Raw genomic sequence first — 72089 nt, forward strand, 5'->3', positions numbered from 1 at the left:
CCAGAGGTCCATGCTCTTCTGCTGAGCATCTATGGGTGCGATGCCCTTGAGGTACCCGTTGCGCTCGCCAAAGTTAAGGGAGCGAAACCAGGTGGGGCCCTTGTGATGGTGGTTATTTCTGGTGGCATGTGTCGTGGCCCCACCTTTGACATCAGCCGATGCCGCCGAGTAGCCATAGTAGCATTTAGAGTAGAAGTAGTCAGCAAATATAATCATTAAGTTTGTGGGGGAGCCCCTGTGTGAACAGTTTTTTGTATGAATGAATACATCAGTTCTACTTTGTGATAGAATCACTATCCGTTCCTTGTTTTTTATCCTAGCATAGCTTTGTTTTCATCCTTTCTTTTTGCACCAGCCCATTCGTTCCATAGGCTACAACTTTAAGAACCCGAGCATGGCCCACGAGGCTTGGCTGCTCATAATCGTAGGTCATGGCGGGGTGCTCTCGGTCGAGTGAAAAAACAAAGTCACGTAGGGTAATCAAAGGAATAGAATGTCCTTTCATTCGGGCAACACCCTTTCGTTCGAGCAAAAAGTTTTTGCCATGTGATAGTAAAAAAGAAAGGTGATATTGTACCCTCATGGATCCCCTGAGCGACCCAGGCCAAAAGTGTTCAGGCTAGGGTGCTTTACAGGAGCAAGTGTTGAATAAAAGCGGTAAGACCGAATTTAGGGGAAAACAACATAGTTGTTCAATGTTCCAAGTGTTGGTGAGAATGTTGCCGTTGTCATCCTTCAGTCGGTAGGCACCCAATCGGATCACCTCGGTCACCATATAGGGACCTTCCCATGGTAGAGCGAGTTTGTGTTTCTCCTTCATTGATTGGGTCCTCTAGAGTACGAGATCACCGACTTTGAGGATCCTCCCCCTGATCTTCCTTTCGTGGTACCTACGGAGAGTTTGCTGGTAGCGAGCGGAGTGGATGACGGTTGTCTTGTAGGCCTTCTCAAGCAGGTTGACTGCGTCTTGTTGAGCCTCTGCGGCTCGGTCGTGGTCGAAAGCCTTCACTCTTGGGGTGCCATGGTCAATGTCGGAGGGTAGTACCGTTTCAGCTCCATAGGCCAGGATGAAGGGTGTGAACCTTGTGGATTGGTTCAGGGTTGTCCTTAGGCTCTAGAAGATTGTTGGGACCTCTACAACCCATCGTTCAACGTACTTGTTGAGTCGGTCGAAGATGAGTGGCTTAAGTCCTTGGAGGACCATGCCATTGGCATGCTCAACCTGACTGTTAGTGCATGGATGTCCAACCGAGGCCCAGTCGATCCTGATGTCATATCCCTCACTGAAGTCCAGGAACTTCTTTCTAGTGAAGTTAGTTCCATGGTCAGTGATGATACAGTTAGGAACGCCGAACCGGTAGATGACGTCGAGGAAGAATTTGACTGCCTCTTCTGAGAGGATGTTGGTGATGGGCTTGGCCTCTATCCACTTGGTGAACTTGTCGACTGCTACGAGCAGGTGAGTGAAGCTGCCTAGGCCCTTTTTAGGGGTCCCACCATGTTGAGGCCCCAGACCGCAAATGACTAGGTGATGTGGATGGTTTGAAGCTCCTACGTCGGCAAATGAGTTTGTCGGGCGTAGAATTGGCATCCCTCACACCTACGGATGACCTCCTATGCATCTAATAGTGCGGTGGGCTAGTAAAAACCTTGGTGAAAGGCTTTTCTGACCAGCGACCTCAGGGCCACATGATGTCCATAGATCCTGACATGGACCTCGAGGAGGAGCTGTTTCCCCTGGTTGGTAGGGATGCACTTCATGAGCACCCCCGATGGACTTCATTTGTAGAGTTCATCATCAAGCATGATGAATGTCTTGGCGCATCGAGTTATCCATCGAGCATCAGTCCTTTCAGGTGGGAGAACCTCCTTGAGGAGGTAGGCAAGTAGCGGTGCTCGCTAGTTAGTTTGATCGAGTGCCGACACAGCGACGTCGTCATGGAGGCACTAGGGTCGGAGCCCCCGGGTACCGGCTTGGCATCATGGTGTGTCTAGATTAGACCTTCTAGGACATGGGCAGATGCCTCATGGAGATCATTAATGAAGATCCCGCTCAGAGACGGATCCTGCCTGGCGGCCAATTTTGTGAGAAAATTAGCGACATCATTGTCTTTTCGGGGGATGTGATGTAGCTCGATCCCCAAGAATTTATCCTTGAGCTTGCGCACCTCCTGGTAGTATGCTGCCATGAGGGGGGTTTTGTAGGAGGATTCCTTCATGACATGGTCAACGACCAACTTTGAGTCACCGTGGACGTAGAGTCACGTAGCACCGAGCTCGATGGCGATGTGTAGCCCGTTGATGAGGGCCTCGTATTTTGTGACATTATTTGAGGCTGAGAAATGGAGGTGGATGGCGTAGTGGAGCCTACTCCTGTCTAGGGATATCAGAACCACTCCAGCCCCTGAGCCAGGTGCCATTACGGACCCATCGAAGTACATTGTCCAGTACTCGTGGGTGACATCCGGGGTCGGTAGCTGGGCCTCCGTCCATTCGGCGACAAAATCCCTGAGAGCCTAAGATTTAATAGCGGTACGGGGGATATACCTGATGTCATGGCCCATGAGTTTGAGTGCCCACTTGGAGATGATCCATCCTTTGGCATCACGGTTGTGGACAATGTCTCCGAGCGGGTATGAAGTGACGACCACGACTTCATGGTGGGTGAAGTAGTGCAAGAGCTTTCAGGTCACCATCAGCACAACGTATAGGAGTTTCTACACCTAGGGGTACTAGACCTTGGGGTCGGTGAGTACCTCCCCGACAAAGTATATGGGTCGCTAGACCTTAAGGTTGTGTCCCGGCTCCTCCCTTTCGACGACCAGGGCGGCGCTCACCATGACGTAGAGGAGGAGGGGTTCTCCCCGTTCAGGAGCGATGAGGACTGGGGCCGACATCAGTGATGCTTTGAGGCTCTCTAGAGCCTACTGAGCTTCCTCAGTCCAAATGAAGGTGTCTGTCTTTTTGAGGAGCTTGTAGAGTGGCATCCCCCGTTTGCCGAGCCGAGAGATGAATCAGCTTAGGGCAGCCAGACAGCTGGTGAGCCTTTGTATGCCCTTAACATTGCATATAAGGCCCATGTTGGAGCTGACCATGATCTTTTTGAGGTTGGCCTCAATGCCGCGCTCGGATACAATGTATCCAAGCAGCTTCCCCTTCGGAGCCCCAAAAACACATTTTTCGGGATTTAGCTTGATGTTGAACCTTCGGAGGTTTGTGAATGTCACGGCCAAGTTTGTGATCCAGTCACAAGCTTGAGTCGTTTTAACCACTATGCCATCAACATAGATGGCGATGGATGGTTTTGGTCGATTGACTTGATCAGGTTGGTCGAGCGGGTTGATTTGATCGATGAAGCATTGCTACATGCACTGCTGATAAGTGGCGCCCATGTTCTTTAGGCTGAAAGGCATGGTTACGTAGTAGTATGAATCATACGAGGTGATGAATGAGGTTGCGAGCTGATCGGACTCTTTCGTTGCGATGTGGTGATAGCCTGAGTAGGTATCCAGAAAGAAGAGGATCTCGCATCCTGAGGTGGAGTTGACTATCTGGTCTATGCGCGGCAAAGGAAAGTGATCCTTTGGACACGCTTTGTTGAGGCTAGTATAATCAACGCACATTCTCCATTTTCTGGTCTTCTTTTTAACAAGAACAGGATTGGCAAGCCAGTCGGAGTGGTATACCTCTCTGATGAATCCGGCTACCAGGAGTTTGGCGATCTCTTCGCCTATGGCCTTGCGCCTCTCATCGTCAAAGTGACGTAGGTGTTGCTTGGTAGGCTTCGAGCCTAGGATGAGGCACAGTGCGTGCTTGGCGATGTCTCGCGGTATGCTCGACATGTTAGATGGCTTCCATGCGAAGACATCGCGATTGGCGCATAGGAAGTCGACGAGCTCGCATTCGTATTTGGCCAGGAGTTGGGTCCCGATCCACACCATCTTGATTGGGTCAGTGGGGTCGATCCCCACCGCCTTGGTTTCCTCGAGTGGGTGGAAGGCCATCGAGGAGGTTGGTTTATTGCAGTCCAGGACTACTGGGGTCGATGACTCCCCAGGCTGTGGGAGCTCGGACGAGTTGATGACCACGGTGGCGAGCTCGAAATGCTCATGGTTGCACATGAAGGAGTGCGAGAAGGCGCTGCCCACATTGATGACGCCATTTGGTCTCGACATCATTAGCTTGAGGTAGGTGTAATTTGGGATTGCCATGAACTTGGTGTAGCATGGCCGCCCAAGGATGGCATGGTAGGACCCTAGGAAGTCCACCACCTCAAAGGTGAGGATCTCCGAGCGGGAGTTGGCCCTATTGCCAAATGTGACAGGTAGGTCGATCTGCCTGAGCAGGTACGCTTATGCTCCTGAGATCACGCCAAGGAAGGGAGAGCCCACTGGGCAGAGTTCCGATCGAGGGATGCGCATGTCATCGAGGGTGTTGATGTAGAGGATGTTGAGGCTGCTGCCTCTATCCATCAGTACCTTGGTGAGGCGCTTCTTGTAGATGATGGGGTCGATGATGAGCGGGTAGCATCCTGGTCTAGCGACATGGGAGGGATGGTCCCTCTGGTCAAAGGTGATCAAAGATTCCGACTAGCTAAGGAAGGAGGGGACGGCTGTCTTGGCGGTGCATGCCACTTTGTAGCATACCTTGTGCTGGCTCTTGGAGCAGATGGTGTTGGATCCCCCGAAGATAATGATGCATTCCTCGAGGTCAGGGAAGCCATCCCTGTCCTTGCCTGCCATGCCTCCTTTCTTGGCTGCCACCTCTTTGCTATTTCCTTCTTTTGGCCCATGGGCCTATCGTAGGAAATGTTTGAGGAGCTTGCAGTCCTTGTAGAGGTGTTTGACGGGGTAGGCATGGTTGGTGCATGGGCTATCGATGAGCTTGTTGAAGTGGTGAGGCAGGCCCTACTGGGGTTGCTTGCCCATGCGATCAGCTACGGCGACCAACGCGGAGTTGGCCTATCGACACTGATCATTCTTGTTCTTCTTGCTGCTCTACATGGAGGGGCCCTCGTCTTAGTCCTCACATTTGGACTTGCCCTTGTCCCAGCCTCTGTTGAAGACCGCTCTGATCGCCTCCTCACCGGAGGCATGGTTCATGGCGATGTTGAGTAGGTCGTAGGTGGTTCAGGGCTTTAGGTAGCCAAGCTTGTGGATTGGGGACTCGTAGGTTGTCTCAAAGACGAATGCATTGATGACATCCGTGTCGACAATATTAGGTAGGGAGTTGCACTGCCTTGAGAACCTATGGATGTAATCTTGCAAGGACTCGTTGGGCTCCTTTTGGCAACTCTTAAGGTCCCAGGAGTTTCCAAGGCGGACATACGTCCCCTGGAAGTTCTTGACAAAGACCCTCTTAAGGTCCACCTAGTCGTGGATGTTGTCATGCGGGAGGAATTTGAGCCACACTTGAACATGTTCCCCTACACAGATGGGGAGGTACTGAATGATGAAGTGATCATCATCCACTCCCCTGGCTCGGTAGGCGAGCCAGAAGTCTTCAAGCCATATACTGGGATTCATCTCCTTGGTATATTTGGCGATGTTTGTCAGTGGTCAGAAGCACTGTTGGAACGACACTCTCTAGAAGCACCAGCCAAAGGCCCATGGTCGTAGGGTGCGTGTCCTTAGTCTCCTTGATGCTCCGGTCGGAGCCTGTGTCATCTGCTCTCACTGCTGCCCGATGGACATCATCATTATGCTGGGCCCAAGGCTGGTTGCTGATGATGCTGTGAGCATCTTGGTTTGGCCCAAGGAATTCATGCATAGGCGGTCGGTGTGGAGCGGATGCCGGGTCAGGCTGTGGTGTGGCTGTGCCCTCCTATTCTATGCCTAGGTTGCGGTAGTGGCAAGCGGGTGGAGCAATGCGTCTGGTGCATCTCCACCGCCCTTGGTGGGGAGAGAGGCCACTGAGTTGGTGTCGTGACTATAGAGCTCTCCGCCTATTGAATGATGGCAGTCTCCACCAGTGCCCTAGAGGTTTTGGTGGATCACCTATTCCTAGGGGTTGTCCGGCTCAGGAAGGCCACACAGGAGCATCACCTGCCGCGGTGATGTTCTAGCTTGCCCGAGCGAACTATGGGGGATCATTCCCCCCATTGATGAGGTCATGCTAGGACTTGGGCGGGTGTGACCCTGAGCGCTGCTCACTAAGGTTACGTGCATGGGGCGCATCGTGGTGTGCTGAGCATGCTGGCGCAGGTGGCGGCTGGTTCTATCATCTTTGTCGTAGCTCCTCGCCATGCTCCTGTGCACACACGAGGGCATCCACTGCAAGGGTCTAGAGGGGTGTGGGTCTGTAGAGACTCTGCCACCACTGGTGGCTGCCCTAGGGTGTCCACCATAGCGCACTCCTAGGATAGAAGGTGGCTAGGTGCCTCGATGTCGCCGATGCTGGAGCCATCTCAACATCGTCATCCATGAGGTCGTGGAAATAGGTGGGTGCATAGCTCGCCATCCCCATGAACTCAGATGTGAGAGGGGGCAGTGCCAGCATCCTTTAGAGCCCTCGGGCATATGCTTCCGTGGGGGACACAAGGTCGTAGGGGAACCGGTCGCATGGCGGTCGCGGTAGGGACAACGGCGTTCCTCCAGAGAATCAGTGAAAGATAGTAAATAGCGAGTAAATAACAAAGCGTACATTACTCACAACAGGGATTGAGCAAAGCGTATGCTCAAAATGAAGCGCAGGCACCTCATCGTTGAAGTCATCGGGTGTCCAGGAGCCGATGGAGGTTGCCCCTTCGAAGGGTGCCGAAGCGAGTGCCTCCTCATGGAGGTGTAGCATGCCAACCCGGTCGGCGATCAAGTCTAGGCTTCTGAAGAGGAAGGCCTGGGATGGCTCAAAGACAGGTGGAACTCATGTCCTAATGGGTGGGAGTTCAGGAAACTCCAGTGAGCCAAAGCAAGTCAAATCAGCTTGAGCCAGCCATGGCAAAGATGGTGGAAAGATGGGCCATCCGATGACCAAAAGTGTGAACGTATGACGTCTTCCCCATGGACGGACGCCAACTGTCGCTGCAGAAAGTGACCAACATGTAAATATTTGTAGTTTTGCCAGTAACACTGTAGGGTAAAACTCCGGTGCCCGCAATACTGCTTGGGTTCTGCTATGTCTAGAAGGTTGCAGGGCACCCTTTTGATATGCCCTATTGATACTGTCCTATAGGTGTACAGGGTATGGTCCTTGGTATTGTAGTTTGACTTGAGCGTCCTGGTTTACCTACTCTGCCCATTTTACCTGGTCCTCACCGAGCAGGCATCCCTGGTCGGTTGGCCCTAGTCGGCTCCAAATGCGCTAGTCGGAGAAGAGCTGTAAGCAGAGGTACGGTGCATCCCCGGTCGAAGACGCGGGTCAGAGTCAGAAGTGAGCACCATTCCTCTTTGGATAGGCCTTTTGGTCGAAGAGGCAGGCCGGAGTCCTGAAGTGAGCGCTGTTCCTCTTTGGCTAGGCCTTTCGGTCAGAGGGGCGGGCCCAAGTCGAGATCGAGGCCTTCCTATTGGAGAGGCGGGCCAGAGTCAAAAGTGGGCACCATTCCTCCTTTGGCCAGGCCTTTCGGTCGAAGACTAGATCACCCTTCTAGCGTTAGGTTTTTGGGCCGACCCAGGAGTTTCAGCGTCATTTGCAACATTGTCTATTGGGCCGAGCCTTTGTTGGGAAGCCAGTCTATGAGGGACTCCAGGTTTATGAACCTGACAAGGCCACTCTCCTGATGGCGACGTTCTATGCACTGCATGATGTTGAGGCAAAGGCGAAGGGATAGGTGATGTCAGTGAAAGGGCACGACAAGGCTCTAAAGGTTGTCAACCTCGATGAACCATGCGCCCAAGTCCACCTCGGATGTGTGGGCAGCGAGTAGGAGCAATGGTGGTACCTGGACTCTGGTGCCAGCAACCACATGACGGGGTCCAAGGCAGTCTTCTCCAAGCTCAATGGCAACATGACTGGCATGGTGAAGTTTGGTGATGGCTTAAGGGTGGCAATCCAAGGGCATGGCACCATCATCTTTAGGTGCCAGAACGGTGAGCACCACGCGCTGATGGATGTATATTACATCCCACTGCTACGTTCAAGCATCATCCACATTGGCTAGCTGGATGAGCATGGCAGCGAGGTACTGATCAAGGACAGTGTCCTTAGGATCAAGGACCAAGAGCAACGCCTTCTTAACAAGGTGAAGAGGTCCTAGAACTAGCTGTACCTGCTCGATTTGAAGGTGGAGCAGCCAGTGTGCCTGGCTGCATGGCACATCGAGGAGCCATGGCTGTGGCATGCCTGGTTCGGCCATCTCAGCTTTGATGTGCTTGGTTGGCTAGAGAAGATGGTCTGAGGGCTGCCCCACATCAAGCATGCAAGACGAGCTATGTGACAGCTGCCAAGCCAAGAAGTAGAGGAGGCTGTCATTCCCAAAGGCGGCCAAGTATCGTGTGGCGGATGCTCTTGAGCTCGTCCACGACAATCTATGTCGGTTAATCACGTCAGCCACAAATGGTGGTCCATGGTACTTCCTCCTGCTCATGGATGATTGTAGTCACTATATGTGGCTACAACTTCTAACGAGCAAGGATGAGGCGGCGAAGGCGATCAAGAAGTTCAAGGCATGCATAGGGGTGGAGAGTGGCAAGAAGTTGCACGTGCTTTAGATTGATCATGATGGCGAGTTCACTTCGGTGGAGTTTGCTGCGTACTACGCGGATCAGGGTGGTGCGACACCACAATGCACTATACTTGCCATAGCAGAATGGTGTGGTGGAGCGGTGGAACTAGATGGTGGTTGGCATGGCTCAATCCATGATGAAGGCCAAGAGAATGCCGGTAAGGTTCTAGGGTGAGGAGGTGACCATGGTAGTGTTCATCCTCAACCACGCGCCCACCAAGGCCATGAAGGGTAAGACGCCATTCAAAGCTTGGTATGCGCACAAGCCGAGTGTGTCCTTTCTCTAGACATTTGGCTGCATCAGCCACATCAGGAAGATGAAGCTGGTCCTCACTAGGCATGGAGGACATGAGCACACTGATGGTGCTCCTAGGCTATGTGGAAGGTACCAAGGCAGTACCAGCTCTATGACCCATGTAGAAGCAAGGTGGTTGTCTCGCATGACGTTGTGTTTGATGAGAAGGTGGCCTAGGACTGGTATAGTCTAGGCATGGGGGAAGCTGGCGGCTTCACCAGCACCTTCATTGTCGAGCACTTGGTCATCTACTATGTTGGAGATGCTAGAGAGGATGTACCGACCACTCTAGTAACAGAGTCGAGCACTCCTAGGGCGGTGCCGAGCGGTCCTGTAGTGGTGTCGACCACTCTAGGATGGGTGCTAAACACTCCCGTAGTGGAGCCAAGGGGTCTTACAATGGTGCCAACCACTCCAAGATTGGTGCCGAGCACTCCTGTAGTGGTGCCAACCACTCCAAGAGTGGTGACAAGCGGTCCAGGAGTAGTGCCAAGCACTACAGCCAGGGTGCCGAGCACTCCAGGTGTTGTGCCGACCACTCCGATGGAATAGGGGACACCATCGATGTCGGTCGAGTTCGCCTCACCTCCAAGTGATATCATCCAAGTTCGTGGATGCCTTCCACGATGGTGCAGGATGTGCGGTTCCATAGGCTGGACAACATCATCGGTGGCATAGGGTCCTTAGGCCTAGCGGGTTAGCTACTCAATGATCTAGAGCTGCTTCTCATCAGTGTAGAGGAACCACCCACATTCGCACTGGCCGAGCGTGATGCAAATTGGCGATGAGCGATGCTGGAGGAGATGAAGGCGATCAAGAAAAACAAGACTTGGGAGCTCATCGATCCACCTCTAGGATGTCATCCGATCGGCCTAAAGTGGGTGTACAAGGTCAAGAGGGACAAGCATGATGCCATTGTCAAGCATAAGGCACTCCTCGTCGCCCAAGGCTTTGTCCAGCGTGAGGGCATCGATTTCAAGGAAGTATTTGCGCTGGTAGCACACATGGAGTCTATCCTGATTGTTGCTGGCTTTGGCAGCAGTGAAGGACTAGCGCATCCATCACCTAGACATAAAATTAGCCTTCCTCAACGGTGAGCTGGTGGAGACAGTCTTTGTCAGGCAACCTCTGGGTTTCGCCATTAAGGGAGCGAAGCACAGGGTGCTCTGACTACGCAAGGCACTCTATGGGCTACGGTAGGCCCTATGAGCAGTGGAATCGCCTAAGCTTGATGCCACGCTGGGTGAGCTTGGGTTCACGTGGTGCGCAACTGAGCACACGCTCTACACACGGTGATAGGGGAAGGAGGAGCTCGTTGGCGGCATGTATGTGCATGACTTGATCGTCACTGGCCCAAGTGCGGAGGACATCGATAGCTTCAAGCATAAGATGGTGGCTGATTTTCAAAGGAGCGGTCTCAGCATGCTCTCCTACTAACTCGGCATCGAGGTGAGACAGGGGAAGGAGGTGCTCACTGCTTGGTCAGAGCATGTATGCCTCGAAGCTATTGGAGCGAAGCGGCATGGTTGAGTGCAAGCCGTGCGTGACTTCAATGGAGGAGCAGCTGAAGCTGATGAAGGCCAGTACCACGGCGAAGGTAGATGCAACACTCTACCGAAGCATCGTTGGCGGTTTGCGCTACCTAGTCCATATGAGGTCAGACATTGCTTTCACCAGTGGGCTACATCAGCCGCTTCATGGAGGATCCCTGAGGGGATCACTGGGCCATAGTGTAGTGGCTGTTGCACTACTTTAAGGTCGAGATGGCGGACTAGAGGGATGATGAATAGTCCTTTCTAAAATTAATCGTGTCGGACTTACCAAAACAAATGCGGAATTAAAACTATCGGTCTAGCCAAGACTATACCCCTATATCTATGTTCTCTAGCACCTTGCAAAGATCCTAATTAAGTAATTAAGGTGCCTGGCTAGCTAGAGCTCACCTAATCAATTCTAGAAGCAAGGTCATATAAACCTATGCCACTAGTACTTCAAGCAACTGTTAGAGCTCCTACACATGCTATTAAGCAAAAGCACAAAGCTACCTAAGCTCACTAGCAATGCTCAATAACAAGGCTACATAAGCCAAATTATAGAGCACAAGTTACTTAGTTACACAAACTAAGCAATATGACTAACAAGGTTACACACACCAAATTAGCCACGCAAGGGAGCTATTTCTATGCTACACAAGCTAAACGGTAACTAGCAAGCTACACAAGCTAACTAATTTCAAGAGCAACTACACAAGCACAATGTATATGAAAGTAATACAAGCTTATGTTGCGCAGAAAGCAAACCACCGAGAAGATGATGAAGACAATGTTGACACGGTGATTTTCTCCCAAGGTTCACGTGCTTGCCAACACGCTACGTCCCTATTGAGACAAGCTCCAAGGTTGTCCGCCAGTCCTCTTGCTAGTGGTGACCCACAAGTCACACTCTCCCACGTGGAGTGCTTACCACAAGCTCTAGCACTTGACCCGGCTAGACCACTTGTCAGCCCTTCATGTCTCGCTCTACTAGAGTTGCCCCTCACAAATCTCTTCTCTAGAGTGCCGCACATGCTTCTTACGGGCTTTGACGGAAGACCACCACCAAGCCATCTAGGAGGTGGCAACCTCCAAGAGTAACAAGCACCACTGGCTTACAACTCGATCACCTAGTGCCTCTCGATGCAACCTCATCATGCAATCGCACTAGAATCGCTCTCTCACACAATCAGATGATCACTATCAAGCATATATGAGATGGAGGGCTCCTAAGCACTCTCAAGCATGGACACAAAGTCCCCTCGAGGTGCTTAGCTCTAGCCATGGCCGAGACCCCCTTCTATTTATAGCCTCATAGGCTAAACTAGCCGTTACCCCTTCACTAGGCAAATTTCGAGAGGACCGGATGCTCCGGTCAGATTGACTAGACACACCCTGCCAGCATCCGATCGCTCTACGCCATCCACGTGTCGCTCTACGTTTAACTGGAGCCACCCAATCTCAATGGTTAAGTTGTGACCGGACGCTGCACAGTGAATGACTGGATGCTGCTGCGCCTGAGTCCGGTTGTTTCCAGATAGCTGCCTGAGCCTCTATTTTGTGACCGGACGTGTCCGGTCCACCATGACCGGATGCAGACCAACGTCTGATTAGTTCTGTGCTCGCGCGCCTAACTCTAGCACCGCCTATGTCACCATACGTTAGCACTGACCGGACGCGCCCTACCAGCGTCCGGTCACTTTTAACACCAGCGTCTAATCGAAGACCGATGCCTGCATGCTCTCTGCTATCACTGACCAGACGTGAGACCCCAGCGTCTGGTCACTATGTGACCAGCGTCCGATGCACTCTGTGAAACCCTATCTTTTCTATACAGGGCGTCGATGACACTCCGCCGGTGAAGTTTTGAACCCTTCTCGCCTCTGTTTCATCGCCGACTTGATCCACATCAACTCCAACTTCATCTCCTTTGTAAATGTGCCAACACCACTAAGTGTACACCACCATGTGTATGTGTGTTAGCATTTTCACAATCATTTTCCAAAGGATTAGCCACTCAACTTGCCACACCACTCGATCCTAGCGACGATGCAAAGTTAGATCACTCGAGTGGCACTAGATGACCGATATGCAAACAAGTTTGCCCCACTTGATAGTATGGCCATCTATCCTAAACCCAGGTCATCAACTTCTCTACACACCTATGATCAGGTGAAATGAAATGCCCTAGGTTATACCTTTGCCTTGTGCATTCCATTCCATCTCCTCCAATGTCGATGCAACACATGCACCAACATGATCAATAATGATATGATCCACTTCATATCATCACAGTGATCATATTGGTTCATTGATCTTGACTTCACTTACTTTTCACCATTGCCTTCATCCATCGGCGCTAAGTCTTGCTCAAGCTTCACCTCCATGCAGTCCATCGCTCCAAAGCCTCCAACTTGCCCTTCACGCTTGCAACCGGTCCATCAAGCCAAGTCATGTCTTGATCTTCTCCATCTTCATCACATGAATCAAGGTCATGCCTCATTGGCAATGAGCTCCTTCATCATCACATGTGTGAGCTTTACAACATCTCCAAGCCATTTTTACCTTCATGGCATATGTTGCTCACACACATGTACCTATGGACTAATCACCTGTGTATCTCACATAAACATAATTAGTCCACCTAGGTTGTCACTAAACTACCAAAACCACACAAGGACCTTTCAGCTACATCAAGTGGATGGTGGATCATGTGATCGTCTTCCCCAAGACCAGACGAAAGTGGGCTACATCTCAGTGTGTTTTGTCATGGCACCATAAGCTATTAACCAGGCCACTTTACCAACTTACATGCAGCGAAAAATAGTGGGGTCATAAACCACAAAATAAGAGGAGTATTGTAAGGGAAGATTCAAACAACATGGATTCCATTCGCAATAAGGTACAAGGAATTCAAATTCCGCAATGGATTTGATTTAAAAGATCTAAGTGTTTTGCTAGGGACATCCACAATTAGTTGATACAATGTTCTCTGTTATCCAACCATGACTGTTCTATTCTCATCTGAATGGCTACCTCTCTTGCAACCCACCGAACATCATTTTCAAAACCCTAAGCATGTCTAACGAGACCTAAGGGCAGATGGATGCAATAAACACAGCGAAATAACAAAATGCACATTCCAACGGCCTTATACGGGTACAACATATAGGCACTCACTCTCCCATTCTCGACATACTATTCACCTTCCCTACGATTGGACAATCTCAACAACTATAGATGAAATACAACAGAAAGATTACAATACTAGAGGGCAGCGATGAAAGGAACTACTAACTATGGGTACACCTCCCCAAGGCAACTAATCTACTTTGTTGAACCACACATCTTTATTCCCGGGCTCAATGAATTCTTCTACTATCCTGGCTATGGATCTACCTCCTCTCTTGGTAGGGGCTAAGTGAGGGGAAGCAAGGGCTCTATTTCTGACACTTCTGATGGTGGGGGTGCTTAGCAGGCACTACAACACTAGTTCTCCTTCTTTCCGGTGGGTGGACAGGGATTCCTTCCACTATCACGGGATCCTGCCTTTCAGCAGGCCAGTGTCCTATGCTTGACCCTGGTGGCAAGGTAGGCCTCTCCTAGATAGTGGGCATGATGATATTCGGCCTCCTTTAGGGCATCCGACATGGCAGTCTCCTGACTCTCTACGGCTGCCGCACTGGCATGCGCTTCGGCAAGCTGTACCTAGAGCATCCTGGAGAAGATCTCGACTTCCTCAGCCCGTCGAAGGCACTTCCTTAGCTTTGAGATTTGTTGCTCATACTGCTCATCTAGAGCAAGCAGGTATGTGGTCGAGTGCACCACGGTTGGACTATCTTCTTGCGCATCCCACCCTTGTAAAGCCTCCATGTGAGCCCTCCATACTCGTCGATTCCTTTCCAAAGGTGGAAAGAACCTCATGGGGGTACGAGCAATGGGCTCTTCATACATCTGGCAAAGGTACCACAAGGCTTTGCGAGCCATAACTTGGTAGGTGTCGATGAAGCGAAACTCAGTTGCGGTCACATTCCAGGCTTCAGTGATACCAGGAAACACCTCACTCTTTCCAATATAGACAGTAACTTCACACCTCTCAGTGCCATGCTTTTCATACTCACTGGCCCTCATACTTGGGACGATCCTTGACTCTGAGCATTTGCATGGTGGCATATAGGATTATGGAAAAACCCTCAGTGTTCAAGCAGTAATTGCTAACCCAGGCTCCTGCCATCCCTGGCGAGTGGTTGCAAGAAAGGTTTGAGCAAAAAGCTTGCTCAAAAGGAAAAGCTAAGTGAGCTGGAGTGCATCGAGTGGTGGTACCAATAGCTAGGCTAGGCCCTACTTATAATGGCAGAGCGGTCAGTGGTCCTAGCGTGCTCCACCAAGGTTCTTGTGTGGGATCACTACAGATGAATCGATTGAATTTTTTGCATGTTCGAGGCGAGTGATGTTCGAGGTCATTAATGACTAAAACGATTGCAGGGCAGGGGTCCAACAAGAGCGCAAAAAAGAGTACGGGAAGACATGGGTCATGATAGGCATGAACCCCTAGGTGAATGCGGAGCATGAAGTCATAGTGCAGTAATAACTACCAAACAAGGGCCGGTCAGTCGTGCACCATACGACTCACGTGACAGCTATGAAAGGCGCATCTACCAGCAATACGGTGACTAAGGCATTACTAGTGCGCCTGTCTTAAAGATCGTATACTACACGAGAGCCAGTCCACCGGAGAAAACCTAGTTAAATCTATTTCGGATTCTTAACTATAGTAATAGGGCTATTTATATACTTCGTATGCAAATGCCCTAACCTTTGTAAAAATAGGTTATCAATTTTTAATTTAGAAAAGGGTTTCAAAGCTTTATTTCCTCATTTATGCTCTGGTACCACCTGTGGCAGAACCACCTAAAATAACACACTTACGGAGATGCTTGTCTTCCACTAGACACTAAGCACCCCGAAGTTGAGCTACATCAGGCAGTTCTATCGAGCACACCCCATGGGACAACCCAAAAATCCACATTTTTCAATAGGATCATAAATGGGAGAATAAAGCTCACAACATTTTAGCCATTTTTACATCACTTTCCATGCAACATTAGAGTATAATATTTATTGTTTATAATAGCAGAATATAACTATGTTAGCAGAGTTATAGAGGAAGCAGGATTACTTTAATGACATGGTGGAGCATTGACATAGTGGATATTTTATACAAGAGATGCTAGCAGATTTTATATCTTTTCTTATAAAAACCTTTCATGAGGGTTATAAATAAACACTATGGTCGTAGCATGAAAGAAATCCTCTCTGAGCCCACCAGGAGGATTCCACACACAAGAGTTATCTCTAAGCATCCTTCGATCACCTGCAACATGGTAGAACAAACCCTGAGTACTCAATTGTACTCCACAAGACTTACCCATCAGGAGGAAAGAAAAGACTCCAAGGATATGCAAGGCTATCTGGCTTGTGGATTTATTGCATCTGTAGGAGCATTACTAAATGTGCGTCCTTATATTCAATTTTATTAGTGGTCATCATTAGTTCATTAACTAACCATTCTATGTAAGCACCTATGCTACTTTCAACCAGGTGGTAAGCAATCAAAACCATTTTACCATCTTTCATATTCTAGTTCTTACTACAGGTGCTAGATCATAGACAAGTCATACCGCATTACATGACGATTCGTGCACTAATATATCCCAGCTAGGTACCCTGAAACACACGCCCCTGCTTATATCCCAGGCACAAGCAGGAGCAACCCACCACTCTCTTGTCATGGGATCTAGGTCCCCGTCCAAACTTGGACTCCAAGCCCCCACACTCGGCCCCCACACTCGAGTCCCGGACTTAGTGTGGTGCTTAGACCTCCACCATCCTCGCCTCCAATCAGTTGGTCTAGAAAGAGTTAGAACCCACGACAAGAGAGCAACAAGCCTTTCTGCTCCCATAAGCAAGTATGTGCTCAGGATAATAAGTCTGTGACCTGACTAGAATCTAATGCAACGGACGGTCCTCAATCAACACAGGCGGAACAAGTACAATCCGAGCCTCACTCAAATGCCTATCCAAGTCCAGATCCAAAGCACCATTCCGCCCGGTCTCCAATTATCATTCATATATATTTCATGTGATAGTAATATAATAACAACAATAATATCTTTCCTATCTCTCGCGAGTGACAGGCAATCACTTAACTTTTACCGGAGTCCTATAGCATAGCAATCTACACGATCCTGTCCTACTAGTAAAACTCATAGGATAAGGGTATATATATGCAAGTGGGTTTCATTCAACTCCTTAAACTTAATGCACAAGCATAAAATAAAGTGCAGAATAATAGGGGTTATGCATCGGGGCTTGCTTGGGTAAGATATAACCAAGTTAGCTTTCATCTTGGTGGCATGATCATCAAGTCACCATCTACTTCTGCTACTCCCGATGACTCTGCGATCCAACATCGCTCCTATCATGAAATACGTGGATGCAACACAGGGACGTAAATAATCAACTGACATCCACAACTCTAAAATATGATTATGTCTCACAAGCTAATGAGCTAGCTCTAATGACTAACATACTAAGCCATGTATCCACGTGGTCAAGTGAGGCTCGTTTCTGAAAAATGTTTTCGTTCTACAAACCCCCAACTAATTTTTGACATTTGATTAATTAAATATATATTTATGTACTAGGGCTCATGTAGTTACCTTAACAAACTAATTCCTATGGAGCTACAAAAATTATAGTGAGCACCTAATACTGTTAGGAATCTAGTGTAAAAATTTCAGGGCAGTACTACTATCAATTCGTCACAATAATTCCTACAAGTTCATGTTTTACCCATTTTAAGTGCTTCAAATTAATTAGTTTACTCTTGAAAATTCTATGAAACTAAGTGAACAAAATACATTAGCAGATAGGTCATGATTTTAGGAACCTAGCAAAATTGGTTTCACAATTTTTGGATACCTATATGATTTTATATGATTTACCAAAGATCGGCTTAGAAATATAATTAGAAAACCATTTAACAAATTCGCTTAAAAAGAAAAGGCGACAAGCCCAGCGTGGCCCACCGCGCGAACGTGGCCCAAGCGAGCCAGCCCATGATGGGGGTAGCCTATGTGCATTAGCACTCTTGCAAAAACACCCTCGCGTTGCCAGGCATTAGCGCGAGCACTACGCGTACTATTTCTATAGACAGTGACTTTGCAAGGAAGCCCTCGTATTCTCTCATCTTCACATTGAAGAGGTCCTCGACGCCTCCGTGCTCGTCGGCACGACACTGGCCAGCACTGAGCTGCTACGCTGGCCAACTAGGACCCACACAGACCTAGCTAGGGGGTCGACCTTACCTACGGGCTGACGTGCAACTCTAGGTAGCGGTGGGACAAGTTGGGACATAGTAGGATGGCCTCTCCACAATGGTGAGCACCCTGCGGCAGGTGGCAACCATGTTCTAGTGAGCCTTGGCATAAAAGAGGTGATAGAAACAGTGGGTGAGCATCAGTGACTCACCATGCACCTACCCAGTGGCGGTGGCTTGGCTAGGAGACGCCCCGAGCAAGCCTAGTCGCGTGCACGTGGCAAGCGTGATGGGGGGCCTGTGGTGGCACAGCTGCGTTAGCACCATGAGGGTAGCCATAGGGTTACAACTTAGGTGTGCACAGCGAGAAGGGGTGCAAGGTGGGTTGGGTGGTGCAGCCAATTTGGCTTGAGGCTGTGAGCCAGGTGGCTACCTACGGTGGTGGCGGGTTGGGTCATAATGGCGCTGTGGTAGGGGCAAAACTCCAAAATTGGAGCTCGACCAGGCACCATTCAAGGCAGGGTGGGGACGGTCGACTAGAGGACTTGATGGCAGCGCCAGAGACACGACACCATGACCCGAGATGACTCCTCCTAGCCGTATTAACTCGCGTGGCTCAGTCAGCCATGGCGGGGAGAGCAGAGAGAGAACCAGAGCTCGACAGTGACCAGCCTTAGCAGGATGCATCCATTGTGATCCGGCTGACCCATGCGTCGCTACTACGGACAACACACGCATGCCACCGACCAGCACTGCCTACGGGGCTGCTGCGCCAAAAATGGCAAAGCGACGGTGCGAGCAGTAGAGGAAGGGGCAAGCCCTCGTGCGCACAGTGAGGGGGTGAGCACATCATGGCATAGTATCAGTAGCAGCGGCATCGCAGCAGAGCAGTAGGGACGTCTGCCCGGCTAGGTGGCCTAGGGCACCGGGTCAGGCAATGGTGGCAACACCGCACGGCAAGGCTAGACGGCCAGCTGTGGCCGGCTAGGATGGGACAGTCATGGCCGACCACGCAGTGGCAGTGCACAAGGCACACGTTCGAGCCCAGCGACACCGAGGCTCCACGCGATGGTGATCGCACACACTCGACCAGGCAACCGAAGCAAGTGTCGTGCATGAATTTTAAAGCATTCAAAATGTCTAAACCGTTGATCCAATCCCAAATCACTTTTGCTATACCTTAGAGGGTATATTAGGCTACTAAAACAAGCCATAATACTACCCTACTCCTTAACCCAATTTCTCTACAAAAATTGTTAAACATCACAATGCCTAACCTTCCAAAAGTTCATGAAATTTTCTAAGTGTTAAATGGATTTCTATTTCTAGTTGCACTTTTAAGCTATTGAATATAGTCCTTAACAACATTATCTCTCAACACCAAGTATTTCATTGTCATCTACAAATCTCACATTTCAAACTTTGTAAAGGTGTCACATACATGTTCTATAGTATTTTTGTTCAATAAAAATTAGTTTTAAACCCTAAGTGATATAACATGACTATTGAATCAACTTTCGTTTCGCATTTTTGTCGATCTGTTTTGAGTTACAGAAATTGATCTACACACTTTATTACATGCATTAACACATAAACATGATGCTCATGACATGTTTTAGTAAATGATTTATGGTGTAATCTCATGGCAGTCGCTGAAACAGATGGTGGTGGCTCTGTCCACGTGCGAGGCAGAGTATGTGGTGGCGGCCACAGCGGCGTGCCAAGTTGTGTGGCTGCGCCGGCTGCTGGGCGAGCTGACCGGTGTGGAAACTCACCCACCAGCACTGATGGTGGACAACCAGTCCACCATCTCCCTCACAAAGAATCCGGTTCTCCATGACCAGAGCATGCACATCGACGTTAAGTTCCACTTCCTCAGGGATTGTGTCGATGGAGGGCAGATCGCCATCGAGTTCGTCAAAACTGGTCGGCAACTCACGGACGTCCTCACCAAACCGGTCGATCGTCTTTGGTTCACGAAGCTGAAGAAGATGATCAGCGTGGTGGAGGTTTTAGGGTTAGTAGTAGGATTAGGGGAGGAATTATAAAGTAATCTGCTGCTCTCCCTTTGTACGCGCGGCAGAGGCAGGTGTTGAAAGGGCTCCTCTGCTGCTGTACTATAGCTACTGGTAGTGGCAGGCACGCGAAAGGCTCTCCTGCCGCACTACAGCCATAGCAGGAGCAGGCGCCAAAGTCAGCCCTGCTATCACATCTAGTCACTATAGCAGCATGGCAACGTGATATGTCTGTGTACTAGGATTAGATGAGTAGAGTTGTATATATAGCTTCCCACTACAACTAAGTGAACAGAGTGAGTTCAGTTTTGCCATCTCCTTTATAGAGCTCCGAACCAACGCTGGTGCATGCGCTGTGTGTGCGCGCTCTGTTCTCCCTCGCTCTTCTACCTCAAGCTGTAGTGTGTGTGTGCGGGAACGCTGGTGAGTGGTCGGCTAACCCATGCGGGAGATCTAGGGACCAACGAGCAACTCATATTTTGGTGCCACTATTCTAAGGTGTTTTAGTAAATTATGTGGTTGCAATATTGACTTCCATGAACAATCTGCCAGATTTTTGTTTTGTTTGTTGTGCCTATGATTTTAGTTGCCCTATTGATATTTTTGAAGAGATTTAGAGATTTTACAAGCTGCCGCTGCGTAAGGTTGTGACTTCCTGTAGATCATTGACGAGACTCTTAGCATTGTGTGTCCTCTTGTTGCAGGCTACCATTTTACTTGGAAGCAAAGCTGACGTTCTCTGTATAATTGTGGTACCCTAAGACAAGGTGCTTAGTTTGTCCTTTGCTTCTATCTTATAGGACTGATGTGTGCTTTTGGTATAGGGAACTACATCTGTTTATGGGATTTCCTTTAAGCCAGATATTTATCAGCATGCCAATGAAATCGACTGGGACCTCCTCTAGTTGACAGCTCAAGCCACTGATATGGTCATCATTTATTTCCAGAAGGCTGCTTCCGTATGACAGAAACACTCTTTTTATCCTTTTAGAATCCTTTACCTATACAACATATTTTGCACGTAGACATACTGGCTTTTCCTAAATTTTAATATCCCATTACAAGTAGGTAACAAAAAAGTGTTGAGCGCGTCCGCAAAGAGTAATTTGAAGATAATACTGACACTGGCAAGGTAAACCAATGTCCTATCCCTATTCAACTGTATTTATAGTCTTTGCAGGATTTGAGAACTCACTATTGTTGACACTGTTGAGACCATACATCCAAAATATAATTCCTGTCTTTAAACTAAAGCAAAAATAAATGATTTTCTAGGCCAAACTTACTTCCTCAGCTAGCATCTATGTTTCATTTTATTTTTTAACGGATAGATCTATTTGCTTCGTGCATTTTGGGTTTTCTTATATAAATAAAATTGTCTCAGTTAGTTGCACTACCCTTTTACTTTTCCACTATCAGCGCAGAACATATAGCGCCGATCATTTCAGTAAAAAACTTTCAGAATTTGTTGACAGAAGCGGTCCATTTTAGATATGTTTGGAGGCCTGATCATTTATCTAAACCTATACTACCTATGATACCAAATCTTTTTTCAACTACTATGACAGATTTAATAAGTGTCTTGCATACTCCTCATACTACTAACCATTTTCCTTATCCTACAGGTATATGAAATAGTGACATGGATCTGGCATTTTGTAACATGAACAAGTTTATGCTCAGTGCATACAATAAGTCCCTGTTCACTTTCCTATATACAGCCTATGTATGTAATAGTGCCTCCTGGATGGTAGCCCGTTTACATACTTCGAGACACTACTGTCCACTGTATATTATGTGCTAAGTTGGATGCTTAGAACTACCTGTACTCAGCTATATAAACCTATCTTTTGTGCATCTAACATAGAAAATGCTAAAGTTTTTGCTACAGGAGCGCAATCTGCAATGTTTAGTTGTTTTGTAACTAGAATTTATGTTGTCTGAACAGACTACGTCTAACGAACGGCTTCGTATTGCTGACTATCTTGTGTTTTTTTTCTCTTGCAGGATCTCCAATATTTGGCAAAAGGTATGGCGGCTTGTTCCAACCGTTTATAGCCAGCTTAGGTTAGTGTTTGTTTTTATGCTCCTCTTATCTATGTTTTGACTGTGCCTATTCTAGGGTTCGCCTTTTAGCTTACACGATGACTGAGTTTGTTTACTGATGAAAATAGCATACTTAGTGATTCATGCTTCTCCCTACCGCTGCATGTTCTATGGAGTGAATTTAGCTACTACTGAAATTTGTGCCACCATGTCTGCAGTTAGGTTGCCTCCTATTATCATCTATAGTCTTTATACCTTCTAGACTGTGATTTGTGATTTTTATAAAAATTCCGGTTACACTGTTGTTCATACCGTCCTACAGCCCTGGACGACATCCATTTTTTTTGTCATCTATAGTCTTTAGACCTTCTAGACTGTGATTTGTGATTTTTATAAAAATTCTGGTTACAGTGTTGTTCATACTGTCCTACGGCCCTGGACGGCATCCATTTTTTGATCCGATTTTTTAGTTCGCATTTTTTTCTTTACCTAACTTGGCCCCTAGGGCGGACATGCACTTTTTTCTTTACCTAACTTGCCCTTCTATCTGTTAAATCACGCTTTGCCTCATTGTACTGCTATTTCCAAAAAAAGATTTTGAAGCATTATCTATAAAATTATTTTCCTAAACATTTAGCTGACCAACATCATTTAGATAACAAGCTTTGTACGGTGTGAAATAGCGTACAACACACGTCTTGGTGCAGTATGATAATGCTTAGTCATGCTCCAGTAACCAAATGTGTTTCAAATTTCACGTGCTCTTGTTCGCATACAAATAGCAATGTGAAGTGCTCCTGCTAAGCATCATATCCATCTCGTTGCCTTTTAGGTTCCTAATTAAATTGACTGAAGCACATCTTTACTCACGGTAAATTGTTTTGCACATGCACTCATCATATATTCATCTTTTTGTTGACAGATTGAATAGATCTACCATATTCAAATGTATCACCAGATTCACCCAGCAAGTAGAGTTCAATGTCTTTCAGCAGCAGCCTTTCTAAAACACATCCCTTTGACATCTCAAGATGAAAGGATCAAATATCCAGAGGCGTAGTTAGCACTTAGTTTGCTACCTTCTCAGGCATCCAGAACACTGCTATCACTGATTTGTGTTGTCAAATATGTACAAAAATTACGTACTGCCCCATGTACAAAAAAAAACTGAAGTGTTCTATCTGTATAAAATGTCTATATTAACCTCCTTTGCCTAATTCTCTTATCATATAAAGATTAAACATGTATTTTTCATTTACCAGCTAATTCACGTCGTGCGTCAGGTATTACAGTGCCAGGTATTTATCGTGTCCATGCTCCGATCTTATAAAAATATATACACACCTCCAGATCTACAATTACATTTCCAACTGACTGCCGACACGTGCGAGGGCGCGTGATGGACTAGTATAAATAAAGTACACTGGAAAGGGTGAACTCATTCTACTACCATGTTTTTTCTCTCCACCACCAAGGCAGTAGATGGACTCCATTAGTCACCACCATCTATGGCCTTGTTTAGTTTTAGGGTGTAAAGTTTTGAGGTGTCACATTGGGTGTCACATGAGGATGTCGCATGGGGTGTTCGGATACTAATAAAATAAATAAATTACAGAATCCGTCAGTAAACCGCGAGACGAATTTATTAAGCATAATTAATTCATCATTAGCACATGTATTACTGTAGCACCATATTGTCAAATCATGCCTAGTTAAGCTTAAAAGATTCGTCTCGTAAAGTAGTCGTAATATGTGCAATTAGTTATTTTTAGTCTATATTTAATACTCTATGTATGTGTCAAACATTCGATAAGATAAAGTATATATTTTTTGGAGGAAGAACTAAACAAGGCCTATGTAACAATGTGATCACTGCCTCATTAGCCGCCGTATCTGCCTGTTGTGCAAGATATTTTTGCACGAGTTCAACATACTCTTCCTCCCAGTAGAAGCCTGAACATCGTCCACTGCCATCCCACTGAAATTAAAATAAAAAAATTAGAACTTTAATCACAACCATCATGAAAATAGGTATAAACTAACCATAATCATTAAATACGATAAAATAACTCACATTGCGATCCGAACACTTGTAGAAGATACGATCCTTGTTGGGACCCTCCTTCTTCACTCGGTACTCCATCACAATCTTCGTCTCATCACGACACTTGCCGCATGGAATGAGAGGAAGGCCCGGCCTAAGTCGCTTTGGAAACCCATGAGAGGCCCGAGGACCCGGAAGCAGTTGCCATCTACTCTCTATACTCATTTTTTAATACACTATAAATTTCTTCTTTTATAAACAAATAAAATTAACAAACTATAAAATTATCTAGATCTCTAAACAATGATATTTTTAATGGTCATTGTGTTCTCGTCTTTTACTGCGGCAGGTAAGTAATTCATATGATATTTCCGCAAATTAACAGAAGAATGGAAATGTACACACATAACAGACTACTACGACGATATCGGGACGTGTGAATAAATAACCATCCGTACTAGTTGACCTTGCTTACGTGATCATCTCGGCGAGCATTTCTCCACCGGATAGCACCGTACTTGGTCAAGGAAGAGCTCCGATTCTATGAGGAAGGGAACACGGTCTCCCACGACCGTTGTCGCTCTCCCTCGTAGAATCAAAGCTCCTCCTTGATGTCCGTTACCGCTCGACAGAGAACATGCTTGCCGAGCTGAACACGGTCCGCAAGTTCAACTAGTACGGATTTTCTATAATTTTCTAACTATTTTCTAAGTTTTTATTTATATATACTACGTTTAGGTACGGTGATTGACAGACTACTACGACGATATCGGGATATGTGAATAAATAACCATCCGTACTAGTTGACCTTGCTTACGTGATCAGCTCGGCGAGGATTTCTCCACCGGACGGCACCGTACTTGGTCAAGGAAGAGCTCCGATTCTACGAGGAAGGGAACACGGTCTTCCACGACCGTTATCGCTCTCCCTCGTAGAATCAAAGCTCCTCCTTGACGTCCGTTACCGCTCGGCAGAGAACATCCTCGCCGACCTGAACACGGTCCGCAAGTTCAACTAGTAAGGATTTGCTATAATTTTCTAACTATTTTCTAACTTTATATTTATATATACTTTAACCTTCTTTCATGTAAATAAGCAATCTTAAAGTGATTTTGAGCTCAAATTGCTTACAAATGAAAAAAAAAACCCACAATAAAGAACCATAAATATATATAGTGAATAAAATGGCATAAGAAAATGGTAAAAAATGAGAGTATGAGATTGGTAACCTTTACAACTGAAGAATCGACGGAGGAATCGAAGAATGGATGGAGGAACAATGGAGGGAGGGAGGAAGCAAGAACACTACTGCAGTGAGCTTCAAAATGTGCTGAGCTCGGGCTCGGGAAGGAAGGAGGAGACGGCCGATTTATAAAGGGAGAACATTTAGTCCCGGTTGATAGATTCAATCGGGACTAAAGGTAACTTTTCAACCCCGGGCGCAGCCACGGCCCGGGAGTAGACCTTTACTCCCGGTTGGAGCCACCAACCGGGAGTAAAAGTATACCTTTAGTCCCGGTTGGTGGCTCCAACCGGGACTAAAGGTCCCTGCCACCTCTGTCTGGCGCAGTAGCCGTTGGGCAGGGACCTTTAGTCCCGGTTGGAGCCACCAACCGGGACTAAAGGTATTTCTAGTCCCGGGGGTAAAAAATTCCAGGACTAGAGCCCATTTTGACTGAGGATCAAAGGTCTGTTCTCTACTAGTGTGAGGTTGGCTCTTTGCTCCAATAATTACCACACTGGGTTGTTCATCAGTTTGGGCATGAGAGGTTTTGGGACACGTAGGGCTACATGTAGTAAGCGTGATGCTGCCATGACGTAGCATGGCTCTACTTGGTCCTAAAGTATCGCCACTAGTAGCTCGAATACCACTCCCGGGGAGTAATATGACTCTAGCTACTTACAGCTGTTGTTGTACTGCTCATAAACTTGGAAACAAATCCATTTTAAGTCGGTTATTAGCCTCGGTTAACGAGAGAAAAAAAATAGAAGAAAAATGGAGTAAACTAATAGGCTCAGTAGTACATATGATTTATGTCTAACCATAAACTATATGTGTGTATATGAATTTATTCCTACACTCTTTCAATCGTCAAACCCTAACCACCCTATACTCGACAACGGCTCCTCACCTCCCTCCAATCCTACCGGCGTGGTGGCTCGTGCCCTCCCCACTCCAATACGTTATGTTCGCTTGGCTTATAATGGTTTATTGTGGTACAACTCCACAATAATGTTTTTTTTCTTATTATGGCTGATAGTTTTAACTTTCAAACCCGTCTGAAGTGAGGTGAACCGAACAGGAACCTTGGCAAGTTGGCACCCTGCATGGCGCAGGCCAATGAATTCATTCAGGCGGTAGCAAGCCGGGAGATGAAAGGAAAACCTTCTGTCGAGCATCTATACTAGCACGACTGGGCGCGCTGCCGCCGCGCCCGTGATGAACAGCGGTCAAAATATTTAAAATTCAGCTGAGCAGTGTTTATACAGTGGACAGAAGCATTTCAAATTCGGGCAAATAGTGTTGGTACAGGAATCGAGCAGTGTTTATACAGTGGACAGAAGCATTTAAATTCGGGCAAATAGTGTTGGCACAGAAATCAAGATATTTTAACTTGGGATGCACACTGTTTGCACAGCCATGGGATATTTAAATTTCGGATGCACAGTGGTTGCTACAGTCGCAGCGCGGGAGAGGCCAGGGATTTATTCCTGGATGAGGGTTATCTTATGTGCTTCTTTGTTGGTCGGATCCAAACAGTAAACCTGTCCATCACTATCTATATCTTCATTATTATTGTTCCTCTGTCCATTTGCATTTGATGAAAGAAATACTCAATTACCAAAATCAATAGCAGTCTCTCTCATCTGCTTCTGCCTGCCTATATACAGTTGCATGAACCTGTCATAGCCATGCTTGTGGTTCAAAGCTCCATTCCTCCTCTGCCCTCTAGAGGAGTCGGTTATGCCGGTACAGTACATTAGCTGGCTTTGGTCCCGTTTGCGTGCTCTTAAACCCGGCTTGATCCGCTTCTTTTTTTATTCGGAACAGTGTTTTTCTCTCACAAATTTCTCCAGATTCATCCAGATTTCTCCAAAATTCCTCCAAACAAACGGAACCTTTCTTTGGATAACTTGATAGTTCCTCGTCATTCATGACTTGGGACATTTATTCTCCATTAAGTAATTATTGATGTCATGAATCACGAATCCTTAGCTTTAATTTGGAGTAGCAAGGGTACATTGTATTAAAGGCAGCCGTGTACTATTTGGTTATGGTTTGTAGATATAACAAGCTGGATTATTATTTGAGTTTATGCTTTCGGATTGATTGATGACTAAGCAGTACTCCTCAGTATTCAATTTATGCATAGGAATTAAAGAGATGTACTCGGAAATCCTATAATTTATATTAGCCATTGAATCATGTAAGAAAAAAAACTAGATTAAGGATGAAATTAAAAATGAAGTTGGAGTGTAGGGCCCGACATTGACGACATAGTTAAGGTGTTGAATTGCAGACGCCGATGACTACTTTCCTCTAGAAAAATGACTATATTATCCATCCAGTCCGGACTATAATAAATGGCCCAAGAACTTGCTACTCTCAGGGTTAAGTTAGTCTTTGAGAACCTTCTCGAGGTGTATAAATAAAAACACCAGAAAGAGTGAACTCGTTCCGCTAGTATGTTTCTTCTCTCTTGTCTACACCACCAATGCAGGATCCGTTAGTCACCACCATCTATGTAACAATGTGTTGTTGGCTAGTTTGCCAATTTGGGCATGAGAGGTGTTGGGACACGAAGAGCTACACAAGATAGATGTGATGGTGCAATCCAGGGGATGCCTCTACTCAGGACTTGCGTAGAGCCACCGGTAGCTTGTGTACTACTGGTGTAGTGCCACTTACAGAGTTACAACTAGAGTGTATGATGTCCTTCTCGTCTCTGTCTTCTGTGTACACAGTAGCGGAGACAGAAACAAAACATAGGGGGGGGGCAATTTGCCAATTAAATCCATAAATACATAAATAGTGAAGAAATTAGTCTTACTAGTTACTACTTATATAATCAGGCCACACTAAACAAAATACAGTTGATTGTGTGGTCTATTTTGTCCATGAAGACCAACACATATATATACACACCCCAAAATACATGTAACATATAGATAGAACTATCGTTTGTCAAAAGTCCACTCTCCTTTTCTTTAAATCTTGAAAATCAGAAATTATATCTTCATAACTGTAGCCTCTTGCAATTTCACCTTCTATGTGTACTAGCAGGCTGTTAGCAAGAAATTCGTCTTCCATCTTGTTTGTGCAACCTTGTCTTAATGATCTTCAATATAGAAAAGACACGCTCAGCACTTGAAATAGGGAGAGTAAGAAGCAACCGAAGCAATCTATAATCCAAGCCTTTCTTGTTGGTTGAAATCTGTTGGGTAGTACTTTTCAACCATTTTGCATACCTCACTAGCATTGAAAGATGCAAATCTGTTTGTTGGTATTAGTGTAACACACATAGACAAAAGATCCATCACTTTCTCATTTGAACGTCAAGTTTAATTCAGCCAACTGAGTGTCAATTGTTGCTCGAAATATCTCCACTCAAAAATATTGTTCATTTGTAAAGTGATTTGGTTGACGACGAGCACGGCCACCACGCAAAATGTATGTTCCTTCCATTTCTAGAATGTTAATTTCATGATCCACACAAAACTCGATAACCTTGCAAATAAAAGTTTCCGAGCCATCATCTGATCTCATTTCTTGAAGAAGAATCTTTGTTGATCAATGTGCCAGTGTCGGGAGGCAAAACTCAAAACTATTTGGACCAGAGTGGATCAATGTGCTGGCAATGAAGTAACTAGCGAAGCCCAATCCACAAGACAATATCGCGTGTGCATGTGTGGCTCTATGAGCCGTAGGTGTGCGTGTGTGGTTCTATATATGAGCCATAGCCGTGGGTGTTAAGAAACTGTATAATAAACTTCTTTTTATGAAACTGGAGATGCAGGAGCCCCTACGAACTATATAATAAACTTCACTCCGAGCTCTTAAACATTCCAGTTCAGAACCCCAAATTCAATGATCTAATCCTCTGTTCTATAATATTCTCCAATTCCTAGTCCCTGCTGTGTGCTAACAGATGCTGCCGCTCATACCCATGACGCCCAGCGGAGGATAAAGGCCGTTGTTGGTACCGAGATGGAGACTGGAGCTTGCTGCTTGCCCCCTGGGCTGCGGCGTCTCTGGTTGGCGCGCATGGCCGATGGCTCCGCTGGCGATGCGCCCCTCGGTAGTATTTGGGTAGATTGTATTAAAGGTAGCCGTGTACTATTTTGTTATGGTTTGTAGATGTAACAAGCAGGATTATTTTTCAGTTTATGCTTTCGGATTGCATCGTCTTCATTGATGACTAAGCACTACTCCCTTATGTCTTCAAGCTAGGCTTCAAGTTAGGCACAGGAATTAAAGAGCTGTACCTGGAAATCAAGAATGTGACTATCCTATCCCAGATAATTTATGTTAGCTCTTGAGACATCACACATGTATGTAAAAGAAACTAAACTAAGAATGAAATTAAGAAGCAAGCAGTAGGAATGTAGGGCCCCGGCATTGACGGCATAATAAGGTTTCGATCGACAGGCTTCAATGACTGCTTGTCTACTTCCCTCTAGCGAAGTGACTATATTACCCCGCTATAAATGGTCTAAGAACGTCCTGCACTTAGGGGGTAAGTCTGTCTTTGAGAACCTTCTCAGGTGTATAAAGACTTTGAAAAGGGTGAACTTATTCTACTTACGTGCTAGTGTATTTCTTCTCTCCACCACCAATGCAGTAGGCTCCGTTAGTTCCTTAGGCCCTCCACAGTGTGAACGGTGTCCGATACTGTTCACGTATGCCAGCTCACAGTGATGCTTGGTTGAGTTTGGGGCTGCAGCGTGTAAGTGATGCTAGAAAAAGTAGCGCGTTCTGGCCACAGTGTGTGCCTATAGGAGACATCACTTCATGGGTCCCACAAGTGAGAGAAAAGGGAAGTAAAAAAAATAGAAGCAACAGGCCATGCGCAGTTGATGTGAGCCAGCTGAGGTAAATGGGAGGCAGATGAAATACTATTTTATCTCCTGGGCATCGGTTTGGAACCGACGCAAGTACGTGCTTCGCTCTCCGTTTTCCTGGAACCACTGACAGTTAGCCTCTCTTGCTGCAACGTGTAAAACGGTGCTAGAATCGGCTTTTCCCTCTTCTGGCATCACTCAAGCGACACATTGCAGAAGGCCTTAGTCACCACCCTCGATGTAACAATGTGTTGTTGGCTAATTTGGCAATTTGAGCATGAGGTGTTGGGACACGAAGAGCTACCGGTGGTAGTGGTTGTCCTGCCATCAAAGGGGCCGACTCTACTAATGCCAGTCGTGCTACTGCAAGGCAGTGCTGTAACTCCACTTTGTCGTCTGCGTGTACAAGAGCGATCTCGTCTCCGTGTACAAGAGCGGAAGCTTTGGCTGAGCGAAGCCTAATGCAAGTCTGCCCCCCTGGAAAAATAATGAAGACATGCTTTGGCTGAGCAGTATAACAAAACGAAGACATGGTTTGGCTGATCAGTATAACAAAACGGAAACAACGGATCAGCTTGTTAGGAGTAGGTAAACACGAACAAAACCTGAGCTGTAAAACTACCCAAAACATGTGTGCTAGGGATGCAAAGTGCATTTTGTCCTAAGACTTCCAAATAAGTCATTTTAAAGTGGGCAACTTACTTAAATACCATTTTAAAGTGGGCAACTTACTTAAATAACGTGGCCTAAACAAACAGAACGGGCACAGAACCTATGTTTAGACTTGGAATAAATGGGCACTTGGGATGGTCAGTATCTGAACTGAAGATGTTATTGATAGAACACAAAACGTAGACCCTGCTGGTGTACGTAATCTTCATCACAGAAAATTGGGAAAATTTAGATTCTCACTTGAGTGCGGGCAAGGCCAACAGAGTGGCTTTCCATTCCTAGTTGGGATCATGTAAAACTATCAAGAAACTGAGAGATTTAAATGCAAGAAACTTGTCTTGTTGCATCCATTACAGAATATGTCATCATTATTATCAGGAAACCATCAGTACCATAGCTAGCAGATGAGAGGCTGAAACATCTTCTGATCAAGCAACCAACTGCATTGCAAAACACAGAACACAATAGGTAGCACTGTTACAATCGCATATAGTGAAGCACAACACAGAGAAGGTGGCCAGGCTCATTTCTTTCCACTTTTCTTGAGACCCGAGCCTCCAATTGCGCCCTTCTGTGCCTTGGTCTTCAGCTCCTTCAGTGCCTGTTGGTGCAAAAACCATACAATAAATAAATGGCAGCAAATTAGGATCCTCCACCCAAGCAGAATAGAACAAGATACCAGATAAAATTGACCACAATGTCTCACCTTTTCCTCCTCTTTCTTCTTCTGCAAATAAGCAAGATCACTCTGCACAGAAAGGATACCAGAATAATGTCAAGTAGAGATCAGTTGTGGACTGATCACTGAAGCTGCTCAAATTACACCTTCTACTAATTGCTCACTAACTAGTTCTCCAAGTAAGAAGGAATTGCTCATAATTTTGAAGGCATGACCATCGTCTAAGTCAGATGCTCATTCATCCTATCCTCCCTCATTAATATGAGGTAAGACAACATTCATCAAAATACTTAAGGTATTCATCTATGTTGAACTAGACAACCATACGAACATGCTCATTCCATCCTCCCTCATTAATGTGGTAACACAACCATTCATCAAAATACCTAAGGTATTCATCTATGTTGAACTGACAACCATACAAACATATAAAACAACCACTGGCATAACTACCTCTGTACCATTACATTTACTCCGAGGTTCGGAGATGTCAATTCAAAGCAATTTAGTTCTGAAAACTATATTCCAAAACAATTGGTTACTGGACCATAAAAAACAATTGATTAATGTTTCAGAGCAAGTTCGGGCCAGTAGTTGGAATACGGAGAGTCATGAATACATCCAGCGACCAGCGTTTTACAGCACGACAGAAGAAAAAAGATGGTCAGTTGCAGATTTTTGAAGCTGTCCTAGCTGTTTTACATGATGAATCCACTATCGTGCACATCTGCTAAAAATACGTCAAGAGCACATCTTACATGACAGCCCAATTATCACAAGTTCTGACACCCCACATACCATTCGCCAAATTCCCCTTCTGCAGGATTTTAACTACGAAACATGAACCGATCTAAAACACGAAGACGGGCTCCACCAGTCAACCGCCCACACCCTATGGTTAGGCGTTTCACAGACGCAGACGCAGATCGCTATTCGGGGCAACGAACCAATCGAGCAACGAGACGGGAACAAAGTCCAACGCGTAGCAACATACCTCGTCGTACTCCTTCTTGTCGACCTTGGGCGCCTTCAGCGGCTTGGCCTTCCCTCCTGCAAAGCAAAACCCAGCCGTCGCGTCAGAACCCTCGAGAACGAGAAAAAAACCAACCAATCGACACCAAACAACAACCCAATCCCACCCGATCGCAGAAGAGGGAAGAGAGGAAACGACGAGACGAACGCACCTTGCCTCGACATGGCCGGCGGGGGCGGATCGGCGGGCGAGGGGGCGAAACCCTAGGCTGGCGAGCGCCGCGACGGCGAGTTGGTGGGGAAAGGCGAGCGGAATCGGGTGCGCGAGGGCGAGAGCGAGAGGAGACGGGCGAGGAGGCGAGTGATATGCACGGAGGCTGCGAGCGGCGAGCCCGTGGGAATCTTTCAGTCGGGGAAACCCGGGCCGGGCCTTTTCTGGTATGGGCTGATGGGCCATGGCTGCCTGTGTGTTGTATAGTGGGCTGAGAATGGTCTCTTGTTCGTGGTATGGCCTCTTTCGGCCCAGAATGTGCTATTTTGTGGGCCGTTGGGGTTTCTGCCTGTGTGGACTGTGGAGTGCAGGCAAGAAATTGCTTGTTGTTGTCCAAACCAAAGGTGATCTTCTCAGCATTGATCATGTGACTGTTGCATACTTATCCAAAGTTTTTCCATACTTCCATTTTGGACGTTCCTTCACCGTACGTGGACGGTACACCGTACATGTATATCTATCCAATCCAAGTACACCCATCCATGATCTTGCATTTTTGTTGGTGAAGAAGACGGTACGAAACCTCCAAAGAATCAAAGGAAAATGTGGACGGAAAACCAACCAACCCCGCTGCCTGCTGCTAGACTACGCAGGCCGTGGGGTGCGACGCCACGCGGAGCAGAAGCAACACGGACGCCGAAAAGGAGACGCGATGGGTGACGAAATGGGCGGGCTGCACGGCGCACGCAGAGGCAGATCAGGTGCAGGCCCCGAGATAGGGTGGCGTGGTGGTTCAGCAGCAGCCCCAGGATGAATGATGGCCGCGCGTTCCTTGTCTGTAGTACGGCGCGGCCAGCCGGCGCGCGGGCACGGTGGGCGCCCCCCCCCCCCCCCCCCCCCCCCCCCCCCGGACCAGTACCAGTGCTGCAGCCACCGCCACCCATTTGCGTCGCCACGGGGACACACGCGCATGCATCTGACTTCTGACGGCTCACGCCACGCATGCGTCGCCGGCTCCGGCTTCCTTCCATCCCGATCCCGTGTATATATCACCCCCGTGAATCTCTGGCCAAGAGCCGTCGCCGTCAAGCATTCCGAAAACATCCGAAGCCTGCATTGCGGCTGGCGGCGCTCTCGAGGACTCGGCATCTTCGCTGCCAATTGGCAGTGCCTCCATCCAGCAGCCATCGCTAGCTCATGGTGAGGGTCTGCCTGTCTGGACTCTTCGCGCTGTATGTGTCTTCTTGGCTGCTGCTGACGACGCGAGGCCGGCCGCGGCTTTGACCACTGCCGCGCTAACGCGTTTCCTTGTGTTATCTGACGACTCTCGTGCTCGTGCAGGCCCTGCTCCCGCTGTTCCTGAGGCCGGTGGTTCGGTTCGCGGCGCGCGTGGCGGCCGGCGGGCCGGCGGTCGCGGCGGCGACGATCCTGCACCGCGCCGGCGCGCTGCCCAGGAACCGGGGCCTGGAGCGCCTCGTCCGGGACGACGCGCTCGGCGGCCGCGACGGCCGCGGCCAGGACTGCATCGCCAGCTTCGTCGTCGGCGTCATGCGCTGCCTCTGCTAGTCTTTGTAGACTTGTAGTATAGGTGGCGCAGCAAATGCTGCCCATGGACGACATGACATGCACGTCGCCATGACATGAGGATTTTTTTTTAATTTTAATATTTTTTGAAAACTAATTTTAAATCTAACAGGGTCGTTTTTTTTTAAAACTAACACTTTTAGCCGCGCCTATTGCCTTAGCGCGGCCAAATGCCTGTGCCGCGTCATGCATGGTAGCGCGGCAGAGGGCTGACGTGGCGACGACCGGAATCGCTGACCGCTGACGGGGCAGGGCCTACCGCGCCACTGATCTTGGCGCAGCAGTGCCGCGCCCTGATCCGTGGCGCGGTAGAGCCGAATAAATATCGCGAGCGAGCCCCCGCCCGCACGCACCCCTGCCCCGCCCGCCCCCCGCCAGCGCCCGCACATGGCCGCGCCCACCCACGCGGGGCAGCGCCACGCAGCGCAGCACCTGCGCCGGCCGCGCCACGAACGTCGGCGCTGCGCTGCCCCGCGTGGGCAGGCGCAGCCGCATGCGGGCGTTGGCGGCGGGCGGGCAGGGGTGCGTGCGGGCGGGGGCTCGCTCGCGATATTTATTCAGCTCTGCCGCGCCACGGATCAGGGCGCGGCAGTGCTGCACCAAGATCGGTTGCGCGGCAGGCCCTGCCCCGTCAGCGGTCAGCGATTCCGGTCGCCGCCACGTCAGCCCTCTGTCGCACCACCATGCATGGCACGGTATAGGCATTTGACCGCGCCAGGACAATAGACGCGGCCAAAAGTGTTAGTTTTTTTTTAAAAAAAAAAGACCGTGTTAGATTTAAAATTAGTTTTCAAAAAGTGTTCAAATTTAAAAAAAAAATCGACATGAGCAGGTCGATGTAATGTAGATTCGGTTGGCTAGCTAGAGCTAGAGAGGGGAAATGGACTCCATTGTTCGGAGGGAATTCACCTTGAAATTTATAACAGGGAACTTGCATTGCAATGCTACCCTTTACCTTCTGCACCACCTCTCAACTGAAGGCATTACATCTAAACGACAAAGTTTCAACAATCCGGCAAAATTTTGCAGATAAAAGTATTCAACATTACGGATAGGTGTAGGAATCAAGTGTACCTCTTGCAAAATATGGTTCTCACATGACAAACGAACGAACGAACAAAAAAATTGTACCTCCTGCAAATGACAAAAGACAAGGACTACGGAGGCCAGTACAGGTGACTAGGAATGTAAAAGTAAATCTCCCTTGCAGACGGCAGGGCTGTAAATCCTGCTCTATGTAGTATGCACAAACATACAGCGCTCATACAAATCTAAGCAGCTGAAGAGAAAGTATCCCTGAGAATTTATCATCATTTACACACATTCCATCATGAAATGGTGAATTTAGTACATCTGGCAATGCAATTTGGAGGTACAATATATCCAATCAAATCCCTATCAAACAAATAAAGAATAAGCAATGGAAAATCCCTATCAACTGTATTATATATCGTGTTAACCTGAAACCAGTGCTCCTATTCTACACAAACACCTGGTTCAAAGGAAAACCTATAACAAGAGCACTGTAAAAAAAATCTAACAGAAAAAAAAAGAGAGTAAAACACATACACAAATCTGTTTAATCTCTTATAGGAACTGCACATCAAAGAACGACTCCGTGGTTGTGTCTTGCAAGGAACTGTCAACAAAGGATCAACTCTTCAGCTGAAAGAACGTGTACACAAGCCAGAGACCATCTTATGCCACCTCAAGCCTTCCTCAGAGCCTTGACCCGAGCATTATGCCACCTCAAGCCTTCCTCAGAGCCTTGACCCGAGCAGCCAATTCATCAAAGTCTGGAATTTTTGGGAGCACATGCGCACTCCTAGGACCATCAGGCTGAAGTGAGGTGGACCGAGCAGGAGCCTTCGCATCTTCACCCGGGCCAACAGATTCAGGTGGTAGCGAGATAGCTCTACCTGGGGGATGCAAGGAAACCTTCTGGAGAGCATCAAAAGCTATATTTGCTTCATTGTTGGTCGGTACCGAACCTTTCTTCTTGCTATAGTGCATCAAAAGTTTGTCCATCATCTTTTCCTCCTCATCAAGGTCTCCGTTGCATCCACTGTTGTGTCGCCTCTGTCCATTTGCATTTCGTGGCAAGAGATTGCCAAAATCAATAGTAGTCTCATCTGCTTCAGGTTGCCTACGCTGCATCAACCTGCTGTAGTCATTGTTGTGGTTTAAAGTTCCATTCCTCCTGCCTATGTGCTTTGATTGGCTACTTGGAGTTCTCTGAGCATTCGTCCCGCTACCAGCATCACCAGTCCCATTGCATTTCCGGTTCTGGTCATATTTAGCACCATTCTGCCTGCTTGAGTGGCTTCTGTGACTTTTGGGTGTTTGGCTTGTGACCTTCTCATTGTTAGGCACCTCAACATAAGCATCAACAGGTGCTGGCAGCTTTGCAGTTCTCCTTCTAACAGAAACAGGTCGAAGCACATCTTTGTTCTCCAAGTGATCAGTTTGTCCAGGGATATTGGGCTTGCTGTAACCACTTGGAGTGCGCTTTTCAGGATCATCATTCACAGGTTGCATGTTAGATTTTGGTTTAACATAAGGAGGCAGCATAGTACCTGCCCTCTCTGGCAGTCCTTGTCCTTTCTGCACCGGGCATCCCAGATCAGCTAAATGCTGCTGTTTATCATGCAAGAAACCATTGTTTGCTTGTTTTTCAGTAGGATTCTTCATGTTTGCAACATTCCGCTTAGTGTAAGGAGCCTTGTTTCTAGTGTTACCGCTAAGAGGACTCACTGGACGTCCTTGATTGTGTTCAGGACCACCAGGCATGCGTGAACCATGAAGGACTTCGTTATTCTCTTTTTCAATATGGTAATCTCTCACAGCCTCGTTTGCGTTGACATTTAGTTGAACTGTTTTGTTGCCTTCTGTTTCAGGAAATTTGACTGCACCAAATCCATTCTTAGGTAGGCCATTGAGATCAAGCTCCACTGCTTCCATCAGCTCCTTTTCCAAAGGGCGGACAGCTCTTCTGTTAAGCTTCTGAACATCTTTTTGGGTGTTCCTTCTGTTAGTGTCCACAGGAGACACTGGTTTCTGCAAATGTTCCTTCTCATCAGACACATCAGGTTGCTGCTTCCTCGAATTCTTATCAATTGTATGGTGTGCATCAGCTTGAATATCCTTTTGGATCAACTGTATTTCCACTTTCTCAGTATGGTGTGCAGGTTCAGCATCATAGTTTCTTTTACATGGAACATCCTCAGTAACCTTCTGCTTGTTGGATGAAGCAGTTGCTAGTTCTACGGGCTTGATTGAGTAATTCTCAAGCATATTCTTATTTTTTCTTTCACATGGAGCATCCCCATCGCACTTTGTCTTGTCGAATAAAGGCATTGCTAGTTCTGCTGGCTTCCTCGAACTCTTCTCAAGGATATCCTCTTGTTCTTCACATGGAGCATCCTCAACGCATCTCTGCTTGCTGGATAAAGGCATTGGTAGTTCTGCTGGCTTCCCTGAACCCTTCTCAAGCATATCCTAAGGAACAGTGGAAAACACATTACATGATTTCAAGTTAAGGACACATTTTTGTGTGCCTACATCATAGTTCAGGTAATAAATTTGTTTGGAGAAAACAGGTAATAAATTTGTGGAGCACTTACATGTTCTGTTTCCGGTGTGGCCCATAACTTGAGATGCAATTCCTTGGCATCAAAACTAACGGATAATTCTTCAGCAACACTTTGCATGACTTGCAACTTTTCCTCACTAGTGAACAGTGTACTGTCAAGTTTCCGAATGAACTGCAGACAGAAGGATTGATAATACTGTGAATATGTTATGTATAGGACCACAAAAAGCATAAAACAATTCAATAACAATAAATTAGCATCATCTTGCATACCTCCCGGCTAACAAAATGCTCAACAAAATTTCCATATCTCTCTGTGAATATGTGCCTTAGGTCACAAAGTTCAGGTAAATCAGGATACCGAGCAGCAGCAAAAATCAGGGTTGACACAGCTTCCCTGAATTCTGGGGGACATTCCCTGTTTGGAAAGGAAAAACACAAAAGAAATGTGTTCATTGTTTGAGCATCAAGATAACACTTTTCTGTTTGCACTCTTTGCATACTTCTAAACGGTAGTGGGAAACATGGAATTCACTAACTGAACTACAATGAATACTTTTACTAACACCAAAAACCAAGCATACACCGCAGAAGTATTATGAATGCTAGCGCTACTGAACTACTGTCTTGATTACTTAACAGAATGCATCGCAGCCAGCCCCGACAGACATGGGGTGGTATGCCATAAGGCTCATAACCAACACTCTTGGCCATTAACAATGTGTTCCATAGATTAATTCCTCAATGTTACCATGATTGTTAGTAGTTGACAACAGAAATGAGGAAACAAAAAAGAAACGTTAGTTGAGCTGATTATATTTACCTCTGCTTCTGAAGGCTTCCCAGTTGTTTTCCAATGTAATCACAGAACCTTTCGATCATATCATAGCAAGAAGCATGGTTCAGCTCAACTATCAGGCCATCCATCTGCATTCCAAATAGCAATTAATGCCAGGAAACAGAAAACACTACACCAAGTTAACCCCCAACCGGTAAAATCCATCAATTAAACCCCTAGACAAGACTCCCCAACTCGCTTTTTCCCCAGAACAAAACCCATTCGCGACTCTAGAGCGATGCATAAGCAACGTTGAACAACAGAGCGCCCGGCTGAAGAAAAGAAACATACCCTTCCGAAGGCGTGGGTGTCGAGGCCATTGGCGAGGAGGTCGGCGACGTCCTTCTTCAGGAACCGGATCATGGCGTGCTTCTTCCGCCTTATCGGAGCCATCCGCGTCCGGATGCATTTGATGGCGTGCTTACTGCATCCGTCGTGGAACAGACAAACAAACCAAAGATTGGTTAGCCCAACCCAAGAACAGAAGCCGCTTTTCCCGTTCAGGTTAAACAAGCGCAACCAAATCGTCGCGAACATGGGGGAGGGAAACCGCATTCAGCATCACATCCCGGAGAAATAAAAGCGAAGAAAAGGCAGAAAAAGAAAACAGAAATCCAAACCCAGCGAAGAAACTATCCATCCAAGAAACCAAAGAACCCGAGTAGAATCGTCCGAGGAACAGCAGCCGCGAGAAGGAACGAATCCTACGGAGACCGGGAACAGAGCAAGCCGAGAACCAAGAAACCTAGCGAAGAAAAGGCAATCTTTCGGTACCATTTGTTGTAGAACTTGGAGTTGAGCAAGCTGTCGAACATCTTGCCACTGCTCCGCGACCTCCTCCCTCCTCCTAGCGCTCGCCTTCCTCCCTCTCGCTTCCCCTGCGCTCCGACCAACAGGCGAAGCTACCAATGGCGTCGTCAAGGCATGAGGTGCGGCAAGGAGGAGGCTTTAGGAGGGGAGGGGAGAGACGGTTGGGGGGGGGGGGGGGGGGGGGGGGGGGGGGGCAGAAGTGGAGAATGGAGGTGGTGGACAGGCTCTGCAGGAGGACAGAACAGAACGGACGTGAGGCGAGCGAGCTGGTCGTCGTGGGCGTGGCGGCCGGCGACGCGAGGGCCAGGTGGAGGCGAGAGGGATTCGCGCAGTTGCCCGCCGTCCGATTGGATATCGACGAACGGGGGATCGGGACGGCAACGGCAGAAGCGGAATAAAGCAACCGCCTTTCGAAATTCGTAGCCCTGCCCTTTCCTAAATCTTAGCAGTGGCCCGTTGCGGAATCCTTGCGCGCACCTGCTGACTTTTTCAACGGTTTAGGAACTCATATCTCATCATGCCATACTAGTTGGGTTATGTCGATGCTCATATACAAACATGATAAATATATAGTAAGTTTTGAACAGTTTTTATATTGGAAAAATGTGTATGTGTATATGGATTTTGGCAGGGAATGTTAAAGTGTCAGACATGATACTCGAGATCCCTCTCAGTAAAATTTCATACTATAAACTTTGGCCATGTTCGGCTTATCCCATATTCGATTTGTTGGACTTCTTTTTTTAGTCGGAACAGTATTTTTCTCTCACAACAATTCAGCCGGAACCGTGTTTTTCAGCCAGTTTTAGCTAAGTTTCAGACCAGCGAACGGGGACTTTATGAGTGCATTGACCCGTTGCGACACATGTCGTGGCCTTGTTGACTTTTTTTTTCCCACATTCCGCCCGACATGCTGCTGCTTCCTAGAGAATCTCTGTTTCAAGCGGATAATGCTATAATAAAACAGTATACTTTACTAATACAGTAAAACTATATTTTAATTAAAGGCTATATATAGGTGCAAGTTGGATAATAGTACAGCTCCTGTACTGTACTCCGGCAAGGCTAATTTCAACGGTTCTCTGCTCTCTCTCTAATACACCGAACTACAGTAAACAACAATGATTTTTAACCTCCCGCATGGGATAACAAAGTGATTACCGCAGATGGTTTCACGTGCTCTGCGAGACGGAAACGTCCCTGGCCTCTCACCCTTATCATGTCCGCCTTTTCCCGTTGGACAGGCAAGGGAAGGGGCGTGCAGAAAAAAGCTTCCGTCCTGGCATGGCACGCTGGCGTCTATCACACTCTTCCACAAATCCAACAAGAACTGTCATGATTTGGCTGGCAGATCCAGAGAGATTTCTCATTTTTGGTTTCAAGATCAGCAGCAAATCAAATTGATCGCTTTGGGCATGGACATGATCGAGCTAATCTGCTGTGGATTAAAATGTCACCAGCCAAACCTTATTTTTCTTCATTAAATCTTGCACAGGTCAGCCCGGCTGACCAGCTCACTCATAGAAATACTATTTACGTTCAGATAGAATAATATTTTTCTCTCACAACAATCGGTCAAAACAATATTTTAATTTATTTTTCAGTTCCGTCGAACAGCCCGTCCCGTGACCAGGAGGAATCTTGCTGCTGCTGCAGAGCTATGGGCTATGGCAGTCTTAGCCGTTGACAAGCCTTTTCTAATCTGAGCAGTAATAGTAGAGGGTAGGCGAGAAGAAAAACCATTTCAATAAAAAAAGGGAGAGAAGAAAAATATCATTATGTAGAACAGAAAAAGAAAAGATGTCGTGCCTGCCTGCCATTACAATCTCCAAGGAATACTACTCCATGCAATGATGCAAATGCAAGCGTAGGATGTTGTCGGTAGGGGGACGTGGCGAGGAGTGATAGGTTCTCTTCCCAAGTCTGACTAGCACAGCCGAGACGTTGCCGGGTATTACCGACAGAAGCAGATTAAGATTAGTAGATGATTAATAAAGAAACCAGATGCTTGTGCCGGCGAAGTGGGATTCCCAAGAATGCCATTTGGACCGTATGCATGGACGGAAGCATAGCAGTATAGCACATTGCTAGCTTGCACGGTCCTATGTACACTACACCATGACACACATTTGTCTACACTTATGTGTTGATAAAAGGCAGGTTTCGACGACATATTATGTATTGCCAATTGTATATCGTTTTAATGTCTAATCATCTGTCGGCAATAAGACTGTAAGACTACAAATTATCTGTCAGCGTTTCTCTGCTGGCGGAAAAAGTGTCGGCAAAAATTAGAAGACTTAGAAAGTGTTGGCATAGCCTATACAGGGCAACTGTGCAAGTGTTGGCCAAGGAGTACCCGCGTGTGGGCCGCCAGCGGCAAAATCATGGGGCCAAAGCAGGACGCCGAAATATTGAGACCCACGCAAGAAAGCGTCGAAAACTCTTCCACCCACTCCGGCTCCGCACACCCAAAACAAATTAAAAAAATCCCTACACCCGCCGCCCTACGACAGTGCTCCCAACATTGCCGCCGCGGCACCCCAACGCCCCCCTTGCCAAAGCGCCGCCACACACTGAGAGCTATGACGAGCGCCACCATACGGCGGCACCGCTGGGCACCACAGATGCCCCCGCCCACCGCCGAGCGCCATCGACGAGCGCCGCCGCCGGGCGCCACCGACGCCCCAGCCCGCCGCCGGTAAGCGAGTGCTGCCGCACTGCAGTGGATCTCCCGTGCGGTGTGCATTCAAGTGCGTTACATCCCCCATCTCATCCTCCACATCATTCCCTTCCCCTCATCCTCATTCCCCCTCTTGCTAGGGTTTGGGCGCAGGACCACCGCCGCCGCTCTATGCCATCGATGAGCACACACCAAGTATGCCCACCACTTCTCTTCCCTTTGCTGCTGTGCGAAACCAAGCGCCCAAACCCTAAATCAAGCTATTTATATTTGGAACCGATCTAATTACTAGTCTATACATGTCAGTTTTTTTTGCAAAACCTATGGATCTGTGCGGGTGTATGTGTACACCCATGTCCTTTAGTGTGTCCGCCCTGATTGTGCGCAGATGGATCTGTAATCCTTGCTAGACAAGTATCAAGTTTTGCTCGATTGGAGGGGTTTTTACTATTAGGTACTATTTACCGATGAAACAAATCTGACTTGGAATGCACCATGGATGTTTCTGTGTTATTAGGGATTACCTTTTGTATCATGAAAATTCATGCCACATGCAGGTGTTTTCTGTGTCGATGCTTCCTTGCTTTATATTCTTGGTACAGATGCTAATATAATCGATTATGTGTTGCAACCAAGAAGCCCTGCCATGGTGATCATTATGATGATCGTTATGGTGGAAACACACAGCTGTATGTGGGTCGTGTCTCCTCCCGTACAAGGACACAGGACCTTGAATACCTTTTTGGCAGATATGGGAGGTTATCCTGGTTATAAATATGAGATGTTTTATGCATTTTCCATGAAACATTTTTTTTTGAATTTTGACGAGTCAAGGCTGCTTTTGATCTGTATTCCAATGTTTTCTTTTAGCTCTGTTTAGTTTACAGAACCACTGATGCAACTTAGGCCCCGTTTGATTCCACTAGATTGCAGAGTCCAGTTTCCACAAACTACCTATTGGATAATAGATGACATTTGGCCTATACGCTTATACCATAACCAAATTCCATGAAAAGGTAGGGAACACTTAAAGACTGTTTGGATTGCTGGTGGTAGCAGAATGCCTATGAAAATTTCCTTACAAATTATTGTTTCTTTGGCATTGAACCCTTGATTGATTGGATGTAACAATATATTTTTCATGCCTTCCTCACCTGGTTGAAGTGCCACCTATTTGGACATGATTCTACATAATACAAGACTTACTGAGTTATAAGGAAATCATGGTCAGCCATGCTACTATTTTATTCTAGAGATGTCGGTGCAAAAAGTGACCAACAAGTAAATATTTGTAGTTTTACCGTGCATTGTGATCAGATGTGGCCTAGCATGCGATGACACAGGATTTATACTGGTTCAGGCAATGTGCCCTATGTCCAGTTTCAGTCGATCGCTTACTTTATTCCTAAGTCTAGGTGCTCAAAGTTTGCTGTGGGGTTACAAACGAGTAAGGAATGAGAAGAAGGTGTTAAAGGTCCGGTTGGACTCTGAACCGAATGGAAGAGAGTGATGGGGTGCTCTAATGTGCGATAAGTATTGGAGCGTATGCTCTGTGTAGATGTCGAGTGCTAGAGCTATTGAGTTGTTCGAGTCATCAGGTCGTCGAGTCCTCGAGTCGTCCAGCGGCCTTTGTTGGGAGAGAGCGTATCCCCTTTTATAGTTGAAAGGAATGGCCTTATAAGTTAGAGAGAAAGAGAAAGAGTGTATACGTGTGCTACCTAGTCTTGTTGCCCACGCTGTTGGGTATGAGACGGTCGTCGGCGCCCATAATACTATTTATGTTCAGACGCATCTGGCAGGCTCTACCATGTTTACCTGGTACAACAAACATTGGCGCCTACAATACTGTTTGTGCTCTGACACGTCCGAAAGGTTGTATAGTGCCCGTCTGGCATGACCTGGTGGCACCATCCTACAGGTGCGTAGGGCATGGTAGGGTACGGTCCTCGGTATTGCTGTTGACTTGAGCGCCTTACCTTATCTGCTTTGCCTGATCTTTGGGCCCTCACCGAGCGGGCGTCCCCGGTCAGTCGGTCCCGATCATGTCAGTCGGGAAAGAGTAGTGAGCAGAAGTCTGATGTATTCTCGGTCGGAGAAGGAGGTCGGAGTCGGATTGTGGTCCCACCTTGGGCAGGCCTTCTGGTCGGGGACCGGATCGTTGTCTCGGCTTGTCATTATGTATCTGGGTCGGCCCAGGTGAAAGGTCCTTGTTTGGTTTTGGTAATTGAGTGACAACCTAGGTGGACTAATTGTGTTTATATGAGATACACAGGTGATTAGTCCATAGGTACATGTGTGTGAGCAACATATGCCATGAAGGTGAAAATGGCTTGGAGATGTTGCAAAGCTCACACATGTGATGATGAAGGAGCTTAAACGCACATGAGACATGACATTGAGTCATGTGATCAAGGTGGAGAAGATCAAGACAAGACTTGGCTTGATGGACCGGTTGCAAGCGTGAAGGGCAAGTCGAAGGCTTTGGAGTGATGGACCGCGTGGCGGTGAAGCTTGAGCAAGACTTGGCGCCGATGGACGATGGCAACGGTGAAGAGCAAGTATAGTCAAGATCGATGAACCAATATGATCATGTGATGATATGAAGTGGATCATATCATTGTTGATCGTGTTGGTGCATGTGTTGCATCAACATTGAAGGAGATGGAATGGAATGCGCAAGGCAAAGGTATAACCTAGGGCATTTCATTTCACCGGTCATAGGTGTGTAGAGAAGTTTATGACCGGGCTTAGGATAGATGGCCGTACTATCAAGAGGGGCAAACTTGTTTAGATATCGGTCATCTAATGCCACTCGAGTGATCTAACTTTGCATTGTCGCTAGGATCGAGTGGCGTGGCAAGTTGAGTGGCTAACATCCTTTGGGAAATGATTGTGAAAATGCTAACACACATACATATGGTGGTGCACACTTGGTGGTGTTGGCACATTTACAAAGGAGGTGGTGTTTGCAGGGGTGAGATGGGTTTGGGTCCCTCTCTCCCTCCCGCCGAGCTTGTGAGGCGGGATTCGGTGCTTTCGGGAAAATGGAATACCTATTTTCTATTGCGCCGGATGCAAATTCTTGTGGTTAGCACACTTGAGCAAGGGTGAAGAGAATGGAGAAGATGCTGGCGTCGGTCAACTGACCGGACGCTGGATCTGAATGCACCGGACGCTGGCAGGCTACGTCCGGTCACACTGACGTCGAGTGTAGCAGTAGCTGGAGAGTGACCGGACGCTGGCTGCGTCCGATCGCGTTCGACCGGACGCGTCCGGTCATGCTCGGGAGCTTACTGGAAATGACCGGACGCTGGGGGTTCAGCGTCCGGTCAGTTGAAGCTGCTGCGTCCGGTCAAGTCAAGTGATCGTTAGAATCGGGACACGTGGTCGTCTGCGAGCGACCGGACGCTGAGGTCCAGCGTCCGGTCAATACGACCGGAACGTCCGGTCGGCCCGACCGTTGCCCAGTGAAGGGGTAACGGCTAGTTTAGCCCTTGGGGCTATAAATAGAAGTGGCCCTCGGCCATGGCTGGCGCTGAGCACCTCAAGGGACTTAGTGTCCATGCTTGTGAGTGCTTAAGAGCCCTCCATCTCACACATACTTGATAGCGATCATCCGATTGTGTGAGTGAGTGATTCTAGTGCGATTGCATCGTGAGGTTGCATCGAGTGGCACTAGGTGATCGAATTGCAAGCCGGTGGTGCTTGTTACTCTTGGAGGTTGCCACCTCCTAGACGGCTTGGTGGTGGTCTCCGTCGAAGCGCGCAAGAAGCTTGTGCGACACTCCGAAGAAGTGCTTGTGAGGGGCATTGTGCTTGCCCCGTGGGAGCCGCGAAGAGCAACTCTAGTAAAGCGTGTCATTGAGCTACCCTCACTCAAGGGGTAGGTTCTTGCGGCGCCCGACGTGCGGGCTTAGCGGGTGATGCTAATTAGCCACCGAACCACCAAGTGAGTGGTCGACACAACGAGGACTAGCGTGTTGGCAAACACGTGAACCTCGAGAGAAAAATCATCATGTCAACCTTGTTCTTCCCGTTGGTTTGCATCCCCATTACACAAGCTTACAATTTTTTTATACATATTAAGCTTGTGTAGTTGCTCTTGTAATTAGATAGCTTGTGTAGCTTGCTAATTATCTTCTTGCTTGTGTAGCATAGAAGTAGCTCCCTTGCGTGGCTACTTTGGTTTTAGTAACCTTGTTAGTCACATTGCTTAGTTTGTGTAACTAAGTATTTGCGCTCTCTAATTAGGCATTGGTTGCCTTGTTATTGAGCATTGCTAGTGAGCTTAGTTAGCTTTGTACTTTTGCTTACTAGCATGTGTAGGAGCTCCCTTATCGCTTAAAGTACTAGTGGCCTAGGTTTATGTAACCTTGCTCCTAGAATTGTTTAGGAGAGCTCTAGCTAGCCCGGCACCTTTGTTGCATAATTGTTATCTTTGCAAGGTGCTAGTGAACATATATAGTGGGGTATAGTCTTGGCTAGACCGATAGTTTTAATTCCGCATTTGTATCGGTTAGCCGACGCGATTAAGTTTTAGAAAAGACTATTCACCCCCCCCCCTCTAGTCACCATCTCGACCCTTCACCAGGCGCGCGTTGTCGCTGCGCCGCCTATTGGGCCGGGTTTTGCAGGGAAGCGGGTCTTTTGGGGACCCCGGATTTATGAACCCAATAGAAGATTTTCTCCATTGCACGTGAATTCAAGGTTTGAGATATCTAATCAAATAAAATGAAATGAAATACTTTTATTCTTTGCTTTCCTTCTGAAATATAGAAAAAAAAACATTAGAACCTTTGTTGCCTGTTGTGATTGGCATCCTAGGCTACTATGTGCTATCATTCTCAGCATTGTTTCTATTATAATTAGTTCCGCACACCCTTCATGTTTTAACTTGGATGGTCGTGTTGAAGGTTTTGAGGGTGCCCTTGTGCAATTGTTAGCTGTTCTCCCAAAGTTGTAACTTTGCTGATCATTTTGAGAAAAAAATAAATTACCTGTTTTAATGGAAATTCACAGTCATGCCCTGGTTTAGTTCCTTCTTGCCGGTGATTTATTTCTCTACTTGCTTCTTGACGGTGGTACTGTTTCTGGAAACCATTTCCATAGAGTGTGTTATGTGGATATGAAGCACAAGTTTGCGTTTGTTGTCCAACAGAAGCCGATTGATTGTTGAGTTTGCAAAAGGGTAAGCTACAAGACTACAAGAGCCCTCTATATTATATAATTTATTCCTTTTCCTGCCTTATGTTTTTCCTTTTCTTGTACCACACTACCACTGCTACAAGCTAAGCAAGGCTATCTTTTCCTTTCCCAGATTCTTGAAGCTCCTAAGGAAGAAATGGTTTTCCTAGAAATTTTTGGGTGAGTTTATTGTCCAAAAGATGCACTAATTATGTCACTATGTTTTTCACAATCAAAGCAATTTTCATCCTAGTTTTTATTTCAAGTGGAATGTCTAAGTACACTAAGAAATTACTCTGAGCTTGAATACTTAAACTCTCTCATGCAGTTTCCATATTCTTAGTGTAAAAACAGGGCCAGACATGGAAGTCATGCCGTTTTTGTGCCCAAGTCATGATTTATTGATCTCTTAGCTTTAGCCATAATCAGTTAGTACAAGACAGTTTGTGTATGTGTGGAAGATCTAATATATTATTTCTATAAAATCAAGTGGATTTGGTCAATGTGACGCCTTCTATATGAACAAAAGTGGATTTGTCAAATTATTCAAATTGTATTTATATCTATATCTGCAATACAGTTTTATCGATAGTTTCGTTGCTGGACAGGGCATGGTTCACAAAATACCTTGGAAATGGTTTCGCCAACATACAAACTGTCGGGAAAGGTCTTAACTGTCGATGTAGGTCATAATTGTCGACAAATGGTTAACTGTCGGCAAAGGTTTCAACTGTCGGCGTAGGTGCACCATTTGGCTACAGAAAAAGTGTCGGGGATTCCTTTAACTGTCGGCAAAAGTTTCACCGACGACTTCTACCACGATTGTTTCTAAAACTGTCGAAAAAACCTTTCGCGGGAGGTTATCTGTCGGCAAAGGTCCCCTTTGCCCACTATAGAAAGTGTCGACAAGGTATGTCGTGTTATAGTGGTAGTACACTATTTATTTAAAATTCTCTACATTTTCTTTGCTATTCTGGACTGTCAACGGAAAAAATACAGAGCATAAAAAGTTCACAAAACAGAGAGACCAAATGTTGTTCACGATCATTGAAAAATCCCACCAAATCGACGACACAAGAGCAACTCCAAAGGGCGGGTTTGTTTACCGGGCCAGGCCGGGCCAAGGCAGACCAGCGAGGCCTGTCCGGTGCAGTTGCCTTGTTTGGTTGGGTAGCACCCTAGCTGGTCTAACCCTAACAACTTTCAACCACCATCTAGGGATGATGTTTGTATTCCAACAAGAAAGGTATATTGGGAAGAAAATTTACATGATAAATAAAGATCCGAGCTTCTAGAGAATCCAACATTGCAAGCCAGAAATGATAGAATCTACGAAGTGTATTGGAAGAACAGCAGGTTGTAAATCACACCTGTAAACGATTATTCTCATTTTAAGGAAATTCTTTACTCTCTCACGATGTTCTCCATAGCTTGCGCTACTGGTAATCTTTCCATGCTTGATGCACCGTAAAATCAATGAACCTTTTTAGTATTCTTCAATATGAACTCAGCTTCTTGGGGTCCAGATATGGGGCCTATGGAATCGTGCATGCAAGTTAGATTATTTGCGCAATGAAATTCATTGAAAATGTACGTACCTCAGTGACAGAGAACAATAATATATCAGGATTAACCTCAAGTCATTGTAGCTTTAGATCAAACTTTTGATTCGGCGGGAGCCGAAATGATCTGCCCCTGCTTCACATTACAAGTCATTGTAGCTCTAGATCAAACTTATTTAACTTAACCAAAATTATTATTAAAAAGTACATTAAATCTACATCATCAAATAAAAAACATTATCAGTATATTTTATATTATATCTAGTAGTCTAATGTTAAAAATGTTTGTCTATTTTTCTATAGATATAATTAAAATTAGAGTATTTTTTATGTACGTTCATAAGGAAAACAAACAAGAAAAACAAATAGAAACAAGAGAAGGAAGTAAATAATTATAAAAAATAAAAGGAAAAAAGAAAAAGAAATAATGTAAAGAATAAGAGAAAATAAAAAATAAAAGAAAATAAAACAATTAATCAAAGTTATTAATTATAGTAAAATAGTAAATAGTAAAGAAGGAAAATACAAATAAAAGGGATAAAGGAAATGAAAATACAAAAAAAAGAAAGAAAGAAAAAAAGAAAACAAAAGATGAAACCAATCTGGACCTTGGAAAGAAAAAGAACATAATTAGCTCGATAAACCAACAATTAAAAAAGTAAGACACAAACATGAAAAAATGAAAAAAAAACCATAATTATAAAAAATAAATAAAATAAAAAAGAATAAAAAACTGCAGAAAATAAATAAAAAGGAAGAAATACAAGAAAGAGGGGAAAAAAGGAGAATCCTCCGTGAAGACTGAAGACGCGCCACTGGCTCGCAAGGTGCCGGCGCGTGGGCTGGACGGACTCCGCCTGCTCGCTCGAAAGGTGCTGCACTCGCGCTGGGCTGGAATTGTTTGTGGGCCGTGCTCGTGGGATCATGGTGGTCGGCAAGTATAACTGATCGCCTCTCGCGGCCTCGCCCAGCCGTAGCTGTAGCTGTCTCTGTCTGCCTGCCCTGATCGTCTTCTTCCTCGAGAGGCGAGAACCATGGCGCAGCTGTCACCTCCCACCGGCGACTTCTCGAGCTACGTGCCAACGCAGGGGCAAGCCACCAAGCCCTGCGTCTGCGTCTCCGGCGGCGGTTCCTCCACGGCCGGCCGCGACGTCGGCATTGGATTCCTCGGAGCCGTGCTCGGCGTGCTGTTGACACTTCTGATCGCTTACGTCTATAAGCTCCGCCGCCGCGTCTCCACCTCCGCCCCCGCCCTCGCCCCTGGCTGCTGCCCCGGTCTTCGGCATTCCGGCGCCATACCCGTGACCTTGAGGGCTGGTGGAGGAAGAGCGAGCGAGGAGGTTGGTTAGTTTGCTACTACTCTGATCGTTGGCGATGCCGTTGCAGAATGAAGTTGGCCCGTGTGCTTCTGAGTGGCTACTACAGCATCCCTGACTGTAGGCAGTTCCACATTGATCGGTACCTCTCTTCTCTGTGTTGACTGTTATTTAAGATTCATGTTTTTTTTACGTTAAACAGGAGGGGCGCACCCCTACTAGGGATTTATTAAAAAGAGTTTAAAAGTGAGTACAAACAAGAGAGGGAAGGAGAGGGAGACAAGAATAGAAGGATTAAGATACAAAGAAAGAAATGAAAAAATAAGCCACACTAAGTAGATTAAACAAGGTTATTTAATCATAAATTAATCAAAGGGAAGTAGCTTCTTTTTGTGCGTAGCAGAAGCAGTGCAAATTCAGTCTTGAAGGTCATTTTGGCTTCTTGAATTGATGGTTGTTTGTTGTTGAAGATGATCCCATTTCTTGTTTGCCAGATCGACCAACACATCAAGATAGTGATTTCTGTGAAGAAAGGGATCTGTAATTGTCTTTTGAAACTTTTCAGATTTTGAAAGAGATCCACATGTGCGTTGATTTGTAAATCCAACTAGTTCCAGCAAGTGGAGACAAAAGGGCAATCTATTAGCAAATGGAACAGTGACTCCTCTATTGATGAGGTGCAAAGAACACAAGTATAATCCTCGAGTTCCATGTTCTTTCTTCTGAGAAGTTCTCTTGTGCTCAGCCTGGCAATCAAAATCAGCCAAGCAAAGACTTTATGCTTGTTTTAACAGGAGCAGTTCCAAATCCAATTGTAGCTCCGGTGTATGACTCTGTGTCCACTTAAGTGCCTGTATGTTTTTGCAACTGTAAACCTTCTCGAATTCCATATACATGTCCAGTGGTCATTATTGTCATTGAGAGTTAACTGTTGTAGATCTTGCTGTAATTGAATCAACTGATCAAAAGCTTGTTGTGATAGTGGTAAATGGAAAAGGTTCAGAATGTTTTCCTTGGATTTGGCTTCAGCTAGAATTGTTGTCTTTGATTTCACAAATGAAAAAAGTTCTGGATAGGTGTGCATTGGGACCTTGTTGTTCCATAAGTCTGTCCATAGGAAGCATGACCTAGCATTGTTGATGTTTACCATTGCTAACCCTTTGAATTTGTCCAATAATTTTAAGATATCTCCCCACAAAAAAGAGCCTTTCTTGGCTAGGGATGGTAAACTACCATCCTCATAGTAACTCTCCCATACAAGTGAAACCCAGGGTAGGTCTTTTCTGTTGAAAATTTTTATCAAGTGCTTTAGGAGCAGTGCCTCATTTTGAGTTTTGAGATCTATCACTCCCAGTCCCCCTTCCTGCTTTGATTTATAAACATTTGTCCAGGCAGCTTTTGGCTTTTGCCTTGCATTGAGATTGGTCCCTCTCCATAGACACAATTTTCTGAATTTATCAATTTGAGCAATCACTGTGTTATGAAGTGCAAATGTGCTCATGCAGAAAGTAGGAAAAGATGAGAAAACTGAGTTGGTCAATTCTAGCCTTCCAGCTTGATTGAGGAAAATTGATGTTGCAGCTAGCCTTCTTTCACACCTACTGACCAAAGGTGAAAAATCAATGACTTTGGGCTTTGTTAATCCAAGAGGCAGGCCCATATATGTGAAAGGCAGCTTGCCTGTCTCACAATTGAAAGTCCTTGCCAGATGTTCAAGTTACTCTCCTAAATATTGATTGGCACCATGACTGATTTGCTATAGCTCACTTTCAGACCTGTTGATTCACCAAAAGAGTGTAGCAGGGCCTTCAGAGTGAGGAGTTGTCTGCTGCAAGCTTCCATGACTATCAAAGTGGCATCAACATATTGGATTATTGGCAAGTCTAATGAACATCTTATAGGTAAAGGCAAGTGGAATAAATTTTGATCTTTGGCTTAGTTAAGGATTGATTGAAGAAGATCTGCTACTAGCACAAAGAGTAGAGGTGAGAGTGGGTCTCCCTGCCTGACACCCCTTCTGCAATGTAAATCCTTGCCTGGTACTCCATTTAGTAGTACAGAAGAAGTTCCAGTGTTAAGAATTTTCTTTATCCAATTGTTCCACTTTTCTCCAAAACCTTTGGCCCTAAGGACTTGGATAATGGCTTCATGCTCCACTTTATCAAAAGCCTTTTCAAAATCAAGTTTTAAAATAACCAATTCTTTCTTTGATTTGTGGCATAAGTGGAGATATTCCAATGCCCAGGCTAGGCAATCTTGAATAGTTCTGGTCTTGATGAAACCATATTGGTTTTTGTGTATGAGTTGCCTGATTTTCTTCTGTAGTCTATTAGCTAACACTTTAGTGATAAGCTTGAGGGAGGTGTTGAGAAGGGAGATTGGTCTATAATCTGTAGCTATGGAAGGACCATCTTTCTTGGGAATGAGTGTTATGAGTGAAGAGTTTATACTTCTAAGACAAATCTCTTCATCAAATAAAGCTTCAAACAATCTATAGAAATCAGGAGCAATTAGGGGCCTATAGCCTTTGATGAATTCATTATTATAACCATCTAGTCCAGGTGACTTGTTGTTTGGTAGTTCACTTATGACACTGTCAATTTCTTGTTTGCTGAAGGGAGCTTGCAGTTCATTCAGTTCTTCATTTCTGGTTATGAGGACATTCAGATTATAGAGCATCTCCTTGAATTCAGTCTTTCCTAATCTGTCCTTGAAGCTTTCCCACAAAATTTTGCCTTTACCATCATGATCTATTATGTTATTTCCTAAATCATCTTGTAGATAGGCAATAGTGTTCTTCCTGTGTCTGATTGTTGCATGTGCATGGAAGTATTTAGTGCTTGTATCTCCCTCTTTCACCCAATTAATTTTGCCCCTTTGCTTCTAGTATCTTCTCTGTTGTCTGAGTAGAGAGACTGGCTTTGAACTTAAAATTTTCCTAAAATTTAATTCAATCAAAGAGAGGTCTCTAAAGCATTGTATCGAATCCAAAAACTCCAGAATCAGTTTGGCATTTTCGATGAGCTTGGATAAGGGTGGTGTCCTTGCATTCCAATCTTTTAGCACTTTTCTCAAGTTTTTGCATTTGATAGTTAAGGCTTTTGCTGAATCATTGGGTAGGTACGGTGTAGACCAACCCCATACTACCGTTGTGGCAAAATCATCTCTGTCTAACTAGTGGTTCTCAAATCTGAAGATATGGCCCTTTGGGATTTTAGTGTTGATTTCAATGATGCACGACCAATGATCTGATGTTTCTATTGTCATAGACCTCACTATTGTGTTGGTGTATTTTTTCTGTCCAGGCATTGGAGGTGAAGAACCAGTCCAATCTCTCTAATAAAGGTGAGAGCTACTTATTGGTCCAAGTGAAGTGACGTCCATGCATGGGGAGTTCAATGAGTCCTAGAGTGTCAATGGCTTCATTAAATTAGTACATCTTAGTTGCATCTCCTCCCTCCCTGTTTCTGTCTTCAGGCCTTCGAATTAAGTTGAAATCACCCACTATTAACCATTCCATGAGTTCTGACATTTGGATGTTCTTAAACCACTCTAGAAAGGCTCTCTTGCCAGATGGCGTACAGGGGGGCATATACTGTGGTCAGAATCCAAGAGCTATTGTTCAGGGCTGATCTCATTTCAACATAGATAGCAAAATCATTCTAAAAGACCTCTGTTCCAGCAAAGAGTGCTCCCATCCAGGCTACCAGCATGCCACCTGATGCACCAGTTGAATGTTTGTATACAAATGAGTCAAAGCCATGTGGGTAGATGTTCTTGAGGAAGACATGATCAATTATCTCCTTCTTTGTTTCTTGAAGGCACACTATATCTCTTCTGCTTTCAATCTCTGTCTCTCATGGAATTCCATTTTTTATCTGAATTAACTCCCCTCACATTCCAACATAGGATTTTCCAAAATCTGTTCGTACTCATTTGGAAGTAGGGATTTACCTGCTACAACTTATGGAGACAGAGATTCTCTCCATACTAGAAAAAGAAAGCCATCGAAACAGAAACCCTCCTGAACAGAGGGAACACATAGAAGCCAAAAAGACACATAGAAGAGACACTAAAAACATTAACTAAAAAGAGAAAGGCCAGGCAAACATCACTGGCCTATAGTGCCACAGAACAAGCTTAAAGAGTCTAAAACGCTAGGTAAAGATCACTGGCCAACCGATCCAAAATACAGACTCATAGAGCCCAAACCACCAAGAAATAAGTTCAACTATCATAATAAAACAACTAGAGAAAAACTAGAGATAAAAAGAGCAGGACTGAAACATAAGTTGGCCTTCTTCTCCATGCTTGACCCCACGCCATCTTCAGCTTCATCTTTGTTACCATTGCTTTTCCTCTTCTTCTTTGAAATGGGCTTGGCCTTCTTCTTCCTGCTTAGAGTAGCTTCTTCAACTTCTTCAATGCTTAGCTGGCACATCTTGATGCCAATGTTCTGTAGTGTGTCCAGTGAGAGAGTTGGTGGTTCCATGTTACATCCAAGGTAGTTTGCAAGCTCGCAGCAACTTGGCTTGAAACCATTAATTTTTCCCTTACTCTGCTGCTCCTCCTTACTTCAAAGTCCACAACTGGTGACTAGGTCTTGGGTTTCCTTGCTCTTTTTTTGCTCTGTGGTGATAGGTTGTATTCTTCTCCATCTTCTAGGATTAGTGACTCTTCTGGCACTACCGAGCTGTCAAGGGTGCTGAGTTTACCACATTGTTCCATCAATTGTTTGATAGGTTCAGATGGCAGGGTGAGTTTTGTGGCATCCCATGGCTGGTATAAAGTATCAGAAAACTGAGTTTGCAGCAATTTCTTTGCCCAAGCAAAGTTTGATGGGGAGCTTAAGAATACCTTAAAGAAATCAGCCCACTTCTTTGGCATCTCCACAGAAGTCATTTCTGCACATTTCCCATTGTCATCAATGTTGACTGTCTTGCTGATTACAGGGATTGGCTGCAGCAGGCTAGAGATGTGATCACTGGTTGCATTCTTGATGATAGGGGTTGGCTGAAAAGGGATGAAAGTGGGCACAATTCTCACCAAGCCCACCTGTATATTGTTGATGACCACACTATCATTATTTATCCCAATTTCACCAAGATTTTTAGGTTCCCCTATTCAGGATTTGCTTCCACTTGCTCCAAGTTAGCCATCAGCTCATCTCCAACATTTTTAGCCTCCCCTTACCTAGAGCTCGCATCCTCCTGCTTAGGATCAGCCATCAACTCGTCTTCATTAATCTCTAGAGGCATGAAGTTGATTTGCTGCTGTGGTGGAGGAGGAATGAATGGTTGGTTCTCTACCACTTCTTCTAATAGAACCAATTGCTCCTGGGTTGGCTGTGGCTCTAGTTAGATGGGCTAATGAATTGCAACTACTTCCTCAGCCTGCTGTTGTGCTTCCTATGGACAAGGATGAATCAGAACTTCTTGTAGGTCTTCATTCATTGGTGCTTCATTCAAATCTTGGGCCAGCAGTGGAAGGGCCACATTTAGATTGATCTCTTGGGGGAAAATAGGCTGAACAGGTGCTTATATGGGTGCAATCTTCTCAAGCCATTGGGGCCAGGCATTCTCCTGTTCCTGTTGTTCTTGCAGATCAGGTGCTACATCATTGATGCCTGGCAGCTGGTGATTGTGATTTGGCGCTTCTATCTGCTGGCCAAGTCCAAAGAAGTCAAACTGCTAGACACCCTGAATATATTGCTGCACTAGAACCTGATCCTCGTCTACTGGTCCTACACCCAACATCTCATGCTGTATGATTTCGCATTGGATTGTCCATGATTCCCCTTGAAACCCTGGTGAGTCAGCGAAAGCTATGAATTGTGGGATGGACTCCAGATCAGTTACTCTGGCTCTGACAATGATTCTAGCCAGACAAGCTAAGACCCCAGTCCAACTAATGACTCTACCAAAGGGACCAATGGTATCCTCTACATATTCATCCTCCCAATAATCAACATGGAAACCCAACAACAGTAAACGTACTTCCCTATTTAAATACACCCTTCTCTAGTTTCTACCTTGATTGTGCCTAGCAAAGGAGATGTTGACATCACCGAAAGGGTGTGGGCTATCCAATACAAAGGCATCTCTATCAGTGTCGATAGAATATCATCGGTAGTCCTTCAAGGGGTATCCCATGAAGATAGATTGATCAACAGAGAGGCGTGTAATCAAGAACAAGAAGGCAACAGAGACACATGAGTCAGACAGGTTCAGGCCATCAGTATGACATAATACTCTACTCCTATGGTCTGTTGGTTTGTATTAGCTATCGTACGATATTGCATGAGTTTGGAGGGGGTCCCTGCCCGCCTTATATAGTCTGGGGGGGGCAGAGTTACAAGTTAGTTAGATCTAAGAGATAACTGGAAAGTAATAACAGATTACAGGAATCTTAGGATCATACGTATCCTAACAGATCTCGTAGTATCTTCAAGATATCTTCTTGGTGTCTTGTGGGAGGCACCGAGCAGAGTCGTGCTCTGTAAGGCTTCATCTTATGGGCTGGGCCACCCCTAGGGGCGTAGCCCATGTGGTCTGTCATGGGTATTCGGGGTCATACCCCCACAGCTAGTCCCTGAGCGCCTTATACCTGTTGTGCAACGTCATCTTGAGCTTGTCCGAGCAGGTGTGAACAAAGTCGAGCAGTCAAACTCATGGTCTGACCACCGTGATGAGTTGCCGAGCAGTTGTGAGCAGTTGCCGGGCAGCGTGAACCATAGCCGAGCAGTATAACTCAAGTATGGCTTGCCATAAGGGTGTAAGGAGCTCAAGTTCAGAATAAAAAATTTCTATGCAGTGGACCAAATGTGTCCACTTAGAGTCCGACCACAAGATAAGGAGATAGTCTTCTTCAGCTTCAAGAGGCGCGGTATCTTCCAGAATAAAGCAAACACATTCACCGCGAGGTGAAGTGTGCCCACTTAGTCCCTGAGCCTAACAGTAGATGACATAGTCATGTGGTGCCAGGGTCTAAAGTAGAAGAAAAGTAGAAGACCAGCCGAGCAGGCAGCCAGTCCTCGGGCATAGCCCCAAAATGAGAAAAAGCACATTCACCGTAAGGTGAAGTGTGCCCACTTAGTCCCTGAGCCTGATAGTAGGTGACATGGTCATATGGTGCCAGGGTCAGAAACAACAGTCAACTTGGAGAAAACAGAATCATGGAGAAAGCACTAGAGTAATGGCCGTACAGTAGTAATTACTGAGCCGTAACGGTTGGCGGAGATGTCGACGAATATTCGGTGAGCTGTAACAAATTGCGGAGATAAATTGGTGATACGGGCTGGGGTTGCGTGGAGGCCTAGGTAACGGTCCACCTTTAGTTGTGGAGAATTCAAAGAAACACAAATCCCGGGAAGGGTTTCCCAAAAACCCTCGAATGTGAAAAGGTGGGGGGAGTGCTTTATAACTACACCACCGCACCCCGTGCTCCTACCTTTGCCCCTTTGCCATTTCGTCTTTCTCCTCAGCCATCGCATTTCTAGATTCACATCTACACTTGCTTTCGCTGCCAAAACCTAACCAAATCTGAGAGATGGCGCCGAAGAAAGGAGCCACGAAACCGAAGAAGACGAGCCCCCAGAAGGTGAGCGTCGAAATCCGACGTGACGAAGAGTAGGTACCATCACGAACGGGTGAAGCAGAGCTCAACAGATTGGTGGAGGCGGGCGTTCTGCCTGACCATGTCACTGCCAGATGGCGGCCGGCCCTCGGTGAGCCCTTCCCCATGCCTCATACCAATGAAGTTGTAGTGTTTGAAGATTATTTCTGGCGTGGGTTGGGATTTCCTGTACACCCATTCTTGAGGGATTTGTTGGAATTTTGGAGAGTCAGTCTGTGCAACCTCCACCCAAATACAATATTGCACATATCTATCTTCATCTATTTCTATGAGGTGTTTCTCGAAATCCTTCCACACTTCAATCTCTTCTATCACCTGTTCTGGCTGAAGAAGAGAGGCAGCGGTGGTTCCAAGATGGTCGGCGGAGTGTATCTTCAGCTGTGCGATGGAATGGCAGGGGGAGTACCTTACTATTCTACTAAGCACATCACTGAAGGGGTGGAACACCAGGTGGTTCTACATGAAGCAAAGCCACCCTGCAGTCCGCTACAATGCTGACCACATACCGAAGAGCCAAAAGAGCTAGTTGGAGATGCCAAGCAGCGCTGATATAGAGCAAGTGAGGGAGCTCCTTGGCTTAATAAAGGGCATGAAAACCAATAGTGGACTGGTGGTGGCAAGCTTCATAGTGCACCGCGTTCAGCCCTGTAAGGAGAGGGCCCACCCCGCCCTTGAGTTCAAAGGGGAGACTGACGGTACCTAGGAGAGGTCGGAGATGCTATCGAGGGACGTTGTGCAAGAGCGGGCTACATAGCTATTCACTCTGTTTGCCTCATTCAGCATGTCAGGGTATATGAAGCCCTTTAACTGCAAGAATCTGCCTCCTCAGGTAAATATCTCAATTGTGTGTTCCTGATGCTTTTTTTCTTCTGTCGTTGCCGAGCAGTGGACTGATTCACTCATGCAAAGATCCATTTGCAGGAAAGAGCAGTGTACTTCTCGGGCGTGCTGAGGGGTGATTAGCCACAGGCGGTAGATGCCCAGCCACTGATGCAACGTAAGGAGGAAACCGTCAGCATCTCGTCGGAGAGTCAATCCCCGGTGTCGGAGAAAATCTGGGGGAAGAGGGCAGCGGTAGATGAGCTGGCTCGGAAGAAGGGAAGGAGAGCAGGTCCCACTCCCCTCAAGCTAGGCGGCATCTCACTTGGCGGTGACCAGACCACTCGGACGTGGAGTACCATGATGTCTGAGTGGTCGAATGATGATGAAGTTCTAGTTGCTCCTCCACCGAGCACAAAGGCCCCTCCGCATAGCACGCGCGCAGAGGTACGATCAAAGAGAGGCGAAGAAGTCCCTAAGCAGCAGGCGAGGGGAGTCCCCAAGTAGCGAGCGATGGGAGTCCCTGAGCGATGGGTGGAGGAAGTCCCAGAGCAGCAGGCGAGGGGATCCCCGAAGTAGTGGGCTGAGGAGAGGCCGACGGCGGAGACCACGGGACCTCCTCCCCAAGACGCAGGCATCGACCCAAGGCCTTGGCTAGGGGCTCGGGTAGGCAGCGCCGATTTAGAAAGATCTACTAGAAAACCACTGCATAAGCACCCTTGTCTTGGAGTTATTTGGTTGCCATTTCCTTATCCTTTTTTGGTGATTGATGAGCTGGACTGATGCAGAGCGAGGCGTATGGAGGATCTGGCCCCACCCATCCAGACTGACGAGTAGCCGAAGGCTGGTCCCAGGGCGGATGATGAGCAGCTAAAGGCTGGCCGCAAGGTGGAGGAGATGCCAGTGGACCCCATCCTAGAGTCCCTAGGTGCTCAACAGTCGACAATGGAGCCAGCCCCTAGGTGCTCGGCAAACAGTTGGCACCGACAACGGATGGTTCGGTGATGATGCCTAGGGCAACAGTGGAAACCATCGGGTCTTTAGCGACGAGTGCAGGAGATGCCGGTGCCGCACCTGAGTCTAGGGCAATGAAGCCGGTGGCGATCGAGGAGCGAGGAGCCCATCTCGAGGCGTCGTAGGACGTGGTTGGACCTGCTATCTAGACACCGAGCCCCTAGGTGGTGCCTCTAGCTATGGTGGATGAAGATAAGGTGGAAGAGATCGAGCGTGATGAACCTTGACCCCAATCTGTCTGAATCCTCCACAAGCGCGGCAACGAGGTGGTGGTTCTCGAGGAGGAGGACACCACTAGGGAGATGAAGAGACTGAAGTCTGCCCTTGCCAGAGTGATGAAACAAATCGAGGTTAGTACTGCATCTAGAGTGCTTGTCTTTGACATTGGAGATCAGAGTTCGTCATTGTCATTGTGTGTTTGTAGGGGATAACTCGAACTGTCGAGCAGCGGCACCAGCTGATCAAGAGGATGGAGCCCCTCACCGAGGAGAATGAAAAACTCAAAGAGGCGATGAAGCTGATGGAGAGAAACATCAAAAGGGCCCAGCATGAACGAGACCTTGCTGAGTCCAAGCAGCTGGCGGCTATGTTCGAGCAGCTACAAAGGGGGTCCTATCCGAGCAACTAGTGGTCCTGTCCTAGAATACCCAAAGGGGGTCTTGTCTGGGCAGCTGGTGCCTGCATTTGAGCAGCTACGGGGCAAGTCCGAGCAGCTGGTGAATGCTTCGACGCAACTAGAGCAAAAGTTCAAGTAGCTCAGAATCGTATCCGAGCAGAAAGCAGGTATGGCGTATCGGCGAATGTGCTTTTGTATTGCTAAATAGCCATATCTTTGTTGATGTCTGTTGTGCTTATAGAGCAAGATGCGGAGCTCAACCAGCTACACCAAGCCGTCGAGCAACTCTGAGAGGAGAAGGTGAAGGAGACAGGGCGAGTAGACAAACTAGCCGAGGAGCTGAATGGTGAGTACTTCCTAGTCGGAGTTACCGCTGAAGTAGTTTCCTTGCTTGATGGAACCTTGTAATGCTTGTAGACTACCGTCGAAGGGTCAAGGCACAGTTTGACGTGCTGGTGCAGGAGGCCAGGACCTAAAGGGAGAAGTTCAACACTGTAGTCGCCGGAGTCAAACCGGTGCTCAACTGCATCGACCTAGAGGTGGCTCCTCAGCCCGATGGTAGGCCGTCATGTTCGAACACCGTCATCGAGAGGTGCAAGGCGATGTGGGAGAACTTCAAGAGCTTCAACCGCGACACCGTTGTTACCGCCATTACTCATGCCCTTGCGGTGGTCCGATCGCATTACCCAGCCATGGATCTTCAGGCGATAGGGGCCAGATTCACCAAAGGGGGGACGAGGCAAAGCACCAGCAACTAGAGGATGAGCTCGAGGACGCGGCGAAGAAGCTAGTTGGCGACATCAACCTGTTCAGCAAGATGGACGGTGATGGTGAAGCTCGGTGATCTGCTTAGGGGATATTATCTGTAACATCTGGAGAGGGTAGTTAGAGCACGCGAGAGCGCAGAAAACATTTATGTATGTGTATAAATGTTATAAAGTGCATGCTTATGTAGTTTGCTGTTACTGCGGTGAAAGAATTGTTGTAGAATTAACCCTTAACGCAATTATACATAGTATAAGTAGCGTCCGAGCAGTTAGTTCGTTACTAAACTCTATGGCCTTAGCTAGCCCATAGTCCACAATGTCAAGCATGGAGCCCGTGCACATGTAGGAGAAATAGGTGTGACCAAGGAACCGTAGCCGACCACCCATAATGCAGAGCGCGGAGCCCGTAGCACGTGTAGGGAGAGATCAGAGACTGGGTCTTCTCCATAGAGATTAGAGCAGAACGTGTGCTGCTCGGTGGTTAGTGAAATAACTTGGAGATAAACATAGTATAAGTGGTGTCCAAGTAGTTAGTTCTTTACTGAGCTCTCGGCCTTAGCTAGCCCATAGTCTATAACATCGAGCACGAAGCCCGTGCATGTGTAGGCAGAACAGGCGTCACCAAGGAACCACAGCCGATCACCCATAACATAGAGCCCGTAGCACGTGTAGGGAGAGATCAGAGACTGGGTCTTCTCCATAGAGCGTAGAACAAGACGTATGCTGCTCGTTGATCAGCGAAATATCTTAGAGATTTGGAGAAAAGTGTTCGGCGATTTGGAAATATTTGTTCGGCGTAATACGTTGGAGAATTGGAGAAACGTGGTTGGCGATTTGGAGAAACCTGTTTGGCGAAATACATTGGAGATTTGGAGAAACATGGTTGGCAATTTGGAGAAACCTGTTCAGCGAAATACGTTGGAGATTTGGAGAAAAGTGTTTGGCGATTTAGAGAAACCTGTTCGGCAAAATATGTTGGAGATTTGGAGAAACGTGGTCGGCTATTTGGAGAAACCTGTTCGGCAAAATACGTTGGAGATTTGGAGAAACATGGTTGGCGATTTGGAGAACTTGTTCTGCGAAATACGTTGGAAATTTTGTATTGGAGTTCGTTATGGAGTAGCTTAGTGCTCGGTGACTGTAATAGAGAAAAAACCATAATGGAGACAAATTATGGAGACAAAAACTTTATTCATCATAAAGTGGAGAGTACATATCTAGAGCGTTTCAAGGATAGAAACGTATAAGATGCTCGACGTGCCATGAGTTGGGGACATCGATTCCGTCTAAGTCACATAGGCGATATGACCCTGGTCGGGTAACCTCTTTGATGACGTAAGCCCCTTCCCATCAGGAGGAGAGCTTGTGCATCCCTTCAGTTTTTTGTTTTCTATGGAGAACGAGGTCACCGACAAAGAGGTTAGCTGACCACCCATCACACTGGCCATCTGGATGGAGAGGTCAGTGGCTTCGGCGAGGGCGAGACTCTCTGTCTCACAGGCATAGGCGATGGAGAGGTTGGCCCACAAGGCTAGGACTCCTACAGGCGAAGGCATCTTTAGCACCAGGTAAGCGTAGTGCGGTGCATCCATGAACTTGGCCAGAGCTGGCGACCAAGTATGGCATGATAGGTGGTGTTGAAGTCGGTGACATAGAAGTTGATATGCTCGACGTGGTAGTTGCTTGCTGTGTCAAACTGTACTGGTAGGGTGATCTCTCCAAGTGGTTTGGATGTCCTACCAGGTACAATGCCCCATAAGGAGGAGTCCGAGGGTGCGAGATCTGTTATCCCAAGGCCCAACTCCTTTAGGGCTCCAACAAAGAGGAGATTCAGAGCGCTCTCACCGTCGATGAGCACTTTTCTAAAAAGCACCTTCTGGACGGTTGCATTGAGGACAAGGGGGAAACGCCCTATGTAGGGAATGTCTACCCACTGGTCAGCTCTGCTAAAGGTGATGGGGACCTTGGACCATGGTCGATAGTTGGGGTTGGTGGCGGCGTCTTCCGTAGTGACGGCGAGCACCCACCGGGCGGCGAGCTTCCGTTCTCTTCTGCTCTAGGTAGAGGTGAGGCCCCCAAAGATGGTGGTGTCCACCTTGTCGTGATCTTGGAAGGCATTGTTGTTGCCCCCAGGTGGTTGGTGGCCTCCTGCTTTGTCGTTGGTGTCATCGTCCAGCTTCTTGTCCTAGAACTCCTTAGCCAAGCCAAGGCAGTCCTTCATCTTATGCCTGGCGTTCTTGTGGAGAGGGCACGGGCCATCGAGGATCTTCTTGTACTACTTGTCGTAGTTGCGCTTAGCGCGAGGTTCATTAACAGCGGCGATAATGTGGTCTGGTTGGTGGCGGCGATTTTGACCAAACTTGGATCCTTCTGGCCGATCACGGCCGCTGTCACGATGGTAACTACGATCGTTGTAGCGGCGGTCGTTGTGGCGTTGGTCATCGTAGCGGCGTGTTGGGCAATGAGTGTCCGCATCCTCGTTGAAGTGCACCTTAGCTTCCTTAGCGTCAGCGTACTGGTTAGCGGTCATGATCATCTCGCCAATCCCTGTGGGTGGCTTGCGGTTGAACTTTGAGCGAAGCTCACGGTGATGAAGTCCTCTAATGAAGGTGGTGATGACCTCAGATTCCGTGATGTTGGGAATAGAATTCCTCATCTCGGAAAAGCGTCTGATGTAGCTACGGAGGAGCTCAGATGGCTTCTGGTTGATGCGGTTGAGATCATGCTTGGTGCCTAGCCAAGTACACGTAGCCATATAATTATCGGTGAAGACTTTTTTTAGCTCTTCCTAGGATCCGATGGAGTCTAGGGCAAGGCTTATGAACCAGTTCATGGTGGTCGACATGAGCATGATGGGAAGATAGTTCGCCATGACATTGCCATCTCCTCCGGTGGCACGGACGGCAGTGGCGTAAGCCTATAGCCACTGTGTCAGGTTCATCCTTCTCTCGTAGGGCTTGACCCTAGTGATTTTGAAACCATGGGGCCACTAAAAGTGTTTAAAGCGCCCTCATGAATGCTAGGGGGCCCTCGAGGTTGGTGGTGCCATCGTCTGCAGCATTGCCGGCGTTGAACGGCTCGAGAGCTGAGTCTGGGTTACTATACTCTTGCTCGTACTCCTGGCGACGGCGTACTTCTTCTTCATTACGGCCAAAGTGGCGTTCGTCGATATGTCATCGTGCATCTCAAACATTGTTGAGGTACACTCGGATGTTCTGGTTGACCTCCTGGTCGTGTTGGCGGTGATATTCGATGCGGTTGCCCCTAGCTCCGCCCTAGACGGGTTGCCTGTCCTCGCAATGCTGGTCGGTGAAGCGACTTGGGCGGCGATTGGATCTTTACGCGGCTGATCGACGAATCAAGGTTGTGGAGCATGAAGGTCTCTGATCCTGGTGGATCTCGTTGACCTGATAGTGTGCGGCTTTAAGCTTGGCGGCGACCTTGGCGACCTCTGGTGTCTGCGAGAGCCGAGCAAGCTCATTGGCGGCCACTGCCAGATTGGTGCTTGGAGTCTTATAGACGTCGTGGCCGTCAACACGGACAAACTCGTCGTCGAGGTTGCGCTGGAGTGGCCTTCCTTATGAGTCAAGCTACTGCTCGGCCCTCGCAAGGGCAGCCTCATTTGCTCGATGCTGCGCACGGTTGATGTTCTGGTTCTCGCGAGCGGCGCGTTCCTCCTCGGTTTCACCATTCTGAGGGGGGCTATCGACGCTGACGTTGAAGATTATGCCACCGTGGAAAGGAGGGAGAGGAAGTAGCTCGGTGGTGGTTTCAGCGATGGTCTCCGTAGAGCCCTAGGACTTGGAGTCCGGATTCTCCTCCGGGATGGTTTGGAGGGATGCTCAGGGGTGTCGGCCGACGTGCAGCATGTTGACGGCTTGCGGAGGCTGGTCAGCGATCTGGTCGGTGGGAGGATAGACATCTCCAGCCTGGTTGGTGAATTTGCCCCTTAGGGCATCTCGATAAGCGGCGGCGATGTTAGTGAACCCAAAGGGTAGTGCCATAACCCTTGGAGTCTCCCAAGCATCCTCCGATAGATCTAGATCGGAGGGTGGTCGGCGCTGAACTAGAGTGTCTAGAGCTGATTTGGCGATGGAGAGGCAATCGGCGAGCTTTAGACCAACCTGATCGATGGATACGATCAGATCGTCGTTGTTGATCTGCCTCCTCTGGTAGCTAGGAAGTAAGCGGCGAGTTGTTGATGAGGGTGACCTCAGAGGTAGTTCTGAGATCGAATCTACAGTCGCAGGTGTTGGAGTGATCGGCGTAGAATCGATCTGCATCGGCTCGATGAGCTCTCCGACTCCATCAGCGTTGATGACCCACGAGATGGATCCGACCGTGAAGATCTGTCCGGGCTGTGGGAGGGACGAAGAGCCTACGGAAAAAGCCATCTTGTTCGATAAGGAAACAACACGCACACCCCTACCTGGCGCACCAACTGTCGATAGAATATCGTCGGCAGTCCTCCGAGGGGTATCCCATAAAGGTAGATTGATCGATAGAGAGGCGTGTAATCAAGAACAAGAAGGCAACAGAGACACACGAGTTAGACAGGTTCAGGCCGTCAGCACTACAAGAAATATGGGGATCTATGACAATTTTTTTGTGACGATGAGTCAATTCGTCAATAAGTCATTCTGTTTTATGACGACTTTTAGGAGGAGAACAACTTTCTGACGAAAATTATGTGTTCGTCATTAAGACGCAATAAAAATCGTCATAACCTAGAGAAGTAGTTTGTTTATGATGATTTATGTTCCGTCATAACATGCTACCTTGCAGTTGTCATAAATTATTACAATATTAGTTTGCCAAAAAAATTATTTACATATAAATTAGATACTTGGTCCCATTGTCATTTAAATTTTAATGGGCTCTATATGTAATGCTATTTTAGGAAAATAAAAACAAAAAATCATCTTCATCTCATCGTCATATGAATAAGATATAATTTTGCTAAGGTAGAGTTAAAAGATCCAAAAAATAAAAAAAAATCAAGGAAACGGCAAGATAAAAAAACATTCATATGATGCACTCGAACCTGGGCCTTTTTTTTTTTAAAAAAAAGCGGCCAACATGCATGTGATGCACTGCTTTGGAGAATATAAGATTTGTTAACATGTTTTTGTGGTGCTTGTCTTGAGTTTAAAAATCAAAACTATGTTTTAATTTGAGTTGGCATTGGCTTTGAAATAAAAAATAAAAGACTCTTTTTATCACCTTTTCCTTCTTGCCCGGAAATCTCCTCCCTCTCTTTCTTTTGGCCTGGCCCAACCGGCCTTTCCCTTTTCCTCGCCCCACTCGATCACCAGCAGCCTGGTAGTTGCTCTGGCCCAGCCCAATCTGACAGCACACCTCCTTACTTCCCCTTGCGCAGGCCCGTACGCAGAACATATAACTGTATAATGACCCCTTGCGCAGGCCCGTACACAGAACACATAACTGTATAATGACTAAACTAACAAAAATCTCTCAGTTGCACTGGTACAGGCGCTAAGCTGCAGCACTTGAGATCCTGTGTTCGATCCCAAGGTGCTCAGTTTTTGCAATTTTTGCTGTGCGTTTTAAAAAAAAAAAGTCAAAATTCGAATAGAATGAAAATAGAGCTTTGAACTCACAACCTATTAAGTTGCCTGCACATAGGCTCGAACCATGGACCAATAGGTTCACAAGTTGATGCTCTACCATTGAGCTAACGACCTGATTTGTGTTAGTGATTGTATATTTTGTTATATCATAAATTCGACTAGGCCAAGTCTTCAGCTTGGGCCGCTGACAGACCACCTTCCCACGCCGGCCCAACTCTGCAGGAGAGCACAGCTTTTTGGCATCCATATAAATTAAACTATTTTTCAGCATCCAGATAAATTTTAAGGGCTGAAAAATAATAAAAGATAAAAAAAAACGCCTAACACAACACCAGGAATCGAGCTAGGGCTTTAAAGAGAACAGGAAGTGAACCAAACCACTACACTAGTAAGGTAATGTTGTTAGACAAAGGAACAAAACACTATAAGTACGCTAATGTTGTCGGACATAGGAGAACAGCGAGTGAACCAAATCTACAAACTTGCATGAATAACACCGACACATCTCACATATATAGTTAGCATGTGTTTAGTTTGGGGACAACATGGAGTGGGTTGGACCCATCCTAGTTTTAAAGGTTGGGTTGAACCCATTCTCATGTTTGGTTTGAGGGATGGGGTCTGTTTGGTTTGAGGGATAGAGCGGATTGAGTGATGGGATCATTCTAACACCGTTAGCTCCGCGCGGCCCCACTCCTCCATGGTCGGGGCTTGACCCCGCGCGTCGTGGTTGGGCTACAGCTTGCCCGCACTGCCATGGCCGGGGCTCGAGCTCGTCCCCACCCCACCATGGCTGGGCTCAAGCTCGCCCCGTGCCGTCGTGGCCGGGCGCTCTAGCTCACCCCGTGCCGCCGTGGCCTGGCGCAACCCGCTCCAACCCACTTGAACCCTCCATCCAAACACATGCTTATATCACTAGGTGAGAGATGTTTCTATTTGTGAATGATGTACAGTCCCTTTATTAAAATTTCTTGAAATTTTAATTGAATGCTTATGAACCCAAAATATGTTGTTGTGTCAATTTGCTGAATTATCGGACCATGTTTAGTTATTATTGCAATTATTTTGTTGTATTACCATAGCATAAATGTAATAATATCTAAACTTGGTCAGGAAATTCTACAAACTTGCATGACAACATTATTTTGGTGTATAATCGTTGCATAAAAATTTCAAATGATTTTAACAAAGCAGTACTTCACATTATTCACAGATGGACACATCTCTCACATAGTTATAAGTAACTATGTGAGAGATGTATCAATTTGTGAACAATGTATAGTGCTAGTTTATTAAAATGATTTGATATTTTTATAGCAAACTTATACACCCATAATATGCCCACATGCCAATCTTTAGGATTTTTGGACCACTTTACGGTATCAATACTTTTTTCCACTTAAGCCACCAAAATACAAGTTCAAGTAATCCCTAACGGAACACTTTATTTTCCATCAACTTTCAGGATGTGAGCTCAAATATAACATGTCTTATTATATATATTTTGTCCAAATTTTGGATATTTGTTGGCATCACATGTAGTTCAAGTTGGAGTTATTTTTCAAGACTGTGTAGAAAATCACTTAAACATTAGAAAACAGCAAATGGCTTCGAAAATTCTTGAAAATCTTAAACAACATGACTTATGTAGTGTATTCTATGTTAAAATGTTTTATGTATTTGAAATAATTTTATTAGAACATTACTACACAAATGTATCTTTTTAACTTAAAAATGTGTTTGTATGTATTTATAATAGTTCAGCCCATTACTATACAGCCCAACAACATCAGTCTATTTAGCCCACTGTCTCATGCCGTTTGATCTGCGAGCTGATGGTCGAGATTCATCCTGTGAGCAATATAAGCCTCTCCGACTCCCTGTACCCCTAACCCTAGCCATTTCCCTCCCTGGCTTCCCACTGGCAGCCGCAGCCGCACGCCGCCTCCGCTGCCACCGCACTCCCCGTGCCTCCCTCCGGCCATGGCAGCCAAGATAGGGTGCAGAGGCTAGCGCTTGTGTCTCTCTCGGCGCGCGGCATGGAGAAGCGCCGCGCCGTGCCCTTGCACGGGGTCTCACTGCCATGGTGGCCGGCCCGGCGTGGGGTGGCCTGGCCCCAACGTAGGGAGTGCGGCGCTCGAGCTACAGCCTCCACGGCCACGCCTCCACCTAGGCTCGTCCCCTTCGGGTAGTCCCTGTGCGCGCCGCCTAGATCCACTGATCCAGCGGTAGCCAGCAACGCAGTGGGTGTTGCGCCGACGCCCGGCGCTCCTCCTCCCCTTCTTCACCAAGAACAAGCAGCCCCTTTTCCAGCAGGCAGCAGCGCTGCAGTAGGCAGCAACACATCAAGGTCAAGGAGTTCCTCCCACTTCTCCCTCACGACAACAATACCAATTTGCGCCTATATTGGTTTGGTTGAGTTAGTCGCCAGCGATAGGGATGTCCTATTCTGGGTTCCATGATGGTTTCGGTAGGCAACTGCATTTTCTTTTGTTTGTGTAGAAAAATAATCCTAACGGTTTGATCTTGTCATGAGGAGGCTTACTGTTCCTACGACACTAGACTACTGCTTTGGATATAAGAGGTTTTACGTTAGGAACTTAGTTACTAAGATCTAGACAGTATTCCTGAAACCATGTGAACATAATGCTGTGTCCTGAAACTGTTCCATGAAGTTTCTAATTAAACTGTTTTAGTTATGGTACTAAACCCAAACACTTGCCTTATTATGATGGTTCAGTAGAGACCCTAATATAATTTAAGAAAATAGCTCAACATTATGCTCACCTACTTGTTGGCAAACATTATGCTCAACATTTTAGTTTGAAAACAATTTATATCTCTACCCCTATAATATTTTGACATGCAATAATACTGTTAGGAGTCTAATATTTTGACATGCTGGTTTAACTATTCAAACTCTAATTCCTTTTATTTTATGATTTTGACGGTTCTTGGGAATGTGCACTGCATTTGTACCTGTGATGATGGGCAGTAACCAACCTGTATAAAAAGGAAAGCAATTGGTCACTTTTCATCATTTTATTCTATGACCAATATCAGGCCTTAGGAATAACAAATCTTACGTTGCCTGCTCTGTTTCTGAATTTTTTACTCAAGGTTATGAGATGGATATAGATTAAAAGCTTTTAGAAAGGAAGGCAACCACAACCACCACTAAGAATCAAGTGGTCAGCAGGTGAGGGCTACTCCTACTCAGAAGTCTGTTTATCGTTACACTTTTGGCACCACACAGAAGTCAGTTTCTCTTTTTTACTCTCCACACAAGATGTCTGACTTTCATTCCTTTGTTTTTGTCCATAAATCTGTCACTTTTTTTCCCTTCTGTATGAACAGGTCAAGCTTTCTTTATTTGGACCTGCTAAAGTTTCTGAAACTGAAGTGCTAAGTTATCTTTACTTGACCTGCTAAAGTCGTGCTTCTGGAAGTGAAGTTCCGTGTCTATGACCTGAGTATTATGTGTTTGTGAATTTGTATTATATATGGTGAATATGGATGTATATGTGTTGTAATGGATCAATTTTGGTTTCTCATTTGGGCTGTAATAGATAAATTATTGTTTAAGATTTGGGCTATAATGGTGATTAATGGATGTATTTTGTTATGAAATGGCGTTGTTTATGTGATAAAATGAGTGGTTTTTTATTATGGCCCCGAAATGTGTGGCCTGTGTTTGGCCCAACAAAAATGTGGCGTGGGCTGCAGCAAAAAGTATGGGCTGGGTTGTATTCAATAAACAAATGGGTCAAAATTTAAAAAATAAATAATGGGCAAGGAAGAAAAAATCAGCCTAGATAATGTTGGCCCAGAATTGATGTCAAATTTTCTTATATAATGGGCTTGGCAGATTATAGATTTGGTCCACAATTATATTTGGTCCATTAAAAGCATGCTTAGTACATGGGCCTAGCCAAGCCTTAAGATATTTAGTGACGACCTTTTAATCGGATCGTCACAAAAGACTGATGAAAAAACATGTAATTGTCATAAAACAAGATTTACCACGCATGATTTGTGACGGATGGTATTTCGTCATGTGGTCGTCATAAATACAATTGCTATGACAAAAATACTAGAATTTATGATGATAACAAGTTGTCATAGATCCTAAGATTTCTTGTAGTGCAGTATGACGTAATACTCTACTCCTATGGTCTGTTGGTTTGTATTAGCTATCGTATGATATTGCGTGAGTTTGGAGGGGGTCCCTGTCCGCCTTATATAGTATGGGGGTAGGGTTACAAGTCGGTTAGATCTGAGAGATAACCAGAAAGTAATAACAGATTACAGGAATCTTAGGATCATACGTATCTTAACAGATCTCGTGGTATCTTCAGGATATCTTTCCGGTATCTTGCGGGAGGCGCCGAGCAGAGTCGTGCCCCGCAAGGCTTCGTCTTATGGGCTGGGCTGCCCCTGGGGGCGCAGCCCATGTGGTCTGCCGTGGGTATCCGGGGTCGTGCCCCCCACAATCAGCATCAGAGGCAAAGGCTCCGTTCGCTGGTCTGAAACTTGGCTGAAACTGGCTGAAAAACATTGTTCGGGCTGAATTGTTGTGAGAGAAAAACACTGTTCCGACTGAAAAAAGAAGCCGAACAAGCCATTTTTAAGACAAGCGAACGGGGCCAAAATGAACTAGGGCATGGTCCAGATGAGTAGGTTGGATATCTCTGATGTTGACACGCTCTTGATCAACCAAAAACTCTCTAAGCACCTCCCTTACTACAGTGAAGTCGAGAGGATTACCCAGGAGTAGATTGATTGTTACGATGGCCAGGTTCTCCTTCCTACCCTGGGGATGGGACTATGCCACTGCTCTGATCATCCAGACTCTGTTAGGCTGCATTCGGTTGACATGGATTCGTGCCCTGGAATCATTCCAGCCAGGATTCTTGTGTAATTTATATAGAAAGTGCTCACCAGGATTAATTTTACCTAGAACCAGCCCTAAACGAACAAGCCCTTAGGGACATCCTCCCACTGGATTCCTGGTGGCACGAACGACGTGGGATCAGCACGTTAGAGCGCCATTTCTTGCCGCAACAGAGGACGATTAGCTGTTTGTGGTGGACTGGGATGAGTGAGGTGTTCTTCCAGTTCTTGTTGTGCTCCTTCAGAAGTAGAACGTGGAGGTGTGTCCACAGTATATACCGTGGAAGGTGAAGGGCCAGCCAGCGATAAAAAGGGCTTTTTACCCAAGATTTCCCCTGTCCCATGGGGCAAAGTTGTATCGGGCCCAGACGTCATAGGTTGTGTAGACGGCTTAGCCATTGATTGCTGTGCATTTACATACGCCCCAAGATGCACACTTGTTGCCTTGGAAAACAGCTTGGGCACCTCCAAGATTGCTTTGTCTTTACTGTAGCTTGAAGGCTTCATTGCTTCCATAACTGCGGCCCTTGGTTCAACACAATTCAGTTTAAGCATCTTATCAAAGATTTGCACTAGCTCCTTGAGTGTCTGTTTGAGAGGCAACGAGAACATATCCGAGGAATTGCTCTGCCTAATAGATACTGGGTGGTTGGGTGTTGGCCATTGTTTAAGCTTA

General features: G+C 46.5%; 2 protein-coding genes and 1 long non-coding RNA gene across 3 annotated transcripts; 1 reads left to right on the forward strand and 2 right to left on the reverse strand.

The window, feature by feature from the left end:
• Nucleotides 1-30946: 30946 nt before the first annotated feature.
• On the reverse strand, nt 30947-32679 carry LOC136521425 (uncharacterized). Its single transcript, XR_010775548.1, has 4 exons — nt 32511-32679; nt 32321-32376; nt 31354-31395; nt 30947-31248 (listed from the first exon to the last, which is right to left on the reverse strand). It is a non-coding gene; the product is annotated as an uncharacterized lncRNA (long non-coding RNA).
• A 986-nt stretch (nt 32680-33665) lies between these two features.
• On the forward strand, nt 33666-34075 carry LOC136520664 (uncharacterized). Its single transcript, XM_066514264.1, has 2 exons — nt 33666-33709; nt 33851-34075. The coding sequence occupies exons 1-2, from the start codon at nt 33707-33709 to the stop codon at nt 34073-34075; spliced, it is 228 nt and encodes a 75-aa protein (XP_066370361.1). The 5' UTR covers nt 33666-33706.
• Nucleotides 34076-35401: 1326 nt separating this feature from the next.
• On the reverse strand, nt 35402-39498 carry LOC136522430 (uncharacterized). Its single transcript, XM_066516251.1, has 6 exons — nt 39298-39498; nt 38815-38947; nt 38509-38612; nt 37959-38103; nt 37717-37857; nt 35402-37591 (listed from the first exon to the last, which is right to left on the reverse strand). Exons 1-6 carry the CDS (start codon nt 39336-39338, stop codon nt 35843-35845), a joined length of 2313 nt encoding a protein of 770 aa, XP_066372348.1. The 5' UTR covers nt 39339-39498; the 3' UTR covers nt 35402-35842.
• Between the last annotated feature and the right edge of the window lie 32591 nt (nt 39499-72089).

The sequence above is a fragment of the Miscanthus floridulus genome, chromosome 18 (genome assembly GCF_019320115.1).
Source record: "Miscanthus floridulus cultivar M001 chromosome 18, ASM1932011v1, whole genome shotgun sequence".
Taxonomy (NCBI): domain Eukaryota; kingdom Viridiplantae; phylum Streptophyta; class Magnoliopsida; order Poales; family Poaceae; genus Miscanthus; species Miscanthus floridulus.

Bases quoted from the DNA above. Each gene is read 5' to 3' on its own strand.
- LOC136522430 (XM_066516251.1), bottom strand. From the start codon at position 39,338: ATGTTCGACAGCTTGCTCAACTCCAAGTTCTACAACAAATG. The intron at 38,104-38,508 runs GTAAATATAATC...CTTTCCAAACAG, and splicing joins GGAAGCCTTCAGAAGCAGAG to GGAATGTCCCCCAGAATTCA. The intron at 37,592-37,716 runs GTAAGTGCTCCA...ACTGTTCCTTAG, and splicing joins CCACACCGGAAACAGAACAT to GATATGCTTGAGAAGGGTTC.